Here is a 57,128-nt window from a genome sequence, read left to right as displayed (position 1 = left end):
TCCTCTCTGAAGCTGCTGCATGTTTCCAATGGAAGAGGTGTGGGTCGTTGTAGCGCTGCACCTGTCGGCCACCAAGATAATGTTTGCAGGGCCACATTTAGCTGATACCCTTTTAAAAAGTATGCTGCTTCACAGATCATTAAACTGAGATGGGTTCACCGGATGGTTCAGTGATTGCTGGCTCAGTCCTTGGTTGAGCAGTTAAACGTAGAACAGCTGAATCTGAACTGACGTGATACAAACATTTTGGACCTTGGATAACATTGCTCCATAGTGGTCAAAACCTCCTGTGAACAACACATTTTCAAAGAATATATTGTTATCTGCTTATTTTTGATGAAGGCAACACTTGTTGTTCTTCTCTGTTCATGATGCATTCAGGGACAGACGGTATCGGCTTATTTCTCAGTAGTATTGGGTTTTGTTGTGCAGTTTGAAGGCAGCAGGAGCATCCTGACTGGTTTACGGTGTTGTGGACACTACATGCTAATGCTCAGATGAATCAGCTGCAGCATGTCTCAACTATCAAACCATTTGGTGCACATGTTGATCCAAAGTGACTCACAATAGCTGACAAAACCCAAACCACTGTTATACCACAGAACTGTGATATTATCCATGAGAGGACATCTGTCACAGTAAGGATAATATCAGTGTTCTGGTAGATGAATGGACCAGGTGCAGGAGTAATAAGTCGTTTCACACACAGCTCCAGGTCAGGATCTAATGTCTGTTTCATCCTGTCGTCCATCACATGTCGAGGAACGCACACTGGTGTGTGACTCAGAGTTATTGTCTGTTTTCTGATGCGTGTCCTGCAGAGAGAGGCTCTAACTGAAGCTGCAGGAGCTGCGTGACGTTAGTGTGCCGTCAGGAGGCAGCGCGACTGTGGAGCTTTAAAACATTTCCCCGGTTTTTCTCCGACTGCTTACAATGTATGTTAATATGTAATGTGCCTGTATTTTCAGTACCTTACATATGATATACATACTTAATCATTTTGAGCACTGGGAAACATGAGGATTCATAAAATCCTTTGTTTGTTGATAGGTGTATTTTTTATTTGTAATACAAAATGCATTAGTTTGTAGATGGTGTTTGGTGTTTGCAAATCACAATTTGTTCATGAGTGAAGTCATACGACATCTGTAGCCTTTTATTTTTGGAGTAGGGTAAACGGTCAATGGCTTCCTGAATGTGTTTTTTGTTATTCTGAATTAAGGTCTGTGGTTAACACAATCTGTGTTAGGCCTTAACGTTTAATTCTACCAATTAAAATACGTTATTAAATACCCCACTGGTGTACTTAAAAACGGAGGTTGCTAACAAGTGTCGAAATGAGACGAATAAACGTCATCACGCCCAACATTAGCCACCTTTAGCTTAGCTTAGCGGTGGTGACGTGAAGTCATGTGACCGTGCTGTAGTTCCTTTATAGCCCAACATTAGCCACCTTTAGCTTAGCTTAGCGGTGGTGACGTGAAGTCATGTGACCGTGCTGTAGTTCCTTTATAGCCCAACATTAGCCGCCTTTAGCTTAGCGGTGGTGACGTGAAGTCATGTGACCGTGCTGTAGTTCCTTTATAGCCTAACGTTAGCCACCTTTAGCTTAGCGGTGGTGACGTGAAGTCATGTGACCGTGCTGTAGTTCCTTTATAGCCCAACATTAGCCTCCTTTAGCTTAGCGGTGATGACGTGAAGTCATGTGACCGTGCTGTAGTTCCTTTATAGCCCAACATTAGCCACCTTTAGCTTAGCGGTGGTGACGTGAAGTCATGGGACCGTGCTGTAGTTCCTTTATAGCCCAACATTAGCCACCTTTAGCTTAGCGGTGGTGAGGTGAAGTCATGTGACCGTGCTGTAGTTCCTTTATAGCCCAACATTAGCCACCTTTAGCTTAGCGGTGGTGAGGTGAAGTCATGTGACCGTGCTGTAGTTCCTTTATAGCCCAACATTAGCCACCTTTAGCTTAGCGGTGGTGACGTGAAGTCATGTGACCGTGCTGTAGTTCCTTTATAGCCTAACATTAGCTTTTTACTTCAGAAATCATAGTGGTGTTAATATGTGGAGATTATCTTGCTGAAATACATTTTTGTTTCACACAGAGATTATTTTCTGAAATAATCTAAAATCACATGGAGGAATCCCATTGGACCAGGGAGATGCTGCCTTCAGGGACCAACAGAGGAATACAATCCCTGCAGCTCTGTATTTGTTAAAAGTGAAATGTTCTGTAGTAAAAGAAAATAAATGACCCGAGGAGTCTCTTATCTTCAACATACTTACAGTCAGTCTGCCCTTTGTTGTGGAGCAGTCAACAGAACACACAGCTGAAATCAGATTATTGAGATGAGTTGTGTGTGTGTGTGTGTATGTGTGTATGTGTGTGTGTGATATGATGAGCTGGCGGTTGGTGTTAAGCGTCCCTCTGAGGAGTTGAGTCTGCAGGAGAGTGCCGCCTCAGAGCCAAGCATCCGTCATCATTAGGACCTCATAACTGTGAACACACACAGCTCCTGCAGAGTGTGTGTGTGTGTGTGTGTGTGTTTGTGTGTGTGTGGGTGGGTGGGTGTGTTTGTTCTTGATGGTATCTGTGGTGCCCAAATCACCTCAGGGATACCAGGGGAACGTCATCTGCAGCACACACACACACACACACACACACACACACACACACACACACACACACACACACACACACACACACACACACACACACACACACACACACACACACACACACACACACACACACACACACACACACACACACACACACACACACACACACACACTCTCTCTCCTGGCCTTTATTACTGCAGGACGTCAGGCCCTTATGAACTTACGCACATGCAAACACAAATAACACAACTGCATGCCGAGTCACAATCACACACACCTACACACACTACCCCCTGCAGAGCCTGTGAAGACGCTTTATTCTGGGAGGACAATCACACAAGATTTGAGAATTAAAGTGAGAGATATTCAGAAGAAGACAGACAGAAATATTGATATAGATATAAATATTGATTTTCTGCATAACCTTTCTCCCGTTGCATTCACTGGGGTCTCTAACCTTCTGGTACAAGCTGAAGCTATAGTTACTGATTACCTGAAAGTGATTCAAATAGAGTCCTAATACATAAACTCTCTCTCCTTCTAGATGTGTTAGTAGGCTATATTTGAAATACTTCCTGATAAGTGGCTTGTTAGGGTGTCCCATTTGAAATATCTCCATTCTGTATTTTATTATTTACTGTCTTTAACTTTAATTGAAAAAGCCCAATAGCTATGTTTTCCTTCTGGTTTTGCAGACATGGGAGGGACTTCAATAATGTTGTGCACTGGTTCCACACAACCTAATCATGCCTTTAAAATCCTGGGGTCAAGAAAGACAGTACGACCCCTTTCTGGAGGACAGCCAGGAGGCAGGACTGAAGCCTCAGGAGAAAGAACACTGGAGGACATGGCTCTTGGCTGTACCCCTTTCGATGGCTAAGGGTTTGGCAGTACCCCTCGAGGACGAAGGGTTTGGCGGTACCCCTCTTGAGGACAAAGGATTGGGAGGTACCCCTCTTGAGGACAAAGGATTGGGAGGTACCCCTCTTGAGGACAAAGGATTGGGAGGTACCCCTCTTGAGGACAAAGGATTGGGAGGTACCCCTCTTGAGGACAAAGGATTGGGAGGTACCCCTCTTGAGGATGAAGGACTTGGAGAACCCCTCTTGAGGATGAAGGATTAGCCGTACCCCTTTTGAGGACGAAGGAATAGGCCGTACCCCTCTAGAGTACAAAGGATTGGGAGGTACCCCTCTTGAGTACAAAGGATTTGGCGGTACCCCTCTTGAGGACAAAGGATTGGGAGGTACCCCTCTTGAGGATGAAGGACTTGGAGAACCCCTCTTGAGGATGAAGGATTTGGCCATATCCCTCTTGAGAATGAAAGATTAGCCGTACCCCTCTTGAGGACGAAGGAATAGGCGGTACCCCCCTTGAGGACGAAGGAATAGGCGGTACCCCTCTTGAGGACGAAGGAATAGGCGGTACCCCCCTTGAGGACGAAAGATTAGCCGTACCTCTCTTGAGAACGAAAGATTAGCCGTACCCCCCTTGAGGACGAAGGATTTGGCTGTACCTCTTTGGAAGGTGAAGGATTTGGCCGTACCCCTCTTGAGGACAAAGGATATGGCCGTACCCCTCTTGACAATGAAGGATTTGGTGGTACCCCTCCTGAGGACGAAGGAATAGGACGTACCCCTCTTGAGCGCAAAGTATTTGGCGCTAATCCTTTGGAGGATGTGGGACTTGGCACCGGCCTCAGAAGGGGACAGGATCTTGCAGGGTAAAGTTGGAATGCCGACTAGACAGTCTGTAACGGTACGTCCACACAGCAGCGTTAAAAAAATCTTGGAGGTGGGCGTATCTGAAGCTTGGGGATTTTTTCGAGCAACGCGACCAACAACCAATCACATGAATCTCCCGCCCCCGACATACGAAGCCAAAAAGCCCGAAGTAAACTGGATATATACTCCCCAAACAGGCGAAAAGCTACCACTGTCTCTGCCACCTCCCTCCATGCCTGGCTCCTCCGGTTTGTATCCCGGTAGGTAAATAGGGACTGGTCCTAAAGCACCGGGTGATTCCCTACCGCTCATTTCTCCTCCATGTTTTGGAATATGAGGAAATGACCTGCGGTATGTCTCTCCCAGCATACACGTGGTTTGATTGGCTAGAGCTTGAACTGTCAGATTTGCATACACAGGATTTGATTGGCTGACGCTTCCACCTCAGCTTCAAAAGTTGAACATTGCTCAACTTTTGAAGCCTGAGATGCCTGGAAATCTCCGCTCTGCTTCCCACAATGCAGTTCGGCGAAAAGTGAGGCAAAGTGACGTCACCCCATTCAAAGTGAATGGGCAGAAGCGTTGGAAGATTTTTTTAACGCTGCTGTGTGGACGGGTCGTTAATATATTTGTTCTCTCTCGTGGTCTGTTTGTGCAGAACTGAAAGTCATGCTATTGGTTTCTAAAATGTAAAATACAAAATCCATAAATTGTTTAAAACATTTTCAACATGTATCTGCTGCCACCCATTCTTTGAAGAGCAAAAGTGTGTGATAAGGAAGGGTGTGTATTTTGTGAACAGGAACTAGTCTTGGTTCAAAAACATTTCTTATCTGTAAAAGAGAAGGAACAAGGCGTCTTTAAAAGTGTTAAAATACAGAGGTCTGGCGGTGAGACTCTGACGTTTGAGTTCCTCTTATTTCTCTCGAGGTACAGTTTATTGCCAAATAAGTACAAGTAAGTGAGCAGCAAACCACACTGGCACGCTGTACATTAAAAATAATCTCCAGAAAGAGGAAGTGTTCTTACCGTGGGAAGTCTGTCTGGGCACAGTGGCTTTAAGTTAAGTGTCCTTCTGCCTGTTCCCTCACTGATAGATGAGGCAGTCTTAGAGTCAGCCATGGGGAGCAAACAGCAGAGAAACCTGCACCCTTTGCTCATCGGTAAGATCCATATTTCAAAACTCAATTTTAAAGGAGCATTTCCTTTGCATGCATAGCAGATTTATCGTTTGGTCTAAACAGGATGTCTCTTAAAACTAAGTCTAAAACAGGAAGTAGATATTTGATTCCTTCATATTTTCCTGAAAGTAATCGGCCCTGCCGTTTCTTCTCTTCTCTTTATAGTCTCTTTTCTCTTAACCTCATCTTCACCTGCTGCAGGTCAGTCAACGTTATGGTCTGATGCATACATCCTTTTGGTTTTAAGTTTACTGTAAAGGACTTTAACATTTTACATCATGTTTTTTGTGTCCTATAGACGGTCAGATCAGATTGGCTGGCTCTGGGTCCAATCACTGCTCTGGAAGAGTTGAGATCTACCACAACAGTACCTGGGGAACAGTGTGTGATGATAGCTGGGATCTAGACGATGCTCAGGTCGTCTGCAAACAGTTGGGCTGTGGTTCAGCACTGAGGGTCCCTCACTATGGTCAGGGGACCGGACAAATCTGGCTGGATGATGTCGGCTGTTCAGGAAGTGAAAGTTCTGTGACTGAGTGTACCCATCCAGGATTTGGGACTCATAACTGTGGACACGGTGAGGACGCTGGTGTGTTCTGTTCAGGTGAGAGGATATTTGATTTATTCTTAAAGTCAATGCACCGTGTCAGGACCATGTTACGAAATGCAATCCATCCAATAGTTTTCAATAAAAGCCAAATTCATGCCACACCCCCCCCGCCCCCCCGCCCCTTTGTGCATTTCTGGGATTAAGTCTGTGTTAATGAAGCTATTGTATTACTTTGAGAGGAACCAGTGTTGGTTTCAAACATCATCGAATCTGAAAGAGAGAAGGAACAAGGCCTTTATGTCTTTAAAAGTGGCTGTGAAACTCTGACCTTTGAGTTCCTCTTATTGCCTTCAGTGCAGGGGTAGCCAACACGGTGCCCGCGGGCACTTAGTCGCCCGCACGGGCAACGTGAGTCGCCCGCGGGGCATGTTCTAAAAATAGCTCGCCAAGCAAATCCAAAATGTATAAAATACACAAAACAAAAAAGGAAATGTAATTAAAAGAATCTACCCTATGCATAAACGAAACCTCAATCATAGCGAACTCTATCTACTTACTACAACTCTATATCTATCTAACACCCCTCCTCCCCCCACCCCCACAATGAATATCGACCAATCACGTTCTTGCTTGATTTGCGGGACCAGCGTTGCAGTCGGGAAGAAAAGCAATGTGGAGCGGCAGCTCACCGCTTCATAAGGAGTGTGACCTTTCCTTCTGGCAGAATCTACAACACATCAGCCCCATTGAGCAGCCTATCATGCAGCCTATGCAGCACATGAGGGGCAGAGCTTTACTGTGTGTGTGTTGCAACTTGCATAGGCCTATATATGTATTGCACTTGAGGCACACACACGCATGGTGTAATTTCCACTGGGGACAGGGGGGACATGTCCCGAAATCCCGTTTGTGTCCCTCCACTTTACAGATGGAGCATCTTATTTCAGACAGTTTGAAACGCGAGGGTCGTGATTGGTCCGTGATTGGTCCGTGATCGGCCCGTGATCGGTTCGTGATGAAGAGCCAGCCCCCAGTCTGACTTGATACCGCCCCCGTGATAAATAAATGTAATTATTGTGAAGCCAGCTGCAATGGATCATTGATCCACCAGGGGTGCAGTGGGGTTCCACACTGGAGCTCATGTGAAATCAACTTCGATACAGTAAACTGGGTGTTGTGGTGCCGAGAGACGGGAGTCGGAGGCGGGGTATCAAAAGTACAAGCTAAACTTTTATTTAGCATCTGAACACACATGTAAACAACTTCATGCCTGGGAAGCGAAGACCGGCGGAAACAGCTGGTCCGGTTCACTAAAATGTCCGTGCGAAACAATACCCCAACCCATAGATCCGTGGGTGAATAATGTCAATCACCACAATGTACAGTATGTCTGGTACTAATGTATAGCGGATAGGATCATAGTCTGTGCTAAATAAGACATGTAATCATTTACAAAACATCACCATGTTGTTATTTAACAAAATAATGTTGTTTAGTCGAAAAAAAACGAACGAGAGGAAATGCAGCCGGCTCTCGATTTTTAATCCTAATTTAATCATCACCTTCACCACGATCATTTATGTTTATGTTCGCCGAATTGACATGAAATCACTGACAAATATGAATATACTGTATTCAACTTCATTAAAATGTTATTAACGTGCCTAAACTCAGTAATTCACTAAAAATATTTATATTTTAATGGAGCCTTGTCAGGCAGATCAAGATCCGCGTAGCGGAGGGATCTTGATCCCTGGGTGTTATTTTTCCCCATAATGACCAAGTCGCTGCAAATTATCCCGCTTATAACATGGCCACATTCTCAACAAAGTAACGACATGACTCCCAATATTAATTGAAATGCTTTTATGGATTTAGAAAATGTTTTTATTGATTTAAAAAATAGTTGTATGTATTGATTTAAATTGACATGCATCCGCTAAAAAAAATAGTCCGTTGTTACCGTTTTTTAAACAGTCAGAATGAAACGGCAGCTCTCAGCTGTGTGTCTTTTCCAACAGTTAAGTTAACTGTAGGTTACTCTGAGTGACAAGCTTACAGTTAGTGAAGTAACACTTTTTTTTTGTGAGTCACGACCTGGCTGTTTCATTCTAACATAACGCTCCAAATATGACAAATAAAGTCAAAATGTCACAGTGTTTACAAACATTGACCATACCGTTCACCAGCCCCCACCCCCCTATGTTGAGTAGGCTATACTCTTTGTTTAAAACTAATTGGCCATTGGAATGTGTGTGTCCCAACTGTGATATCTCTTCTCCAGCAGTCTGTAGGTTTGTGTTCGCATATTTATGCTGTCGCAGTTCCTGTTGTTTCTATCGCGCATTGCCGGTATGAAAGGGTCTGTGCCGGAAATATCAAGATAACACGGCAGGGTCCGTTACAGTTTGTTTTCATCTGATTTCAAATAAACAAAGTCTTGGCTTTCAGAATATTAAACTTGTTTCGGCAAATTTAGATGATAAATACAACTATGAAGCTTGTAACGGCATAATTACTTAAGCGGAGAACGGAGTAATTTAACGTTACAGCAGGCATAACAACAGCCGGTGTTTATTTTATTATTATATATAGTCGTTATTCATTTGTTTTAAAGCTCAATAAGGAAGATTTAAACTTTCACACACGTTGACCGGCGAAAAACTCTGCCCGGTTCCCTCGGCCCCCACCACGTTGAATAAAAAGAAGGCTGCTTTTGTGGAGGAAGTTACAGCGCTACGTACAGGCTCGGCATATGTACTGCAGCTTTTTCCAGCGGTATCCATAAATCTCTTAATTTTGACCTCAAAGTGCACCAGATTGATGCATTTAACTTCAATATAAAGAAAAACATCTTCTGTTGTAACAACAATAACATTATAAATAGTAACATATCTGAACATGACTGAGGCTTTTTAACATAGACTTTTCCAATGTCTGAGTGTAATATCTGCATTTTCTATTTTGGTTTGATAAGGACACATCCTGGGGATTGCAAACATTGACAATTTTTTAACAAGTGTTTTTATTGCTCTTGGGGCATTAAAAACAAGATTTTAACTTTAGTTTTTTATATAATATCTGCATTTTCTCTTGTGAAAAACTAAGTCTTAGTTTGGCCATAGTTATTTAATATATAGCGCCATCTCCTGGTTAAATCCTGAAATTGAAAATCTGGCAACACCCTCTTGGAAAATAGTGGGAGGGCTTAACATTCCCAGATACTGGTCTTTGGCAGGTCTTAGGCAGGTAACTGGCAGGTAGTAGGCAGGAAGCAGTAAGCTGGAGTCTGAAATAAGATGCTCCATCTGTACAAATATGTTTATTATTATTTTTTAACGCAAGCCGCCATCGCCACGGAGGAGCACGCAGCCTCTGTGAGCGAGCGAGACAGAGAGAGAGAGAGAGCGAGCGAGACAGAGAGAGAGAGAGAGGGAGACAGAGAGAGAGAGAGAGGGAGAGAGAGAGAGAGAGAGAGAGAGAGAGAGAGAGAGAGAGAGAGAGAGAGAGAGAGAGAGAGAGAGAGAGAGAGAGAGAGAGAGTGGCGAATAATCGATTAATATTCGCCAGGGCTGTCCGATTTTCGAATTTGATCATAGTCAGTTTCTGGCATCCCTAGTGAGGACCCCCCTGGAGGAGGTGAGGACCCCCTTAGAGGAGGTGAGGACCCCCCTGGAGGAGGTTAGGACCCCCCCAAATAAAGCAGGTTAAAATAATGAGATTGCATACATGTTCTTTTAGTAAACACTGCAAAAGGTCCCACAGACCCAAACAGCACACAAAGGTTAAAGGTCAGCATATCATAATGTTCAAATGTGCTAAATATATACACTGCAAAAAAAAAGAAAAAGAGGAGCAAAAGTAGCTCACGACTTGTTTTATTTTTTGAAAGTCGCTCTCATCCTAAAAAAGGTTGCATATGTAACAGACCCCGCTATGCAGGGCGCGATGACACATGATATTCCTGTAAAACAGGAGAAATTATGAGCAGAGAATTCCTTTTACTGCTCGTTTGGCGGGTCTTGCCAGAATTTATTAACAATTGGCACAAAACAAAACACAATTGTTCTTGCCCTTTACTGCTCTCAATATAAACACATGTTCATGTCTTCAAATATACTTGAATGCTTGAAGTATTTAAAATAAAGACATTTGTGTATACCCAATTGTCATTAACATCATGACTCAAAATAAGAATGTACTGCTTCAAAACAGATATTGGTGCTGTATTCAAACACTGTTGATGACCTTTTCAGGCAAAGCATTAGCATTGCTCTAATATATGCTAGCATTAGCATCAAGCAACACGCATTTATAATAATTAAATGATGACTGACCATAGGACACATAGACAATACAAAACACACCTAAAACACTTGTTAGCTATAAACAATTCGCTTGCATTCACTTTCATCAGGGAGCGCGAGTCTACTACATTTAAATAGCGACCGCCATTACACATACACACACAGCCACCACGAGGTGGTCTTCTACGCGGCATTAAACGGCATCAAACATAATAACCAACATCTAAACATCACTTCAAACTTAAGACATTGTGATTTATAACATTTGTGACAATCTGTACACATTACTGACCTGTAGAGCAGGAGAAATGATGAGCAGAGAATTCCTTTTGCTGCTCGTTTGGCGGGTCTTGCCAGAATGCCAAGCTAACGACAGCTCCGTCATCACGTCAGACATTTTACGGCAGACACGTAAATAATAACAAACCCCTTCACGGCAGTGTTACTCTGCCATCTACTGCCCCCTGCTGTCCATTGTTAAACAGGTAATATAAAATGATATTAAATATTGTAGTGCCGAGAGAAGAGAGACGGAGGCGGTGCATCGGAGGTGCAAATCTCGCTTTATTGGGGAACAGAAACTGACATGCTGTCGGGTCGCAGCCACAGAAGAGAAGAGAAAATGAAAGAGGAGGACACACAGTAGGTACCCCGGAGGTACCGTGAACATATATGTCCGTGCGGAAACAATACCCCCAACCTGTAGTTCCTGGATTGAATTATGTAACCCCAGTGTATGAATCAGTGATCACTACACAAGCCCCCCCAGAATTCAACCATGGACACAATCCTCGCGTCGGGAGGAAGCACCACAGGGGCCGAGGAGGGCGGGGCCGCCGGCGAGGGTAGGGGCCCCAACGAGGGCGAGGGCATCCCCACCGGAGGGTGGGGGGCGGGCCGGAACGGGCCGTCGTCAGGGGGCCGCAGGAGAGGGTAGGGGCCCCAACGAGGGTGAGGGCATCCCCACCGGGGGGTGGGGGGCGGGCCGGAACGGGCCGTCGTCAGGGGGCCGCAGGAGAGGGTAGGGGCCCCAACGAGGGCGAGGGCATCCCCACCGGGGGGTGGGGGGCGGGCCGGAACGGGCCGTCGTCAGGGGGCCGCAGAAAGCAGGGTCGGCAGGGAGGAGCGCTGCCCGGCCGCAGGCGAAGGCACAGCGGCGGCGGGCACGAAGTCCTCGGGAGGAAGGAGCCGTGTCCCCGGGAGGAAAGAGCCGTGGACAGGGGAGAGGCCAGACGGGGCGCCGTCGAGGCGAACCGTGAGCCGCGGTTAGAGGAGAGGCCAGGCAGGGTCCCGAAGCGCGCCACCCGCGGGCTGATGAAGGCACGGGTGACGTTCGAAACCGCAGAGGCGAGGGAAGAGGCGAGACGGGGTCCAGAAGCGCGTCACCGCCGTCGAGGTGGTGATAAAGCGAGAGGGTCCACACGAGGCCGACCAGACATGGTCGAACCTCCTCTCAGGCACCAGAAAAAGCTCAAAAATGGTCGTCCCGTCCACGAACAAAAACAGGTGGGCGAAATAGCGAGAGGATCCACGCGAGGCCGACCAGACTTGATCGAACCTCCTCACAGGCACCACAAAAAAAATAAAACAGTCGGATGTCGATAGCCGCTAGCTGCTGTGGCTAGCCGTCGTTAGCTGTTGCCAGCTGCTAGCCGTTAGCAGTCGTGGCTAGCTGTTCTCGGCGGCCGTCAGTCGCTGGCCGGACATGCAGCCGCATGTCCCGAACAAACCCGGCACGGTCGCGTACCGGCCCCATGGAAGGCTTGCCGTCCCCCAGAGCCGAAAAGCCGTGGAAATGGCGAGCGTCGTCCGCGTCCATTCCGTGGGGCGCACCGAGCCACAGTCCGAGCGCACGAGGCAGCTACGGAGGTCTCCAAAAATCCCTGGCATTTCGAGAAAAGCTGCGCTTTTTGCCGTGTTCGATTCAGTCTCGGATCCTTCGCGAGACTTACGTCAGGGTCACCAATGTAGTGCAGAGAGAAGAGAGACGGAGGCGGTGCATCGGAGGTGCAAATCTCGCTTTATTGGGGAGCAGAAACTGACATGCTGTCGGGTCGAAGGCACAGGAGAGAAGAGAAAATGAAAGAGGAGGACACACAGTAGGTACCCCGGAGGTACCGTCAACATATATGTCCGTGCGGAAACAATACCCCCAACCTGTAGTTCCTGGATTGAATTATGTAACCCCAGTGTATGAATCAGTGATCACTACAATATAAACATAAAATTGTGATCACACACTTTGTGTGGGTCAAACATACCCCTGCTTCAGTGTATAGTAACATCACCATATACAGATGTAGCACCTCATTTCGGACAGTTTAAAATGCGAGGGCCGTTGTCGGCACAGGCTCTGCCCTCGCTCAAAGGACAACCTCCAGCGTGACTTGAGACCGCCCCCTTGATTAATAAATGTAATTATAATGAAGCCAGCTGCAATGGATCATTGATCCACCAGGGGGTGCAGTGGGGTTCCACACTGGAGCTCATGTGAAATAAAGTCTGATACAGTACGGTAGATGTACAGTATGTCTGGTACTACTGTATAGCGGATCTTTGTTAAGATCCATATGTCACGGATAGGATATTTGTTCCCTCGGATCTCGGTTCTCTTCCTCTCGTCACTGCCTCATGCATGTCTGTCTGCCGAGGCGTCCTCGGGGGAATGTCGAAGTCTCCGTTGATTCCTCGGTCTCCGCTGTCTCTGTTGTCGTCGCGTAGTTGTTGCTGCAGCGGAAGAGATGCTAGTTGTGATGCTAGCTCCTCCAGCCTGCAGGACTGGCTTCTTGTCTGCACCGGGCCCGGATTCAGATGGATGTCTCCCGCTAACAATAAGACCAAGACGATCATACTTCTTCGGTCTAGTTTGCCTGACGGGGGTAAGTACTTTCGCGTCGGGTTTGCAGTTAATAATGCATGAATGCTTGCACTTCCAAAAGCGAGGTGTTTCCTTTCCCAGCCGTTGAGAAGGTAAAAGTCATTGTGGTTCATTTTATCCCCGCTTTCATTACTCTCCTTCACTAAGTGATGTTGCCTCATTGATGAGTTGAGGTAGGAGTCCATAATCCATATTGTCAGGAGGATGAAATATGTGAAAAATCGTGAGGAATAACCTCCAATGCGGGAGCTCTCGGAAATGCGACCACTCATAGCGAAACCGGAAGCTTGAGCGTGAGGGACACGGCTTAGAACGGGCGTGTCGCCTTCTGTCCTGCCAGTGTTGGCAGGACATGAATTAAAATGTCGAACTCTGACTTCATTTTAAGGACATTTCGGCCAGGGGTGTAGAGCTATATTTGTTTAAGCACCGGATTGGCAAAACAGGAGAGTGTGCACCAGTCTGCCTTGATCTATGAATTCATGTACGTGACACTCACAGTATCTGCTGCCCACAGCTGGTTTATAAAACCTCCTTCACTTCATGAAATCTCTGCAGCACCAGGAGGCAGCGGGACGGTTAACTCAGCCTCTGAGAAGAGGAGCGTGCAGTGCCTTCACTGTGTTTACCTTCAGAATCATTAGAAAGGCTAACGAGCGACCGCAGGCTGATGTGTTTTAACCACACACACCTCTACAAACACACACACACACACACACACACACACACACACACACACACACACACACACACACACACACACAGAGACACAGGATTTAAACGCAGACTTTTGTTCCTCCATGTTTCGTTATTGTTTCACTGAGCGGACCCGCGCATTTTTTTCAAACGCTCCCTTTTTTGGTTTGCTGTCTACGGGTCTGATTCTGCTGACCACGCCCCCCTGCAGGAGAGGGGAGGCGTGCTCTGATCAGCTGCTGGGCTGTCAGAAGAGGGGGAGAAAAAGAGATCTCCGTCCTCCGTGTCTTATTATATAGAGTCGTTATTCATTTGTTTTAAAGCTCAATAAATAACAAAGAAGACCTTTGACCGGCACTTTTCTCATTTTGTCCGGAAGATTTCAACTTTAACGGACATCTTGACCGGCGACAGAAACTGAAACTGAAACTCTGCCGCACGGTCCCCTCGTTCCTTGGAAGAGGCGGAGAGGTGGGTGTTTGTCATCTGCTGGTGGACTAACCGGAGAGAATTACAGTGCTTGCCTCGACGGGGAGGGATTGCATTGAATTAAAGCAGCGGGAGCAAACGCTTGCCTCGGGGATAGAGAGGGTTGTGTTTTCTGACACTTGGTGAGTTCCCTGGAACACCGGGGACACATATTCATGTATAAAAGACGTACAAAAGTGCATTTTGCATGATAGGTCCCCTTTAAAGCAGCATTTGCTTTGACCTGCCTGTCTGAGTTATTGCATGGAACAGACATGACATCTCTTGAAACTATTTTTACAGTTCTCAGGCCAAAGACATTTTAATCAGGAATAAGTGAAAGTTTTTATGTCTGCACTTTAATTTTGCTGCTAGTCTCTTTTCTCTTGACCTCATCTTCACCTGCTGCAGGTCAGTCAAGGTTATGGTGTGATGCATACATCCTTTTGGTTTTCAGTTTACATTAAAGTACTTTAATATTTTACATCATCGTGTCCTATAGATGCTGAGGTCAGATTGGCTGGCTCTGGGTCCAATCGCTGCTCTGGAAGAGTTGAGATCTTCCACAACAGTACCTGGGGAACAGTGTGTGATGATAGCTGGGATCTAAACGATGCTCAGGTCGTCTGCAGACAGTTGGGCTGTGGTTCAGCGCTGAGGGCCCCTCACTCAGCCCACTATGGTGAGGGGACCGGACCAATCTGGCTTGATGATGTCGGCTGTTCAGGAAGTGAAAGTTCTGTGACTGAGTGTACCCATCCAGGATTTGGGACTCATAACTGTGGACACTCTGAGGACGCCGGTGTGGTCTGTTCAGGTGAGAGGATATTTTATTTATTCTTAAAGTCACGTCAGTTACGAAATGCAATCCATCCAATAGTTCTCAATGAAAGCCAAATTCATGCCCCCCCCCTTTGTGCATTTCTGGGATAAAGTCTGTGTTAATGAAGCTATTGTATTACTTTGAGAGGAACCAGTGTTGGTTTCAAACATCATCGTATCTGAAAGAGAGAAGGAACAAGGCCTTTATGTCTTTAAAAGTGTTAAAACACAGAGGTTTGGCTGTGAAACTCTGACCTTTGAGTTCCTCTTATTGCCTTCAGTGTATAGTATCATCAGCATATAAGTATATGTTAGTCAGCAGCAAACCAAACTGCAGCCTGGGATTTAAAATAACCCTATATGACTAGAGAGAGGAAGTGCTCGAGACATTTGGCCATTGGCAAGAATAATATTCCAAAACTGAATGTTAAAGCAGCATTTGCTTTGACCTGCCTGTCTGAGTTATTGCATGGAACAGACATGACATCTCTTGAGACTATTTTTACAGTTCTCAGGCCAAAGACATTTTAATCAGGAATAAGTGAAACTTTTTATGTCTGCACTTTTAATTTTGCTGCTAGTCTCTTTTCTCTTGACCTCATCTTCACCTGCTGCAGGTCAGTCAAGGTTATGGTGTGATGCATACATCCTTTTGGTTTTCAGTTTACATTAAAGTACTTAAATATTATATTCAATGTTTTATAGATCAGGTCAGATTGGCTGGCTCTGGGTCCAATAACTGCTCTGGGAGAGTTGAGATCTTCCACAACAGTACCTGGGGAACAGTGTGTGATGATAACTGGGGTCTAGACGATGCTCAGGTCGTCTGCAGACAGTTGGGCTGTGGTTTTGCGCTGAGGGCCCCTCACTCAGCCCACTATGGTGAGGGGACCGGACCAATCTGGCTTGATGATGTCGGCTGTTCAGGAAGTGAAAGTTCTGTGACTGATTGTACCCATCGAGGATTTGGGACTCATAACTGTGGACACGGTGAGGACGCTGGTGTGGTCTGTTCAGGTGAGAGGATATTAGTTTTTATCTTCTCAAAGTCAGCTTCTTTTCAGCTAGCTCAAAGGTACCAGGGGTATCAGAACAATTCCTTTTTCTTTTGTTTGCATTCCATAAAATCATTCTCAAGACCAAAAACTCAAAACATGATTACATCCAACCAAGTAATATTCAGCATATCAAGACCAGAGATATCATTTTTTACCATCCATTAATAAACGAACCCAAAGGCCAGAAAAAGCAGGCAACAGGAACTTCAAACAGAATATACTTTAGTTTTAGGAATAATGACGGCAAGGTAAGGCAAGACAATCAGAACAGAGCTGTAGTCAGACCCTGAAATGATCCAGAACAGAAAAGCAGCACGCTGGAAAACACACAAAGACAGGAAGGGTAGAAAACTGTTTCCAAAAAAGAGGAAGCAGATGAGCCAAAAACTAGGGCCTGACATTAATAACAATAAAAAGAACATTATATAAAAATTAGGTCTCATTTCTTTTTCAACTTTTTCTTTCATTATGCAAGTAACACTGCTTCTGTCTGATGATATTGATATTAATTGCACTTTTTTCCACTTTCTAAACTTTTTCTTAGACACACAACCTTTAAAAAAAAGACAATCAGAAAGGCTGTGACAGCGATGATATATTTCGGTTTTTTTGTTGTATCTTTCAGAGAGACTCCCAAAGCCCAGCCTGTCCATGTATCCTAAGGTCATCTGGGGTCAGAGCGTCAGCATCACCTGTTCTTCATCAACTTTACCTCAACCGCTGTTTTCTAAGACAACGTTCATCTTGGAAAAGACTTCCAGTTCCTTCAGAGAGTCCAGAACTCCAGGTAGCAGCTCTGCTTCCTTCAGCATTCAGGAAGTGAACCTGGACCATGAGGGATGGTACCGGTGTCAGTATCAGATACGAGGCTCAGGCTCTCCCTTCAGTGACTCCGTCAGACTCTCTGTTTCTGGTAAGCGTTAAGTTATGTTTGAGATTATTTCTATATAAAAGAAAACATAATTTCAGAGCTGTCTGCCCACAGCTGGTAAGAGTTCAGTCTGGCAAAGTGTTCTTTGCTATGTGAGGTGAAGGTGATAGAAAGTCAAAGACACTGACGATACAGTCCTCAGAATGTTTTCAATAGGATTTGAGGATTGAGGATTGAGAGGTTTATTGATTACCTTCCCTCCATCTTATCTGGAGTCAGGTCGTGGAGGTAGCAGTCCCAGCAGAGGGCCCCATTCCCTGACACACTAACCAGCTCTGACTGAAGCGGACACATTTGAGATATACATCCCTGCAGATCCGTAATGTTTTCTTGTTGTTGTTGTTCTTGTTGTTTTTCTTCTTCCCCTCAGTGCCGCTGCAGCAGCCCAACCTCTCTCTGACGTCGCCCAGCGGGGGGTTGTTCTGGAGCCCTGAAGGTGCAGAGGTCACCAGAGGTCACAGCTTCCTCCTCACCTGCTCCATTGCTCCTCAGTATCCTGGAGGATTCTTCTCCCTCCTCTTCTCTGGGTCCCGCCTTAACGTCCGCAGGCCGGCAGTGAACCACTCGGCCTCCTTTAGCTTCCCTGCAGCCGGACCTGAGCAGCAGGGAAACTACAGCTGTCTGTACGAGGTCACCCTGTCCTCCAGGACCTTCACCTCCACACAGGAAGCACCCATCACTGTCATCATCACATGTAAGAGGAAACTAAATGCAAAGGGAGAAGTAGTACTCAGATACTAAACTTAAAGTGGACCTATCATGCTATATTATAATAATATAGTGTAGGACCATACCTATATAAGGCATATTTATACTTTTTTTTTTCAAAATACCAAACAGATCATGCATTTTAGCCATGCCTCATTTCGCTCAATTTGCACTTTTTTAGCTCTGTTTTTGCAAGGGCTGATTCAGTGAGAACAGCACCACCTACAGGCCTGGCATATGTACTACAGCGTCTCCAGCGCTTTCGAACGGCAATGGCCGTGGCTTTCTCCTCCTGATTGGTGGAGTTGGCCCAATAGCCGTAGCGCCACCGTCCTGACGTCAGGACAGTGTTCAAATCTGGATCAGTTTTTATCAGATCCGTTGCAGCCCCTTTTTTAGAGATTTGGGTATGGAGGAAAATAGAGAGGGTTGTGTTTTCTGACACTTGGTGAGTTCCCTGGAACACCGGGGACACATATTCATGTATACAAGGTATATAGGTCCCCTTTAAGTAAAATGTGTAATATCACATCCTAGAAAAACTGTGTTATAAGTCAAAGTCATGCAATCTAGTTCCCTTTATACATCCATGGTCAGTGTGCTATTTAGCTAGCTGGCAAACATTAGCTGTCTATCTAACTGGCTACCTTTACATTGGATATTTCAGTACGCTAACTGAACGAAACTGCATATTTGGTAAGTTTTAAAGTAATGGCAATGTGTGAATTGACCTTTTGATAACTAAAGAAAAAGCACATAATTCCAACTCTTTAGGTAAATGTCCCTCGGCCAACCGGACCCCAAGACCACAGACAGTTCAAAACAAACATCAGCGGTAGGTCGATCAGATGAATAGTTAACCTGTTAAACCCGGTGCCCCCATCTTGCAAGAAACAGCGTCTGAGGGCTTCTTAACATTTAACAAACTATGAATGTGTCAAACCCACTTAATGGGAAGAAACTCATCTACCTGACGATATGAACCGTTTTTACCGAAAACAAAACACAAGTCTAACGCCGCGCCTCTGAATTAGCACTAAGCAAAAGAGTGCTAACGCACTTAGCACATAACTCACGGTAGAAATATTGTATACTTCATCGGATCTGCACAAAGTTGATATCATATGGAAGCTGAGATTCCACGGATTCCAATGGTATAAGTATCATCACTGTGCGACCAAAACTCGCGAAAGCCAGCAAAGACAACACACAACTTCACTTTACGGAGCCAAAACGGCAAATACGTCGTACCTTTGCTGTTTTCTGATCAAAAGTTGTGTTCAAGGGCATTAAAACGCATAAAAACTATATATATAATATATATGATAATCCTTCATCATATTTATGTCAATAAGCCTAGTTTTCAGTTTTCAAAGCGTAACGTAGCTTTCGGTTTTGGGCAAACTGCGTGCGCATCACTCCCACTCCTCAATGGTAACTTGTAGGTGGATTTAGGAACCCCCCCTCAATTCTATTGGCTCTAACAGTTAAAAAGAGGTGTCAATCACCCAAATCGACCAAGGGGGGCCAGAGATACGGCAAATCCACCCAAATGACCCCAGAAGTGTTTTTTTTTTTCTAAACCTCTCTAAAAAGGTCAAATGTCACTTGTTTTGCATCAATCTTGATACAGGGTACTTATTAGATGTTATAGTTTGGATTCCTAAAGCTTTTAGTCTACTAACCCATCATCCAAGGGTAGTTTTCACTATAAGTAATCTTTTATTTTTGGACGGACACTATAATTTACAGTTTTTTACTATGTTCAATCTGAATTTTCTTTAAAATAAAAAACATCTATATTGATTCTGACTTTTCTACATCCAACTCACAGGTTTATCATTACTTTGAGAAAAAAGATTATTAATGTAACCCTTTTAGAAGGGAAGATATGGTCATTTGTTCTGGGAATGGCATTTTCGAGCCTGAGACCTGGAAAACAGGCTCAGGGCTTAAGAGGTTAATAATGCGGTGTGGAAATGACTGACTGTGTGTTTCTCTGGTAGTTCCTGTGATGGTGCTGGTCTCCTCACTTTGTGGGGGGGGTCTCCTGCTGGTCCTGCTGGTGCTGGGGGGGGTCTTCTTCTTCTTCCTGATCCGCAGGAGGAGACCCGGAGACCTCAACCAAACTCCAAGTATGTATATTTGATTTAACGGACAGTTTGTGTTTTTAATATACTTTATCTTTTATTTCATTCAGGTACAAACTGCTTTCAGATTCGAGTCAAACTATAAGCCACGTTCCTTTGTTCTGTTTTATTTATGTTATACACTTTGAATTTGCATTTTGACCAAAGTACATGCAAGGAGTCACAAAACAGTTTCATCCAATGCTTGTGTATTCAATCAAATAAATACTGAATCCTGTAAATCACAGTATTTACATGTATTTTGGAGATCAAACAAATACACGCGTGGTGTTGATCGATAAAGAGATGTCTGATGAACTGGAGAGAGGAACCAGAGGGTAACTTTATTATAACATGACTTCTGAAGTCTGACACAATACGGACCCTTAGCAACCTGGAGAGCGTTAACTTAGTTTGAAGGCGTAAAGAATTAAATCTGATCTCCATGAAACACCTCCTGCCTGTGTTTCAGTGTCGGTCACAGCCATCAATGAATACAATGAAGAGGAAGATGAGGAAGAGGAGAACGTCTATGTGAACGTGGATGACTTGGTCGCGCAGAAGAAACAGAAGTCAGGACGAGGAGAGGAAGAGGACATCGATGTCTACGAGCAGCAAGAGAGCTGCGCTAACTTCAGAGAGGGCAAAGAGGACGGAGAGGAAAGAGAATCCAGTGACGATGAGGATGATTACGTTAACGTAGTCCTTAGTGAGCAAGTCGTTAGTGGAGACCATGAGGATGAGGATGAGGATGAGGATGAGGATGAGGATGAGGATGTGTATCAGAACTTCTGAGGAGTCCAACAGAGTCTCAGTAAACACAGGGTTTATGATAGAGAAGATGAAGCCTCAGGAGAAGAGAGTAGTTGTCATTATCATGATTATATTATTTCATACACCTTATTAAACTGCACTGCTGTTTATCAAAGTTGTAGCATTGAGATTACAAGGCAGGAACCAATATCACATTTTGTTGTTTTAAATCTAATCTGTCCTCCAATTTAGCTGTGACCAAAGTAGGGCGTACCTGTTTGACCAATGAAGGAACAATACTATCATTATAACCCAGTTGAATGGTTCAAGATTCAAAGGCTTTGCTGTCATGTGCACAGCAGCTACAGTGAAGGGTTAACAATGACAAGCTTCAGTCCAGAAGTCCTCCAACGATGCAACCAAGTTATACAAGACATACAATAATAAAACACAAATAAAAATAGTGCAAGAATTGTGTTGCAGTCAAGTGTGCAAGTAGTTCAGATGAAGTAAGCTATATAACTGTCAGGACAATAAATAAATACAATAAGCCAAATAGTGTAGAGAGTGTATGACGTGACCAAATCTGTGATTGGGTATTTATGCTACTAAGCTAGGCTAGTTTGCTTTTAGCATTCGTTTATTTGGTGTTCATTTATCCGCCATTATGTTCCGAATCTGAATTTTCTGCATTTCTACTCAGGTTTCTAAATGTGTACAGATCAGTTGGAGAGAAAGATAGAAAGTGGAATCAGAGATGCTAATAACCAGGGATGTGCGGTGAGGTTCATGGCTGGTGAGGCACTGACTCTTTCAGAGCCAGGTTTACAAATATTATATTTTGACCTTAATCGAAATATTCTGTTATTTTCAAAAGCTTTTTTAGTCTGATGCTTCGATTCATTTCAAACAGACCGTTCAACAAAAGGATACCCAAATCTAAATATTGGATTGTTCTCTCTTAGTAAGATCCCATTTTCATTACAGTTGTGGTCTTACCTTGACTTGAAGATGAAGTCCATGCTATCCTTCTGGACAACAATCTCCATTACTGTTTTGTAAAAGTCCTCCTTATCTTCCTGTAGTTTAAAAAGTCTAGTTTGTTGTTTGCGTCTACCGTCTCTGCGTAGAATAACAGTAGCAACAAGAACCTGTGGGCTCAGTTTAAGAAAGGTGTGCGGCTGCTGCTGTGAGGAAATATCTGCCTGAAATTACAATGGGCTTTAATGGAGACATGTTGAACGTTTTTGTCACTTCATGCCCTCAAGAGGCATTTTGTTTAATTATTTTGCTTAATTATTTGTCATTTTTCAAGCTACGAGATGTTTTCCTACGTTTGTCATGAAAAGTTATGTCTCAGGAATGTAGGGTTTGGGCACATTTCAAGATTTCTTACCCTCTAGCTGTGACATCACGCATTCTAGTTAATGTTAAAATCTGAAGAAAGCCTCTTTAACAAGGTCTGAACAATGTTTAATATCTCTAAAAGTAAGAATCAGATTTAAAAGTTGTGTTAGACGAATAATGTCAGAAAGATGTGTAACATTTTAAAGTTGGAATGAGGTTTCTGAGTGAAAGTATGAACGAACAGTTAGCAGTTGAAGTCGCATGAAGATTTGTTGAAGTCTGAAGAATATCTCCATTGACTTCAATGTTAAAAATGTGATGTATTATGGGATGTATCTCTGGAATTATGAAAGTTATGAATGAGAAAAGTAATAGCCATCGATTCCCGACCGAGCTGAACGTTTTGATGTTTGAACGGAGTTTCTGCGATGTTGAATGTGGGAGGAGAAGACGGACAACATAATTGGACGGAATAATAATAAACTTTTTGTCCGTAGCATAACATATAGTGGGAATGCTGTATCAGCATTCCCACTATATAAAGGGATCTACAAACATTACATGTGTGACCTACAGTGAGATGGTAACAGGCATGCGCTTAGTGCCCGCGCTCCAGCCAGTTTCTGTGGGGTGACGCATTCTGAGGTGAGGCAGATCTCATCTGTGCCTCACCTCACCCCACAGTAACTGGCTGGAGCGCGGGCACAAAACAAGTGCTCCCGCTAAATTAGTGCCCGCGCTCCAGCCAGTTACTGTGGGGTAAGGTGAGGCAGAGCTCGTCCCTGCCTCACTTCTCATCGCTGATGATCGCTCCCGTGTAGTTGTAGCGGAGCTCGGCAAATTTGACAATTTTGACAATAAAAAGCGATTGGAATCATACAGAAATCACATTTACAACACAGATCAGTGGAGACATTTGATTATTATTTCGTTTTTTTCCCGTTACATTGGAGTATGACAGGTGAGGCTGTCACCCCCTGCCTCCCCTGACTGCACGTCGCTGGTAATAACTGCTACGCTGCTAAGCTAGGCAAATTAGCTTTTAGCAAAACTAGTTCATGCATGTTTCTTTAGTCTTCAGATTTAGGTGTCGTCTTATTCATGTGATATTACAAAACTCAATTACTAAGGTCATGGAGCATCAAGAGCTCGATAGTCAACATCAAACTTAAGCTTAATGTCTCCCTTTTTTCCTCTTTATGAGAAGTTTTAATGCCTAAATTACACATTTTAATGAAACAATAATGGATGGTAATGTACAACATCATGTCGGGTCTGACTTGTTCATTTAGTTACCGTCTAATGCATTGTTAATCTTTCCCTCTATGTTTAATTGAAGTGTTTTCTGTTGAATATACATTTTATTATATTTTATTAAAACACATTTCTAACTTTAGTGTCCTTGTTCATCTTTTTGCACGTGCACGTATTTACAGATATGACCCCTAAATAACCCCTCCAGAGGAACACAGGGATTTTAGCCTCTGCAGACCATTTACATGCACTATAGGAGAGGGAACACCACAGAAGAAGAATAGGTCCTCTTTAAACCCATCAACTTTTCTCAGGTTAAGGAGAAGTGGTTAGGAAAGGACGGAAGAGATGATTTATTGAATATTGGCCCACAGCCTTCCTCTCTCCTCATTGGCAGCTGGCTCCATCTGCTGGTCACCAAGGTGAATTACAGACTGTTGACAGTAATAACCCCCGGACTATTACAAATATATTTTTCTGAAAATCAAACTTTATTCAATTTCAACAGTTCATACAAACAGCAAATAATTATAAAATGAATATTATCTTCATTTAGTAATGGTAAACGTTACTCTTCAACGACAGTCTCTCGGTGTGTGTGTGTGTGTGTGTGTGTCTGTGTGTGTGTGTGTGTGTGTGTCTGTGTGTGTGTGTGTGTGTGTGTCTGTGTGTGTGTGTGCATCAGTGTTTCTCTTCGCTCTTCTCCTTGCTGACGGGAAACTCCAGTGACGATCTGAAGCGGCCGGGCACTTCCTGTTGTTCCTCTTCACCGCTGATTGGCTGCTGGGCCGAGGGGGCGTGGATCCGCAGCTGTCCGTCACCCATCAGCTCACAGGAGAGGCGGCTGATGTCCAGGTGAGCCGGTAGGTCGATCCTCTGGACGAAACCGGACTTTGCGGAGGCGGAGGAGCTGAAGGAGGCCCGGGACGAGGCGGAGCTCACGGTCTGGCTGTCCTCCGCCCCCCCCTGCTTCATGGCCACCACCGCTAAGCTCCGCCCCTCCAGTTTCACAGTGATGTCACTAGGGGCGTAACCTCGAGCGTCCAGAGTCACCAGGAGGTCACTTCCTGTCGCCGGCTGAACTTCCTGTGAGGCGGCGGCCTGCAGAGAGGAGCCCTCACCGAGCCTGAAACAGAACCAGAACCGGGGTTAGAAACTGGATCAGAGTCTGGATCAGAGTCTGGATCAGAACCAGAACCTGCTCAAGTCTCTACTGCTGTCTGAGGACGTGGAGGAATAACTACTCTGATATTTTACTTGAGTTAGAGTCTTACTTATCTTACATATCAGTATGTAGTGTCTCTACTTTAAAGAGTCCTCTCCTGCTGATGTTCAGGTGTATATCAGTATGTAGTGTCTCTACTTTAAAGAGTCCTCTCCTGCTGATGTTCAGGTGTATATCAGTATGTAGTGTCTCTACTTTAAAGAGTCCTCTCCTGCTGATGTTCAGGTGTATATCAGTATGTAGGGTCTCTACTTTAAAGAGTCCTCCCCTGCTGATGTTCAGGTGTATATCAGTATGTAGTGTCTCTACTTTAAAGAGTCCTCTCCTGCTGATGTTCAGGTGTATATCAGTATGTAGTGTCTCTACTTTAAAGAGTCCTCTCCTGCTGATGTTCAGGTGTATATCAGTATGTAGTGTCTCTACTTTAAAGAGTCCTCTCCTGCTGATGTTCAGGTGTATATCAGTATGGAGTGTCTCTACTTTAAAGAGTCCTCTCCTGCTGATGTTCAGGTGTATATCAGTATGTAGTGTCTCTACTTTAAAGAGTCCTCTCCTGCTGATGTTCAGGTGTATATCAGTATGTAGTGTCTCTACTTTAAAGAGTCCTCTCCTGCTGATGTTCAGGTGTATATCAGTATGTAGTCTCTCTACTTTAAAGAGTCCTCTCCTGCTGATGTTCAGGTGTATATCAGTATGTAGTGTCTCTACTTTAAAGAGTCCTCTCCTGCTGATGTTCAGGTGTATATCAGTATGTAGTCTCTCTACTTTAAAGAGTCCTCTCCTGCTGATGTTCAGGTGTATATCAGTATGTAGTGTCTCTACTTTAAAGAGTCCTCTCCTGCTGATGTTCAGGTGTATATCAGTATGTAGTCTCTCTACTTTAAAGAGTCCTCTCCTGCTGATGTTCAGGTGTATATCAGTATGTAGTGTCTCTACTTTAAAGAGTCCTCTCCTGCTGATGTTCAGGTGTATATCAGTATGTAGTGTCTCTACTTAAAGAGTCCTCTCCTGCTGATGTTCAGGTGTATATCAGTATGTAGTCTCTCTACTTTAAAGAGTCCTCTCCTGCTGATGTTCAGGTGTATATCAGTATGTAGTCTCTCTACTTTAAAGAGTCCTCACACCATGATTTACACCATGTTTTACCAAAAGAAGGATGCAACCAAAGATGTGCTGGTGCGACCAACTGAGACGTGTTGGTTTGAAACCTGTAACTGAGTCCCACATGTACTGTTCGTACCAAAGTGAGGGAAATGAGATACAACTGGTTCATTTCAGCAGGTAGATGAATGTAAAACATGATTGGCTCAAAGTGTGATGCTTCATCGTAAAATGTATCATTTCTACTTTTTATTGTCGGTTGAGACATCTATTGATCTCATTTTCTGATATTTGGTTACCAGTGTTAGTTTTGAAGAATATTTAACATGCCCGTAAAAACCATTCCCCTCCCTCTCTTTGATCATATAAAGACGGTTTCAAAGATCTCTTTATCTCATGTGCTGAACGTACCTGGCCATAGTGGAGGAAATGAGGGGGAACTGGTTGAAATTGAGCATGTGGGGCCCGTCGTGCAGCTCCTTCAGGAGGCTGTCGGCCATCTTGGTCCTCTGGTTGAAGAAGTCCTGCTGCAGGGAGGAGGACAGCGGCGCCGGACGCATGGGCCACAGCAGCCGGTCCGAGCTGAAGAAAGGGTCGTCGCCAAAAAGGCTGTTCAGAGATGCATTCTGGGACATCATGGCGGCGGCGGAGGGCAGCTTCTGACTTAAAAACCTAAAACTGTGCCTCTGAGATCTCCTTAGGCTCCAGTGAAGAGGTTTCCTTGTTGTTGGTAGTTTGAGACATCACACAGGACTCCTCTGCTTTTTATACCCCCCAGCTGTCCTGCCCCTCCCCCCCCCCCACACACACTGGGCTATTTACGCCCCATTAGCTCACAGCTGCTGTTAGCAGTGGGTCAGGAATGCCCCGTGCTAAACTCAGCTCATGGTCACATCCTGTTTATGTTTGTGAGCACATGGCCGCGTTCACACTGGGGTTTATTTCCTTATACGTGATGCAGATACAGATGTTACTGTGTGTAAGAGGGGGGGCCATCCAAAGATAAAGATGAGCTAGTGATCTGTTTCTGGAGTGATAGTGAAAGTAAAAGGAAGAAAATTAACTGTTCTCGGCACTTTGTTCAATTACAGTCTCTTCACTTAACAGACAGTCGTTAAAATGTGGCGTCAGACTCTGCATTTGAATGGGTATTAACTGTTTATTGTTTTGAGGCAATAAAAGGACACTTTAATTTGACTTCCACAACGCCCACCAAAATCACAGAAGCAGAGACGCGCACCATCTCCCCCGTCTTCATCACCGTGCCTACGTCAACCACCTCCCCTCCCTTCAAGAAAGCAGTCTCCGAAGCCTGATAAGGATGTGTGTGTACAAAACGCAACAAACTTTTACTGATATGTGCTGGGTCCAGGCTCAAGGGCATATGGCACTCTCAACTCTTTCCAGCACATGCCGGGGCCCTGCCTGCCAGTAGCTTTGCCGATATCTGTGTTGATAGGTAATAGATTAAGAGCGATAAATCAGCTTAGAAACAGGAAGTGCTCAAACGTTTGTGTGAGGTTATCAAATTTAGCAGTGATTCCATGTCAGCCACAGCTTGTCACACATTTTTTTACTGATAGTGTATTTAACAAACTTAAACTAGCTTTATTAAATGTCAGGTCTTTGGCAGGAAAAACATTTTTAATCAATGATTTTATCACTGAGCACAATCTCGATTTTATGTTTTTAACGGAAACTTGGATTGAACAAAATAACAGTGCAGCTGTTCTTATCGAATCAACCCCTCCCAACTTTAGTTTTATGAGTCAGGAAAGAATGCATAAGAAAGGGGGTGGAGTTGCTATTTTGTTCAATGATTCCCTTCAATGCAGGAAGACATCTTATGGGGACTTTGCTTCTTTTGAATATGTGGCCCTTCAGCTGAAATGCTCCTCTCGAGCTCTGTTCCTAAATATCTATCGACCACCCAAATACTGTGCAAGCTTTTTTGATGATTTTACTGAACTGCTGTCTATAGTGTGTATTGACTTTGACCGTTTAGTCATTGTTGGTGATTTTAACATCCATGTTGACAACCCCCAGGACAGAGGGGCTACAGAACTGTTTTGTGTTCTTGATAACTATGGACTGACTCAGCATGTGGCGGAGCCCACGCACAATAAGGGGCACACTCTGGACTTAATTATCTCAAAGGGTCTGAATATCTCAAAGGTTGTGGTGACTGATGTTGCACTCTCTGATCATTCCTGTGTTTTCTTTGAGAGCTCTATTTCTGTTCACGCAAATGTTCAGAAAGAGGTAACCACAAAGTGATATTTAACTGAAAATACTAGGGAAATGTTTACTCAGAATTTCTCATCCACACTTGCCCCTGCTAACATCTCAGTAAATGAGCTAGTAGATCATTTTAATTCAACAATTCAAAATGTTATAGATACCATTGCTCCAACTAAGGTAAAGGAAGTGACTGGCAAGAAAATATCTCCATGGAGAAAGGCCATGACCGTGAGAACAGAAAAAAGAGAGTGTCGAAAAGCTGAACGTAGGTGGCGAAAAACAAATCTCCAGGTTCACTTTGAAATCTATAAAGAGAGACTTGGCCTTTATCATTTGGAATTGAAAAACGCACGACAGTCTTTCTTCTCTGACATCATTACCAAAAACAAAAACAACGCACGTGCCTTGTTTGCTACCGTCGACAGACTAACTAACCCCCCAGTGTCAGTAGCCTCTGAATTTCTATCCACCAGGGCGTGCAATGACTTTGCCTCCTTCTTCACTGACAACATTCAGAACATCAGACAAGCAGTCAGTGCCTCTGCATCAGGTACAGCAAATGTTTTGTCCCTATGTCCACCTAATATCAATTCAAACACCATGACACAATTCCATCAGATTAATGGTAAAAACCTAGAGGACATTATTCAACTTCTGAAATCCTCCTCCTGCTGCCTTGATATTATTCCAACAGGATTTAAAAAATATGTTTTTCATTGCATGGCCTCAGATCTACTTCATATAGTAAACACATCTCTTCACTCAGGTATTTTTCCAGAGGCCCTGAAAACTGCAGTCATTAAACCGCTCTTAAAAAAGAATAATCTAGATGCCTCAGTAATGAACAATTACAGGCCCATATCAAACCTGCCATTTCTAGGTAAAATCATTGAAAAAGTTGTTTTTCAACAGTTGAGTAACTTCTTGCATTTAAATAACTGTTTGGATGTGTTCCAGTCAGGATTTCGTCCAAACCACAGCACTGAGACTGCTCTTGTAAAGGTCTTCAATGACATCCACTTAAACACAGACAGTGGCAGAACTTCAGTGTTAGTATTATTAGATCTCAGTGCTGCATTTGACACTGTTGACCACAACATATTACTAGACCGACTAGAAAACTGGGTGGGACTTTCGGCAACAGTTCTAAAATGGTTTGAGTCCTACTTAAAGGACAGAAAAAACTTTGTTTCTATAGGTAAATACACATCTGAGTTGACAAATATGACATGTGGGGTACCTCAAGGCTCCATCTTGGGGCCTCTTCTCTTTAACATCTACATGCTACCACTGGCTCAGATAATGAAAAACAACAAAATAAGTTACCATAGCTATGCGGATGACACACAAATTTACGTAACAATTTCACCAGGAGATTATGCTCCAATTCAAACACTGAGTAAGTGCATTGAACAAATCAATGACTGGATGTGTCAGAACTTTCTCCAATTAAACAAAGATAAAACTGAGGTAATGGTTTTTGGAGCCAAGGCAGAACGTATAAAAGTTAGCGCTGAGCTTCAGTCTGCAATGTTCAAAACAACAGATAAAGCCAGAAATCTAGGTGTAGTCATGGACTCTGACCTGAGTTTCAACAGTCACATTAAAACAGTTACTAAATCAGCCTATTATCACCTAAAGAACATATCTAGGATTAAAAGACTAATGTCACAGCAGGATTTGGAAAAACTGGTCCATGCTTTTATCTTCAGTAGACTCGACTACTGCAATGGTGTCTTTACAGGTCTCACTAAAAATCCATTAGAAAGCTGCAGCTAATTCAGAACGCCGCTGCTCGAGTCCTCACTAACACTAAGAAAGTGGATCAGTCCAGTTCTGAAGTCTTTACACTGGCTTCCTGTGTGTCAAAGAATATATTTCAAAATACTGCTGCTGGTTTATAAAGCTTTGAATGGTTTAGGCCCAAAATACATGTCTGACCTGCTAAATTATGAACCATCCAGAACTCTCAGGTCTTCAGGGACTGGTCAGCTTTCTGTCCCCAGAGTCAGAACTAAACATGGTAAAGCAGCGTTCAGTTATTATGCTCCAAATATCTGGAACAAACTCCCAGAAACCTGCAGGTCCGCTGCAACTCTTACTACTTTTAAATCCAGGCTGAAGACTTTTCTTTTTGCCGCTGCTTTTAATTGAACTATTCACATCTTAAACTGCACTGTAACTTTTAACTTTTATCCATGTATTTTTTCTTTTAATGTTTATTTTATTATCTTTTCTTTTTAATGACTGATTTTAAATGCCATTTTTAAAATGTCTTCCATTTTTGTAAAGCACTTTGAATTGCCTTGTGTTGAAAGGTGCTATATAAATAAACTTGCCTTGCCTTGCCTTGCCTAGTTATATCTCTCACAGGCTCCGCCCTCTTCTGGGTAGTTATATCTCTCACAGGCTCCGCCCTCTTCTGGGTAGTTATATCTCTCACAGGCTCCGCCCTCTTCTGGGTAGTTATATCTCTCACAGGCTCCGCCCTCTTCTGGGTAGTTATATCTCTCACAGGCTCCGCCCTCTTCTGGGTAGTTTCTAGACTCTGACTATTTCAGAATCGCCTCCATTGGAGTCCTTTGTTTTCGTCCAGTGACATCACTAAGGAACACTTACGCTCCTATTGGCTAGCGCTCCAACACATTGTACGTGATCTCTAAGCAGGTTGACCAATCACAACAGAGTCGACCAGCTAGCCAATCAGAGCAGACTGGGCTCTGGTTTCAGACAGAGTGTGAAAAGAGGAGCTGCAGCACAGGCAGCATGAGAAAAATAAAGAGCTTTTTGAACATTAGAGGATGGAGACATGTCACATGAGAGCTGGCATTTGATTGGATAAAAACACATTAATTGATATTAACTTCTCCTTGATAAGAAGCTACTGTTCAATGGACACACAGCAACTTAAAGGCGTTAAAATCAATGTGTGTTAGGGTTATCAGAACAGATTTAAACTGACCACCAGGACGTCAGCAGCTGTTCAGAACAAAGTGCGTCTTGTCTCGAGTTACAGGGATGAGCTCAGAGAGACATTTCTGTCTGTCTAAGAGTGAGTGTGTGTGAGTGTATGTGAGTGTGTGTGAGTGTGTGTGAGTGTGTGTGTGTGAAGCCAGCGTTCTTACATTACAAGGAGTGTGTGTCATATCTATTTGTGGCTCTCTAGGTGTAATACTTTAAAACTGGCGTCCCATCATTGGCTCTGAAAACAGCTGCTTCACGTGAAGTTTCCCAACTCAGTCTGTTATTTTGATGTTGAAACATTTATCATATTCTGGTATTATGTTGATACCTTTAATGTCATGGGTCAGTTTAATGTCAAGATGTTTTTGATCGACCACATTAGGTATAAGATGGTTTGGTTATTTCTACCGTTGACTCATTTCAAAGAACACGAGTCCCAGAATGGAGTTTTTTTTTTAAATGGGAAAAAACCTGAAGTTTGGTAAAGTTGGAAAGGTACCGAGGTTTAATTCCATTGTTTCTAAAGGACATTTGAAAGATACCTGACTCCAGATGGTAGCCGTGTGTTTTCTGAACAGTTGTAAACAATTGGACTTCCTGTGATGAGTTTCAACAAATGTTTTAACAATATCTCCTCTGACAAGTCCTCTCCTCGGTGTCAAAGTGTACAATAGTTAAAATGTCATGAAATAAATGTTTCATTGTAACAGACATGTAATTAAAGGGCCCATGACATGCTTTTCTGGTTATTACCCGTCTCCTTGAGTTATGAAGGTTTTTCTGTATGTAAACGGTCTGCAGAGTCACAAACCAAACAAATGGACCAATCAGTGGAGCCCCTCACACACCAGGATCCCTTGGCTAACTAACAGGGAGTCCCCATTGACTTGCATAGAGCTCCCTGAACGCTGGTAATAGACGAGTTGGGATGGTGGAGAAATGCTCTCTGCAGACCCATTCTCTCTGCAGGCCCATTCTCTCTGCAGACCCATTCTCACAGCGTTAGAAACCTCCCCTTTCACACCAACGGTGTTTCGGGGCCGGTTCGGTGCTGGTGCTTGAAAAGCACCGGGTTTTCCTGTTCACACCGCAGCGGAGCAGCCTCTAAGCTCCGGAATCCGGTTCGTTTCGAGCACCAAAAAGTTGTCCGTGTAGAAGCAAGAATCGCATACGTCACGCTTACGTCGGAGGGGGGCGAGATTAACCTGAGATAACAGTTAAGGCGAGTACGGCAAATAAAAGTTGTAACCAGCAGTAGCGCTGAGCAAAGTGACTAGAACGCAACCACACACTTGTTAAAAAAAACGCTTTATAAAGTCAGGCAACACTAACCAGGCTTCGTGTGATTCTGTTTATTTGTACCTTACTTTGACCATCCGTTCGCTGTTATTGATCATTGTGGAGAGCAGGCAGACGTTTGTTATTATAGCAGCTATCGGATGGAATCAATACATGGGCTGCACAGGTTGTCATGTCCGACTATCACAAGTAGAATCATAATGAAAAATACGCCGGTAAAAAGTGCCTGGAGAAAACGGCTTAGCAAGTAGTCAGTTTAGCTTCGGTTGCTATGCTAACATCACCCATGTTATACCAGAGAAACTTTCATAACAGCGTTGTGATGCCAAACAGCGTCAATTCAGACTGACACACATTCACTTAAGGGGAACTGGGGATATGTACCAGCTGCTTGTGTGACAGTCAGACAGTGAATACTTTAGAGCCGTGTGAGCTAACCCGGAGCTAACGGGAGAATAAACTCCCGTGGAAGAGCAGTCAGCACTGCAGCGGTCGCTAAATGAAACACATTAATAAACAATGAACCACGGCACTCTGGAGAAAAGTATAAGGTTGGAGAAGTCGTTATTTAATTGAATCTGGCTTCGTATGATTAAAAGCAACACGATCATCGACCCTACGCAGTCCCCCGTTGTTGTTGTTGTGAGGTGAGCTCCGTTGGGGAGAAACTCAGCGACGTAAACTGTGACGTCATGACGCAGCAGCGGCAGCACCAGTCGGGCTCTGAGCGGTGTGAAAAGAGCCGGCGCTAAACCGAAGAACCGGTTCTGAACCAGAAAAGCTCTAGAGGAGCTAGAAGGGGAAAAGCCTTGGTGTGAAAGGGGTATTACTCAATATCAAGCAACACTTATTGTTTTTACTTCGGCTGTGAGTGTGTGTGTGTGCTCAGGATGAGTTTCGCTTGTTCTCGCTGTATCGCCGACCCGGAAACCTGTCCGCTCCTCGCAGCAGCTCGCAACGTCCCGACCAATCAGAGCTCACTGGGCTCACAGGGAGGGGGGGGGGGCAGGAGCTCCAACAAGCCGTTTAGGACAGAGAGTGAATACACATACTATACAGAGATGCTGTATGAGAAACCAATGTGAGTTTGGAACATTGAACAATGTAAATCTATTCTAGTAGACCTCAACAATGGAAATATGATCAGTACAAATGGCCATGGGACCTTTAAAGGGTAAAATACCATTGGACAGATTATAGAGTTCAAAGGTAGAAGCTTTTAAAGTAAGATAATGTTATAATGTAAGGTAATAGTAGGAGGTTAATGCAATAGTGTGTGTGACTTAAGGGGTAAATGGTCTTCCAACCTGAGGGTCAGGGGTTCAACTCCCAGCATGCTCTATTGTTTTGTTATTATACCTCACTTTGTGTCGCCCTAATAACCGTAGAGGCCAGTGAAATGTGACTGGAATAAGTACTGGTGTGTTTGGCTGATGGGGTAAATGGATGCCTAACAACCAGAGGGTTGATGGTTCGACTCCCAGCATGGCAGAGTGAAGTGTGGTGTGAGGCAAGATGGCATGTGCGGGGGGCGCAAACAAATGTGGTGACAGTAATACAAATATATATAAAAAAAATGGGTAACAATAGAAATATACTTAAAACAAATGTAATAAATAATATAAAATTAAAATATTAAATTAAAAAAATCCTAGTAAAATAAAAACACACAATAAAGTATTTATTTCTATTTTAATACAATAAATAAATAAAAAGGAATAATAATTGAGATAAATACATAAAAAGTAACATAATAATAATAATGACAAATATACAAAAAATAATAATAATGATCTATATTAAAAAAAATAAAAAAAATACGTAGGTGTGGGTCCGCCTGGGTAAAATAATGGTGGAAATCTATACCTTGTATGACAGGTGAACCAATGACAGGTGCTGGGTCACAATCCCACTACTTCTGCTCTTATATTGGCTTTAAGAGCGTCCCAATACGAATACTGGACGCTGCGCTCTTGATGGCAGTGTTCATTTTGGCAGCTTTTTTGATTTAGTCACATTTTAGTCCTTTTAATCCTTCATAGTTTTAGTCTAGTTTTAGTGGACGAAAACTCAAAACGTTTTAGTCCAGTTTTAGTCAAAATGTTTCCTCTGTTTAAACTAATTCAGTTAGGCAAATATCAAGTGTTGAAATTCGTAAAGCAACATTTCACTCTCTTAACACTTGTGTAAAATCTAGGGATGGGTATCGTTAAGGTTTTTTAATGGTACTACTACTCTTAGAAATCTGCTACTTACGATAAATGCAGGGAGATCGCTCTTCTGGAGTGCAGAGAGCGGAAATAATGATATTGCAAGTTAGAAACGTAAGTTGCATTTTGACAGACAAGACGGACAATTGGGGGAAAATATGCTGCATTTTGAACGTCCGATAGTCCAACACCTTAGTCCCGTCTCGTCTCGTCAACAAAAACTAAATATACATTTCGTCATCGTTTTTATTATTAAGAATCTATTTTTAGCTCGTCATCGTCTCGTCTTAGTCGTGTAAAAAAGGTCGTTGACAAACATTTTTCGTCACAGTTTTCGTTGACGAAATTAACACTGGCTAATTTTCTACCACCAATGATAACGTTGCTAGCTAACCACATACAGCTTAGTGACAGTCAGTAAGACACAAAGTCAGTTTAACCTTTAGTCCCTCTGACGCCATCTTTATGATTTGTGCTTTTATTTTATTTGATTATTTGACCGGTCCATGTTATTTAGAAATTCACACTCTGAGTGACGTAAGATTAAGGCAAGAGGGTCCCTTTGTAGCCTTTGTTTCTGCTAAAAGAGGTGTCGACCAGCTAGGGCAACAAGAAAATCGGCGAAATCGAGTGTGACGATTAAAAAATAAATTAAAAACATCTAATTTTGACAATAAAAAACGACCAATAGTCTTGGTAGACCATTTGCTTGGCACTTCCGGGTATTTCTCCACTGGTTGGGCCATGTTAACAATACCGTGTAACTGTCACGTTTGAAGGGACGAAACCGTGACATATTCACGTCTCCCAGCGTGGTAGATCGTCACATGTTCACGTCTTGCCGTGATACCGGGTTGGATCTGGAGGACTGCTGCACAAACACAGAAGTGTGTCAGTGAAGAGGGGGATGCAGGAGACAGAAATAGAAACAGGGATTCAACATGGCCGCCGGGTTATTTTACATTATCCAGCACTTTATTTATGGTGTGGTGTCATATCTGTAAATGTGAGCATGAGAAAAGAAAGGCAAGGACACTAAAGTTAGACATCTTTTTTAATGAAATATAATTAAGGACAGAAAACACTTAAATTGAACATTTTGCGATTTAAAGGTTTTACAGGTCACATTATTTTAGGAATTTAACGCATGAGTTTGACCCGCTAATTTGCCTAGCTTAGCAGCGTAGCGGTTATTACCATCTCTGATTTCACTTTCTATTGGGACGTTTCTATCCAACCGATCTGTACGCATTTAGAAACCTGAGTAGAAATGCAGAAAATTCAGATTTGGAACATAATGGCACCAAATAAACTAATGCTAAAGCAAACTAGCCTAGCTTAGTAGCATAGCTAACAGATTTCAAAATATTTCATGATGTCAAGTTATAGTTCATCACATATTGAAAAGTATGTTTTCTTTATGTAACCAGCTCAAGAACACTGAAGGAGAAACAAGAAGACATTTGATTGGTAAATGGAACCTTTCCCCATTTGATCTAAACCTGTTGAATAATCAGCATTCCTCGTCGTCCTCTTTGCCCTTTCTGAAGTGAGCACAGCTCTCTTTCTGCTCGTAGACATCGATGTCCTCTTCCTCTCCTCGTCCTGATTTCTTATCGTGTTTCTGTTTCGTCACCATCAAAGTGAACATAGATGTTCTGCTTGTCCTCTTTGTTGAACTTCATGGCCCCGAGACGCACTGAAACACAGGCAGGAGATGTTTCCTGGAGATCAGATTGAATTCTTCACGCCTTCAAACTAAGTTCACGCTCTCCAGGTTGCTAAGGGTCCGTATAGTGTCAGACTTCACGACAATAATCCAGAAATCATGTTATAATAAAGTTACCCTCTGGTTCCTCTCTCCAGTTCATCAGACATCTCTTTATCGATACACCACGCGTGTATTTGTTTGATCTCCAAAATACAAGCAAATGCTGTGATTTACAGGATTCAGTATTTATTTGATGCACAGCGCTAATACACAACCATTGGATCAGAAACACTTTTTTTCTTTACTCATATTGTCCATGCATGTACTTTGTTCAAAATGCAAACTCAAAGTGTATAACCAACTGTAACCCCCTCACACACCATTGCACGCTGTACTCTTTAGTCAACTGGACATCATTATCAATGCGCAGATCACTGCACTGGTACAAACTCATCTATACCGCTATGCTTGGACTGCTGCCCCTCTACATATCCACTTACATATCACACAAACAGTACAGCTATAGCCTACGATCTCAACATTACATCACTCTGTCCGTCCCCTCAGTACGCACAGTGCTTGGGAAAAAAGCCATATCATACTCTGCCCCCTCGACCTGGAACCCACTTCAGCAGGAACTTAAGCTGACCACTTTGATACCCATCACGGATTTTAAACTCATTTTAAAAAAGCTGGAGAAATCATCTGTGGGTGTTTGCACCTGCTTTACCTGAATACTGTATATGGATTTCAATGACTACTTTTTTTACGGTGTTGTATTTCAGTGTTGCCTCTGTGTTTAGTGTCCTGTCTGTAACTTTGTGTGGTAGTGTTACCACTGACAGGTCTCTCTTGAAAATGAGACCTTGTGTCTCAATGAAATTTTACACCTGTATAAATAAAGGCTAAATAAAAAAAAAAAAAAAAATAACATAAATAAAACAGAACAAAGGAACGTGGCTTATAGTTTGACTCGAATCTGAAAGCAGTTTGTACCTGAATGAAATAAAAGATAAAGTATATTAAAAACACAAACTGTCCGTTAAATCAAATATACATACTTGGAGTTTGGTTGAGGTCTCCGGGTCTCCTCCTGCGGATCAGGAAGAAGAAGAAGACCCCCCCCAGCACCAGCAGGACCAGCAGGAGACCCCCCCCACACACTGAGGAGACCAGCACCATCACAGGAACTACCAGAGAAACACACAGTCAGTCATTTCATTACATTACATATCATTTATCTGACGCGTCTATCCAAAGCTACTAACGATAAATGCAAAACCCATAAAGAATCAATCTCGGATCAACAAGGAAAGAGCAGATATATTTATTTCAAGCAAGATCCTACCACATTAGGTGCTGGTGAATCACAAGGCCTCAATTCAATCATTTTTTATTTTTATTTTTAGCAATAACTTAATTGCCAAGGTACAGTCGAAACAGATGCATTTTCAGACTCTGCATTCTCAATTATTAACCTGTTAAGCCCTGAGCCTGTTTTTCAGGTCTCAGGCTCGAAAATGCCATTCCCAGAACAAATGACCATATCTTCCCTTCTAAAAGGGTTAAATTAATAATCTTTTTTCTCAAAGTAATGATAAACCTGTGAGTTGGATGTAGAAAAGTCAGAATCAATATAGATGTTTTTTATTTTATAGAAAATTCAGATTTTAAATAGTAAAAAACTGTAAATGATAGTGTCCGTCCAAAAATTCTTTTTTACTTATAGTGAAAACTACCCTTGGATGATGGGTTAGTAGACTAAAAGCTTTAGGAATCCAAAGTACAACATATAATAAGTACCCTGTATCAAGATTGATGCAAAACAAGTGACATTTGACCTTTTTAGAGAGGTTTAGCCAAAACCACCCCACCTCTGAGGTGATTTGGGTGGAAATTGATTTGTTTTCATATCTCTGGCCCCCTTGGTCGATGTTGATGGTTGACACCTCTTTCTGACCGTTAGAGCCAATAGAATCGAAGGGGGAGTCCCCCACACACACCCTCGTTGTGAAAACAAACGGTGGGGGCTTCGCGTATGCAGGTTTGCACCAGAGTGAAGCGATCTCTCGCTCTGACATTTGGAAACGAAAAAGCAGTTGTATTGCTTATGGATTATCAGAAATCATTTCAAAGAGGACACAGACACATTGGATGAACCTATGGATTAACTGCAGCATCGTTTTTTTATCGTTTTAATGCCATTGAAGACCAGTTTTGACCAAGGTAAGCCATGTTAGCGTTTCTAGCTACCTAGCTCCACATGTTATGATGTACTCTTTCGTTTATAGCGTCGCAAATGTTTATCACTGAGTGTTGAGGTGGGCACCACTAGATTCAGTGTCTCCAGGAGATGCTAATCGAGGGGTTGGCTGTGCATCTAGGATAAGTAATAAGGGAGTTATGAGTGAGTTTAGGTGCAGTGATAGGTTACATTTTTTCGCTCGTGGATAATTCAGAGGCTGAGTGTTAGCATTGTGGGGTTTTTTTGGAGAAAAAAAATTAAAAAGATCAGTTAGCTGAGTTTCTTCCCGTTACATGGAAATAAAACATTCATAGTTTATTAAATATTAAGATTCCTTAGACGTTGTTTCTTGCAAATGACGCTTTTATCCGCCCGGTACCGGGGGGGGCGGTGCGTAACAGGTTAAACTGATCCACCTACACACTGACTGCTGATGGTTTTTTGGGGTATTTGGGTGGTGTTGGGGGGGGGGGGGGGTAGTTAGAATGAGTTGCTTGTTCTTTAGGCATTAAAGGTGAATTCACAAATTCTCATGATACGTTACTTAAAAACAGCAGCTTCGCTCAGTAAGCGTATGGAAAATGGTGTTGGTTGGAATCTGAGTGAGGGTCAACTACCCGCCTGGTTCCCTTCACAGAGTCTCATAACTTGATTTACTGCAAACTATTTTGCCATCTATTTTAAATGTTTGGAGTAGATAAACATGCAATAATCCAAAGGAAAAATCCCATTGGCTTTTTGTCGAGGAACCCCTTTGATATTAATCCGCCTACAAAAATACATCATCACTGCACAGCTGTATAATAATGTGGATAATGAGAGCCACCACATTGGTAAAGTTAGCCAGATAGATAGATAGCTAATTAGCTTATTAGATAGGAAGACAGACAAACCTAGCTAAAAGTTATTGAGCTAGTTTGTACCAACATAGATTTCCCCTTTGCAGGACGAATAAAGGAATTCTGATTCTGATTCCTTAGCAAATGTATTTGTATTTCTTTTTTAAAGTTTTTTTTTAACAATGAGTGTCTCATTGAGATTAAACATCACTTTTACAAGAGGTTCCTGTCTAGTGCTTCTGACGGTGTGTGATGCACAAACACTAGAGCTATTCGTTTTTGTGCCATCGACATGTCTGCTACTCTCCGATAATATCTGAGTACTACTTCTCCCTTTGCATTTAGTTTCCTCTTACATGTGATGATGACAGTGATGGGTGCTTCCTGTGTGGAGGTGAAGGTCCTGGAGGACAGGGTGACCTCGTACAGACAGCTGTAGTTTCCCTGCTGCTCAGGTCCGGCTGCAGGGAAGCTGAAGGAGGCCGAGTGGTTCACTGCCCGCCTGAGGACGTTAACGCGGGACCCAGAGAAGAGGAGGGAGAAGAATCCTCCAGGATACTGAGGAGCAATGGAGCAGGTGAGGAGGAAGCTGTGACCTCTGGTGACCTCTGCACCTTCAGGGCTCCAGAACAACCCCCCGCTGGGCGACGTCACAGAGATGTTGGGCTGCTGCAGCGGCACTGAGGGGGAGAAGAACAACAAGAAGAAGAAGAAGAAAACATTACGGATCTGCAGGGATGTCGTATTTCTTAGTTGTCCCTGAAGGCAGCATCTCCCTTGTTCCCTTCAGAATTTTTTTTTGGGTGATGACAGGAAATAATCATTGTGGCCTCCAACGCTGCATCTATTTCTCTTAGTCTTTATACATCCATGGTCAGTGTGTTATTTGGCAAGCTAGCAAAGATGATCTATCTATCTCACTATCTACCCATACCAAATTGGTGGCTCTCACGGTTCAATAACTATAGAGCTGTGCAGTGATGACATATTTTTGTAGGCGAACCCGGGAGTTAATATCCAAGAGCCCCGTTGACAAAAAGCCAATGGGATTTTTGCAGAAAATAAGATATTGGTCAGAGACCTGTGACCCTCTGGTTCCCAAGTCCCTACACCCTGAGCTACTGTACCCACACAAGAGAACAGGGTTAAGATAATGTAACGTTCTTGGATTCATGAATATCAGACGGAGATTCTTACCAGAAACAGAGAGTCTGACGGAGTCACTGAAGGGAGAGCTGAAGTTTCGTCCTGAGACTCGTATCTGATACTGACACCGGTACCATCCCTCATGGTCCAGGTTCACTTCCTGAATGCTGAAGGAAGCAGAGCTGCTACCTGGAGTTCTGGACTCTCTGAAGGAACTGGAAGTCTTTTCCAAGATGAACTTTGTGTTAGAAAACAGCTGTCGAGGTAAAGTTGATGCAAAACAGGTGATGCTGACGCTCTGACCCCAGATGACCTCAGGGCCATCAGAGCCCATGAGCGCCCCCCCACTTGGAGACATCAGAGAGAGGGTGGGCTTCTGCTGCGGCACTGAGGAGAAAAAGAAGAAGAAGATGAAAAATAATTGTTGAAGTTCCCGTTGCCTGCTTTTTCCGGCCTTTGGGTTCATTTATTAATGGATTGTCTAAAATCATTTCTCTGGTATTGATATGCTGAATATCATTTGGTTGGATAACATCATTTTGTGAAGTTTTTGGTCTTTCAAATAAAATGTCTTGAAGATTATTTGATGGAATGTACATAAAAAGGAATAGTTCTGACACCCATGGTACTTTGGAGCTAGCTGAAAAGAAGCTGACTTTGAGAAGATAATAACAAATATCCTCTCACCTGAACAGACCACACCAGCGTCCTCAGAGTGTGAACAGTTATGAGTCCCAAATCCTGGATGGGTACACTCAGTGACAGAACTTTCACTTCCTGAACAGCCGACCATACCAAGCCAGATTGGTCCGGTCCCCTCACCATAGTGGGCTGAGTGAGGGGCCCTCAGCGCTGAGCCACAGCCTAACTGTCTGCAGACGACCTGAGCATCGTCTAGATCCCAGTTATCATCACACACTGTTCCCCAGGTACTGTTGTGGAAGATCTCAACTCTCCCAGAGCAGTTATTGGACCCAGAGCCAGCCAATCTGACCTGATCTAAAAACATTGAATATAATATTTAAGTACTTTAATGTAAACTGAAAACCAAAAGGATGTATGCATCACACCATAACCTTGACTGACCTGCAGCAGGTGAAGATGAGGTCAAGAGAAAAGAGACTAGCAGCAAAATTAAAAGTGCAGACATTAAAAGTTTCACTTATTCCTGATTAAAATGTCTTTGGCCTGAGAACTGTAAAAATAGTTTCAAGAGATGTCATGTCTGTTCCATGCAATAACTCAGACAGGCAGGTCAAAGCAAATGCTGCTTTAACATTCAGTTTTGGAATATTATTCTTGCCAATGGCCAAATGTCTCGAGCACTTCCTCTCTCTAGTCATATAGGGTTATTTTAAATCCCAGGCTGCAGTTTGGTTTGCTGCTGACTAACATATACTTATATGCTGATGATACTATACACTGAAGGCAATAAGAGGAACTCAAAGGTCAGAGTTTCACAGCCAAACCTCTGTGTTTTAACACTTTTAAAGACATAAAGGCCTTGTTCCTTCTCTCTTTCAGATTCGATGATGTTTGAAACCAACACTGGTTCCTCTCAAAGTAATACAATAGCTTCATTAACACAGACTTTATCCCAGAAATGCACAAAGGGGCGGGGGGGGGGGGGGGGGGGGGGGGAACAGAAATGTAGCTTCATTTAATATTATTATATTATTCAATGGTAATCCATTGATATTTTAATGGAGTGTAACATCTCCGGTTTCAAAGACTGAACATCAAACTGAAGCAGAACTTGGTTGGATAAAATCCAGTTCTGAATTTTGCTTTTATTGAGAACTATTAGATGGATTGCATTTCGTAACATGGTCCTGACACGGTGCATTGACTTTAAGAATACAACTAATGTCCTCTCACCTGAACAGAACACACCAGCGTCCTCAGATACCCCTTTCACACCAACGGTGTTTCAGGGCCGGTTCGGTGCTGGTGCTTGAAAAGCACCGGGTTTTCCTGTTCACACCGCAGCGGAGCAGCGTCATAGCTCCGGAATCCGGTTCGTTTCGAGCACCAAAAAGTTGTCCGTCTAGAAGCAAGAACCGCATACGTCACGCTTACATCGGAGGAGGGCGAGATTAACCTGAGCTAACACTTAAGGCGAGTACGGCAAATAAAAGTTGTAACAAGCAGTAGTGCTGAGCAAAGTGACTAGAACGCAACCACACACTTGTTAAAAAAAACACACTTTATAAAGTCAGGCAACACTAACGTGTGATTCTGTTTATTTGTACCTTACTTTGACCATCCGTTCGCTGTTATTGATCATTGTGGAGAGCAGGCAGACGTTTTGTTTGTTATTATAGCAGCTATCGGATGGAATCAATACATGGGCTGCACAGGTTGTCATGTCCGACTATCACAAGTAGAATCATAATGAAAAATACGTCGGTAAAAAGTGCCTGTAGAAAACTGCTTAGCAAGTAGTCAGTTTAGCTTCGGTTGCTATGCTAACATCACCCATGTTATACCAGAGAAACTTTCATAACAGCGTTGTGATGCCAAACAGCGTCAATTCAGACTGACACACATTCACTTAAGGGGAACTGGGGATATGTATCAGCTGCTTGTGTGACAGTCAGACAGTGAATACTTTAGAGCCGTGTGAGCTAACCCGGAGCTAACGGGAGAATACACTCCCGTTGAAGAGCAGCCGGCCAGCACTGCAGCGGTCGGTAAATGCCGCTGAAACACATTAATAAACAATGAACCACGGCACTCTGGAGAAAAGTATAAGGTTGGAGAAGTCGTTATTTAATTTAATCTGGCTTCGTATGATTAAAAGCAACGCAGTCCCCGGCCCGTTGTTGTTGTGAGGTGAGCTCCGGCGTTGGGGAGAAACTCAGCGACGTAAACTGTGACGTCATGACGCAGCAGCGGCAGCACCAGTCGGGCTCTGAGCGGTGTGAAAAGAGCCGGCGCTAAACCGAAGAACCGGTTCTGAACCAAAAAAGCTCTAGCACGGAGCTTGAACCGGAGTTGCGTTGGTGTGAAAGGGGCAAGAGTGTGAACAGGGATGAGTCCTAAATCCTCGATGGGTACACTCAGTCACAGAACTTTCACTTCCTGAACAGCCAACATCATCAAGCCAGATTGGTCCGGTACCCTCACCATAGTGGGCTTCACGAGGGGCCTTCAGCGCTGAACCACAGCCCAACTGTCTGCAGACGACCTGAGCATCGTTTAGATCCCAGTTATCATCACACACTGTTCCCCAGGTGCTGCTGTGGTAGATCTCAACTCTTCCAGAGCAGTTATTGGACCCAGAGCCAGCCAATCTGATCTGACCGTCTATAGGACACAAAAAATTGTTAAATTCTCAATGAATTTCCTGTACACTTAAGACCAAAAGGATTTAAGCATCAGACCATAAAGCTGACTGACTTGCAGCAACTGAAGAGGTCAGGAGAAAAGAGACTATAAAGAGAAGAAACAGATTACATTCAGCAGGATAGAAAGTGCAGAAACCAAAGTTCTACTTGTTCCTGATTTAGATTCCTTTAGACTGAGAACTGAAACATGTGTTTTAAGAGTTGGCCTGTCTATAACAAACAATAAATCTGCTATGCATGCAAAGGAAATGAAATATTATATTGATCTTACCAATGACCAAACGGTGCAGGTTTCTCTGCTGTTTGCTCCCCATGGCTGACTCTAACACATCTCTCAGTGAGGGAACAGGCAGAAGGACACTTAACTAAAAACACTGTTAGGAGACTTCCTCCTTTTGGCACATTTAATTATACGGTGATTATCCTATTCACTGAAGAAAATTAGAGGAACACAAACGTCAGCATTTCAAAACCAAATCTTTGTGTTTTAACACTGGTTAAGACATAACCAGCTTGTTCCTTCTCTCCGCTGAGAACCAACAACAGTTCCTGTTCTCATGAAACCAACTCATCATCACCAAAGACTTCAGCCCTGCATGGGCATAGGCCACAACAGATATAATATCTTTAAATTCACTATTAAAGGGTTTTGTCTGGGCAATTCTGTGTTGTTCATTTAAAAAAGGTAGAGGATAACTTTCAGTTCTCCACCAACAGACCACAAAAGTGAAATACATATCAATGACCAATAAGTGGTGTATAATGCTGGGTAATACGGGAACACAGCACTACACACATAAAAGTGTGCATTTTGACTATTTATTACCAATTCCTCTATTCTTGTGTTGAAAAGAAGTCACCGTTATTTTTATTTGGTAAATCGTCTGTACGGTCTGTTATGATTTTCTACCACCAATGATAACGTTGCTAGCTAACCACATACAGCTTAGTGACAGTCAGTAAGACACTAAGTTAGTTTAACCTTTAGTTCCTCTGACGCCATCTTTATGATTTGTGCTTTTATTTGACCGGTCCATGTTATTTAGAAATTCACACTCTGAGTGACGTAAGATTAAGGCAAGAGGGTCCCTTTAAGTGATCTGGAGGACTGCTGCACAAACACAGAAGTGTGTCAGTGAAGAGGGGGATGCAGGAGACAGAAATAGAAACAGGGATTCAACATGGCCGCCGGGTTATTTTTACATTATCCAGCACTTTATTTATGGTGTGTGAGATCTCCTTAGGTCATATCTGTCAATGTGAGCATGAGAAAAGAAAGGCAAGGACACTAAAGTTAGACATCTTTTTTAATGAAATAATTAAGGACAGGTATATTCAACAGAAAACACTTCAATTGAACATTTTGCAATTTAAAGGCTTTAAAGGTTGTATCTCTCACAGGCTCCGCCCTCTACTGGACTCTATGGGTACTACCTTATCCTGCGAGCATTCTCCTACTGAGATTTCTATAGACGTAGCCAGCCATGGGGGGGGCCTTCCTGAATGCGCGCGCATCTCCCCGTATAAAAGGAGGCCTTGCCTCCTGACCGTCATCCCTTTCTCTTCAGCGGCGGAAGTGAAATCCACTGAGACAAAGACGGAGGAGAGAAAGAAAGAGAAGTCATGGAACCACTCCTCGACCATCGAACCTGCCCGAAGAGCCCAAAGTTAATCGCGGGAGCTGATCCGCACCCCCTCTGCTTCCTGTGCATGGGGCCGGACCACGCTGCGAGCGGCCTGGACCCAGCACCGGCCTGTAATGCGTGCCAGATGATCCCTCTGCAAACCCGCCAACATCGTGCGGATCATTTTCAGGCAAAGCGCGGCCCACAACTGGAGCTGGAGGAGCAGGACCTCGAGGTGGTCGAGGTGGTCGAGGTGGTCGAGGTGGTCGAGGTGGTCGAGATGGGCGATCCGGAAGATGAGGAAGTGCCATTCCGGTTCACCCTTCCGTGGGGCCAGATGGCCCCGGTCCCAGAGGACGAGGACGAGGACGACGCCTCATTGTTCGGTGGTCCAACACTCAGGTCTGCGCGGCTGGACTCTCCAGCGGTGATGACCCTGGCGGTAGAGCCCCCGTTGCCAGACATCTGGCAGTGTGTGGAGGCGACATGGCAGCAGCCATTAAAAAAGGAAGGCCCCAGTAGCCGCCATGGCGGGTATCATCAGGGTGCAGGGCCGCTCGGACACGGCGTGTTCCGGTGTGCCCCCCCTCGATGAGAATCTGGCCCTCCACCTCTACGGCCCATCCCGTGGAACCGGCGTACCGGCATTCACGGGGACGGAATGCCCGACCTCGGCAGGCGCCTCAGCAGCAGAGAGCGGAGCTGACTGGCGGGGGGAGGAAGCGTCTCGGCGGGGGGAGAGAATCTCTCCGCCCGGGACGCAAGGGCGAATCCCGCCTCCTCCCTGTTTAATGCACAGATCCAAACAAAGTATTTTTCAAATAAAAATAAAGTTGATCTGTATCCAAGTCTAAGTGTCCTTTGTTTCCACAATGCTACACTTACACGTAATGTTGACTGTACAAATTCCCCACTCGCCGCCCCAGCCGTAGTTCCTGTGAAGAGCTAGTGGGCATGTGCAGATGAGAGTGATAAACCGCAGGGAGTGCTATCAAAGTGCTATGCGGGTACAGGGACATTATGGCCGGCGTATTACTGTCAGAGAACACACTACGCCTAGAGCAAAGACTCCAGTTAATGCAGTTTACCATAGTGGTAAAGACAGCATTATGGTGGGGCGCGCGCTCACACAAGAGCGCACGGCGGTGCGTTCAGGGACCTCAGTAAATAATCGGCCCTTTCTGTGTCGACCCTCCATGCGCAAATCTTCCCTTCACGGGGGGTTTTGCGGCGGAACGAGTCACCAGAGAGTATCACAGCTTCATAGCTGCGGCCCCACAGCTGAGGGCTTGTCCATTAACACAATGTTATGGGGAATGGAGCCTCAGCTGTGTACTAATAGGGTGGTTGGACAGGTCGCTGAAACGGGGCTATTCACTCCAGTTTTGCAGCATCCCACCTCCTTTTATGGGCATGCGAGAGGTAAATCTGTCATCCCAGGAGGAGATGGGTTTCCTCTCAGTAGAGATTCAGGCTCTGGTGCAGAAACAGGCTGTGTCTGTGGTGCATCCTCAGCACAGAGAAAAGGGTCTTTATTCCATGTACTTCCATGTAACTGTTTTGTGACTCCTTGCATGTACTTTGTTCAAAATGTAAACTCAAAGTGTATAACATAAATAAAACAGAACAAAGGAACGTGGCTTATAGTTTGACTCGAATCTGAAAGCAGTTTGTACCTGAATGAAATAAAAGATAAAGTATATTAAATCAAATCAAATCAAATCAAATCAAGTTTTATTTATAAAGCACATTTAAAAGCGATTTTTGGTCGAGCCAAAGTGCTGTACATGTAATAAAAACACATTACTACAAATCACAATAAACGACAATAAATTACAACAGATATATATTAAAAAAAAAACACAAGGAAAAGTCAGAAGTCGTGCTCCGCTCTGACTAGAAGGCCAGAGAGAAGAAGTGTGTTTTTAGTGTAGATTTAAAAACCCCTAGGGTCTGGGCCGACCTCACATGGAGGGGCAGAGTGTTCCAGAGCCTAGGGCCAGCTGCTGCGAAGGCTCGGTGCCCTCGGGTTTTAAGCCTGGTCTTGGGCACTACCAGCAGCAGTTGGTCAGCAGACCTTAAAGCTCTGGCTGGGGTGTAGCGCTGGAGGAGTTTGGCTATATATATGTTAAAAACACAAACAGTCCGTTAAATCAAATATACATACTTGGAGTTTGGTTGAGGTCTCCGGGTCTCCTCCTGCGGATCAGGAAGAAGAAGAAGACCCCCCCCAGCACCAGCAGGACCAGCAGGAGACCCCCCCCACACACTGAGGAGACCAGCACCATCACAGGAACTACCAGAGAAACACACAGTCAGTCATTTCATTACATTACATATCATTTATCTGACGCGTCTATCCAAAGCTACTAACGATAAATGCAAAACCCATAAAGAATCAATCTCGGATCAACAAGGAAAGAGCAGATATATTTATTTCAAGCAAGATCCTACCACATTAGGTGCTGGTGAATCACAAGGCCTCAATTCAATCATTTTTTATTTTTATTTTTAGCAATAACTTAATTGCCAAGGTACAGTCGAAACAGATGCATTTTCAGACTCTGCATTCTCAATTATTAAACTGATCCACCTACACACTGACTGCTGATGGTTTTTTGGGGTATTTGGGTGGTGTTGGGGGGGGGGGGGTAGTTAGAATGAGTTGCTTGTTCTTTAGGCATTAAAGGTGAATTCACAAATTCTCATGATACGTTACTTAAAAACAGCAGCTTCGCTCAGTAAGCGTATGGAAAATGGTGTTGGTTGGAATCTGAGTGAGGGTCAACTACCCGCCTGGTTCCCTTCACAGAGTCTCATAACTTGATTTACTGCAAACTATTTTGCCATCTATTTTAAATGTTTGGAGTAGATAAACATGCAATAATCCAAAGGAAAAATCCCATTGGCTTTTTGTCGAGGAACCCCTTTGATATTAATCCGCCTACAAAAATACATCATCACTGCACAGCTGTATAATAATGTGGATAATGAGAGCCACCACGTTGGTAAAGTTAGCCAGATAGATAGATAGCTAATTAGCTTATTAGATAGGAAGACAGACAAACCTAGCTAAAAGTTATTGAGCTAGTTTGTACCAACATAGATTTCCCCTTTGCAGGACGAATAAAGGAATTCTGATTCTGATTCCTTAGCAAATGTATTTGTATTTCTTTTTTAAAGTTTTTTTTTAACAATGAGTGTCTCATTGAGATTAAACATCACTTTTACAAGAGGTTCCTGCCTAGTAGGGGTGGGTATCACCCAGTCAGACTGGGGGCCGGCTCTTCATCACGAACCGATCACGGCCGATCACGGACCAATCACGGACCAATCACGACCCTCGCGTTTCAAACTGTCTGAAATAAGATGCTCCATCTGTAGTGTTCAGCCAGTACAGCGGCCTCTGCAGCAGTCTTCACCTTGCGCTCGCTGATGTAAACTGCAATGTGGCTGGGTACAGCATTTTTGAATTGTTCCAACACCATCATATCACACAATGCAGCATACGAATTCACATTTAGGGCATTGCACCATCTGCTAAAAAAAAAGTACCAGATCCCTGGCAAACTCAACATGGGTCTGTCTGCTAGACTTCTCCCAGGACCTGAACCTCTGTCGATATGCCTCAGGGACTAACTTGTAGTCCTTCAACAGAGCAGTTTTAACAGTCAGATAAACCGTGCTCTCTGCCACCGTCAGAGCAGAGTAGGCTTCCTGGGCTTTACCCATTAACACACACTGTAACAATAAGGTCCCCTCAGCATCAGACCACTCTCTGCTCTCAGCTACATGCTCGAACAGGGAAAAAAAAGTATCTGGGTCTCGTTCACTAAACTGAGGCACTACCCGCAAATTACTGCCAACGTCAAACGCTCTACCAGAGAAATTAGAGGCCTGGCTTGCACCACCAGCAGGTAAACTCAACCTCCGCTCCTCTAACTCAAGCCTTTTAATTTCTACCTCTCCCCTCATTTTTTCCACTGCCAGTTTCTCCATTTCAGTCTGCAACAGCAACAGTTCCTTCCTCTGCTCAAACGTTAGGCCTGCATCACGGCAGCCAGATATATCGACACTGTCTCTGCTAGGACCAACAGTATACTTTCTCCCGTTGAAAGCACCTTCCTCAAACAGATTTGCTTTAACAATCCCTCTTATGTTTTCCTTCATTCTTTTATCCCCAACATCCAAGTGGAAATGTTCAGCAACATAGATCAGCTGCTCACGTGAGAAACCCTCCAGCAGCTCCTCTGAAGGCGCCCTCAACAAATCCTCTACACTCCCCATCCTGACAATACTGCGTGGCACGCTCGCTACTTACACAGCCTACACGCCACCGCGGCCTGTCCCTCGAACTGCCTCACAGAAACTAGCTAAACTCCCCCAACTAGTCTTCAGGTGCTAATTACGCGCGGTGGTACTTACGCACTTAATACCGTAAGCTCGGTGAAGCGACCAGGAAACCGGCAACTCCACCTGCAGCCTCGGCGTGCTCCCGAGCTAATAGCTCTAACCACTTTCACACCATACTAACAGCCCCCCCTACGACCTCCAAGGGAGACCGTACTGAAGCCTAACAGGGACAAGACCAACGGTACGTGACTGCCGTGAATATGTACTCAGTTCGCCACACTTAACTCTTATCCACAAACACTTACGGCCCCTACACACGGCGGCGTGCGTTGACGCTTCTGCCCATTCACTGTGAATGGGGTGACGTCACGATTCGCCGAACTGCATTGTGGGAGCAAAGCGTAGCTTTTCTCGCGGTGCTCGCTGCAAAAGTAGAGCAATGTTCTGCCAATCAAACCGCGTGTATGCTGGGAGAGCCAGACCGCGGTTCATTTCCTCATATGCCAAAAAATGGAGGAGAAAATAATCGTAGCGGTAGGGAATCACCCGGTGCTTTCAGTCCCTGTTCATCTACCGGGATACAAACCGGAGGAGCCAGGCATGGAGGGAGGTGGCAGAGACAGTGGGTGAAACTGGTAGGTTTTTCGCCTGTTTGGGGAGTTTATATCCAGTGTACTTCGTTTGAATGGACAGCTAGCAGGCATAGACATTATTTAGCCAGCATGGAATGTTGCGTAAAATAGCACCATAGACATTAATGTCATAAATGTTCATCATATAAAGGGTGACATGTAAAACCTTTTATGCAATTGACAGGAGAGATTCATGTGATTGGTTGTTGGTCGCGTTGCTCGCGTAAACTCCCCAAGCTCAAGACACGCCCACCGCCAAGCGGCAACGCACGCCGCCGTGTGTAGGCGGCGTTACCGCCATCAAGGCTACTCCGAAACAAACAGCTGTGCGCTCCATCGCGGTCCACTGCCGTAACCCGCTACAGCTGTGTGTTACGTTCCTCTCCGTTATACCACAACGGACTCCATTTGCGAAAACTACCTCCGAATCGACCAGGTTCAACCAACAAGCCCCCATATGTTACAACCCGGCTCCTGGGCTGCAACAAAAAGCTGGGATGCGAGACGAGGGGTATGAATATAACAAACGTTTATTTATAATAAACAAACAAGTGAATGGAACCAGCAACAGGTCCCCGAGGCTGGCACGGAGAGAGTGCCCAGAGGAGTGAGAGAGAGACGTATCCGGCTGGGCTCTCTTCTTGTAGGCTTTTTCGACCCAGGTGCAGCTCATCAGGTAAATGCCGGCCCCACAGCACCGGATCCTGTAAACAAAGGGAGAGAGAGACCACGGAACGCCTAGTGGTGTGGAGGGGTTGTCACACTACCCATACCAAATTGGTGGCTCTCACGGTTCAATAACTATAGAGCTGTGCAGTGATGACATATTTTTGTAGGCAAACCCGGGAGCTAATATCCAAGAGCCCCGTTGACAAAAAGTAAATGGGATTTTTGCTGAAAATAAGATATTGGTCAGAGACCTGTGACCCTCTGGTTCCCAAGTTCCTACACCCTGAGCTACTGTACCCACACAAGAGAACAGGGTTAAGATAATGTAACGTTCTTGGATTCATGAATATCAGACGGAGATTCTTACCAGAAACAGAGAGTCTGACGGAGTCACTGAAGGGAGAGCTGAAGTCTCGTCCTGAGACTCGTATCTGATACTGACACCGGTACCATCCCTCATGGTCCAGGTTCACTTCCTGAATGCTGAAGGAAGCAGAGCTGCTACTTGGAGTTCTGGACTCTCTGAAGGAACTGGAAGTCTGCCGGCACCGCCCTTTACGTTTTTAAACGGCATCACTTAACTTGCGTTGACAGGCGACAGAGGTCCACCGTTTCCCCGCAGCGAGGGGCTCCCCCCCCCGGTAGACAGTTCACGAGCGTGCTCTACCAATTTGTGTGGGCTGGGCTGGGTGAGATTCCAGGGCTGATTTTTAGTGCCAGTCCGCCCCTGGAGCACACCTTTATCTATTTAACATAGATAAAGTCAGAAATCATTCCAATGTGTATAGGACAGTAACAAAAACAAAAAACAGTTTGAAAGGGGAAGTGATTAGTAAAATATGCATAAATAGAAAGAAAGAATGCCAACTAGGAAACATCAGATCAGAATAAACAAGTTTAAATGATTAGTTATTGGTTGTGATCATATTCTAAAGAGGTTTGGATTATTGGAAAGTTTACAGCTCTCTTTCATCTGAGTGTTGAGAGCTGTTTCCATCAATTCATGTTGCTCTCAAAGTGCACCAGATTGATGCATGCCCCCGGACCGCCCTAGAGGAGGTGAGGACCCCCCTAGAGGAGGTGAGGACCCCCCTAGAGGAGGTGAGGTCCACCCCCAAATAAAGCAGGTTAAAATAATTAAATTGCATACATGTTCTTTGAGTAAACACTGGAAGGGGTCCCACAGACCCAAACAGACACAAAGGTTAAAGGTCAGCATGTCATAATGTTAAAATGTGCTAAATATATACACTGCAAAAAAGAAAAGAGGAGTAAAAGTAGCTCACGACTTGTTTTATTTTTTGAAAGTAGCCCTCACCCTAAAAGAGCTTGGAGACCCCTGCTCTATATAGTGTAGGTCAGATGTAATAAACACAGATATATGACGAATGGAAAACAATTGTTCAAATGAAATGCATTTCAGAGTAACTACTTTAAGTCATCAGACACTTAGTGAATACAAACTGTTTGTTCCCTTCTGCTGCAGTACCCAGGAGTGGCCACTAGAGAGCAATTAGGCGACATTCAAAACAGCAAGAGTTCTGGAATGTAAAATACTATTTACTGCAGTGGAAGAGCATGTAGAAATATAGTTACCCAAGTACTGTGCTTGAGTACAGTTTTGATACACTTTTATTTGATGTTTTGATTTGTGTTTTTATTTCATAATACTTTATATACTCTGCTACATTTATCTAACAGATTAAGTTACTATAACACTTCAGATAATTAAAAGTGTACATGTTTAAAGAGTGCATTTAAAAAAAGTGGGATTTCCGCTCATTCTTTGAAAGGTGGAAGTTTCTGATAATAATGAGTTTGTATTATGTTGACAGGAACTAGTGTTGGTTTATCGACATTAGGAGAGAAGGAACTCGTCTGAAATGAGAGAGGTGTGCCCTTTGAGTTCCTTATTCCCTTCGAGGTATCGCCATCATTATATGTTAGTGAGCAGCGAACTACCCTTCTGCCCTATGCCAGTGCAGAAGGGTGTGTCCTGTGTTCAGCATTCAGGAAGTGAACCTGGACCATGAATACAAAATCAGATAATTAAATGTTTTATGTTAAAATGTTAAGTAGGGGCCCTAAGCATTTAGAAAGCACTACATGCTAACTTGTATATGTTGGGCAATTTGCACTATTAGCATATGGTGCTTTACTTAGCACTATTTGCATAATAAGGATAGGATTTCAACAATGGTTCGGACAAGGTAGTAGTGTTCAAACTGTGATCACCCTCTGTATAATCAGGGATGCAAACTCATCAGGTATGAAAAAGGTGACAAGGATCCGAGCCCCCCGACCCCACGGAATATCGGCTTTCAAATGAGGAACAACAGGATGTTAGCAGTCAGAACAACTAAAGCAGTTAATAATAACAGAAACGCCAAAGAGTCACATCTAATAGAAATATATAAAAGCATTTATTTTAATTGTGTAGCAGTCAGTTTATAATGTTGGCAGCACTGTTGAGCATTTTGAAAATGTATTTTCATGCCTCTGTGCAAGGCTTAGTCTTTCTATCTGTATAGCCAGTGGTGTAAAGTAACTAAGTTCATAAAACTGCACCAAACTGCGAACCTTCGGGGACAGAGCCTACAGTGTGGCAGCCCCCACCCTCTGGAACGCTCTCCCTGCGGAGATTCGCAACATCCCCACACTCAACGCCTTCAAAAGGGCCTCAAGTCCCATCTGTTTGCCAAGGCTTTCGGCCCCTAATCGATCTGTTGTTTTGTCTGTCTGACTTTTGTTTTGTTATGTTTGTTTTTCCTATATTAGTTGTAAAGCGACCTTGGGTCCCTTGAAAGGCGCTATATAAAATAAAGCTATTATTATTATTATAAACTCAAGTACTATACTTGGGTACAATTTTGAGATACTTGTACTTTACTTAAGTATTTCAATGTTTTGCTACTTTGTTCTTCTACTCCACTACATGTATTTAATCCCTTTAGTTACTTCACAGATGTGGATGAATGATGTGAAATATAATCAAGTGTTAAATCAGACTTTAGTTCCACCTGGAGTAAATCCACAAGCTACCCTGCAGTATACAAAGTCATTCAAACTAGCTGCACCTTTACCAGCTTTGAGAACACTTTCATGATCAATCATTATAAAACATATCATATATATTATTCTGAAATGGACCAATCTGCACAATGACTACTTTTACTGTACTTTCACTATATTTTGATGAGAATACTTTTCTACTTTTACTTGAGGAACATTTTTAATGCAGGACTTTGACTGTAACAGAGTATTCCTACACTCTGGTACTTCTACTTTTACTCAAGTACAAGATCTGAGTACTTCTACTTTTACTCTAGTACAAGATCTGAGTGCTTCTACTTTTACTCAAGTACAAGATATATACTTATACCACCTCCGTTTATAGCCTATGAAAAAAACTATTTGAAAACGAAGGCTAAAGCTAACGTTAGCAGATAGTGACAATGTATGCTAGTTAGCTAGCTCAACGATAATATTGTGACAGGAACACTTTTCAGTGCACATCACGCTCTGCCGCTCCGACAGGGAGCTCTGCTCTGAACACCTGAACGGCCCGTTCTAACAGCTGTTCACCAGCGGTCCAGTCTGTGCCACAGTGACTCCGGACCGCACAGTTAATATTAACGAACGCACCGTAGGTAATGTAGCTGCTGAAGCTAGACCCTCATCCTGGAGCAGCAGAGCCTTATTCTACATCCATGAGCAGAGCCGACAGGCAGGAAGACTCCAGCACACAGCTCGCGCTGCATTAGAATATATAAAAAAAGAACACCATGCGTGTCATGATGGCACATAACAGCTCGCGGCCGCAGATTACTCCGGGTCCCAGACCCCCCCCATACCCCAAAAATATTTTTATTGCAGATCTACATGAATCACACAAACGACCTATTTTGGATTCAAAACGGCGAATTTCGCCGAAAGGTGACAAGTTTGCATCCCTGTGTGTGCTACACAGGACAAATGCTCGTATTATATTTAAAAGATTCAAAAGCTTTATTGTCATATGCACAATAGCTACAGCGTTGCTGTTGGCAATGAAAAGATGAAACATAATATAAAAAGTGTGTTTTGTACACACATGCATTGACAATAATGAGAATTAGCAAGCTCCAGCATGATTCAAAATGTATCTACTCCATCCGATAAAAAGGGTCAGACTTTGAACGTCCTTGTCTACCACCTTTGAGACTCTGCTGACTGTTGGACTCCTCAAAGGTTCTGATACTCAGCCTCATGGTCTCCACTAACCACTTGTTCACTAACTGCAGGGAGTACAATTACATAATCATGTTTGTGGTCACTGGAATCTCTTTGCTCTCCTTCTTCATTGCCCTTTCTGAATCCTACGTAAGCGTTTGCATAGACGTACTCCTCGTCCTCCTCGTTGTTCTCGCTCATGGCTCTGACAGACACTGAAACACAAGCAGGAGATGTTTCATTAAGATCAGATTTAATTCTTTAAAACTCCTTCACCACATGCGTTGGATGACACTCTTTCCTGACATATAGATTTTATTTTTTTGCTTTGAATGTATTGACCTGTATTTTCCACGTTCATGTACTTTGTTCCAAACAAAGGAATACAACTAATAATAATCATATTAAGAAATCTAACAGCAAGTGTTTATCTAATGTACTGAGTGTGTTGGTGAGCACATACTTTGAGTTTGGTTGAGGGCACAGGGTCTCCTCTTACAGCTCAGGAAAATCCCCCCCAGCACCAGTAGGATCACCAGGAGACCCACCCCACAAATGGCGAAGACCAGCACCTCAGAAACTACCAGAGAAACACAGTCAGTTATTTCCAAACCGCGTTCTTAACCTGTTAAGCCCTGAGCCTGTTTTTCAGGTTTCAGGCTCGAAAATGACATGCCCAGAACAAATGACTATAACTTCACTTCTAAAGGGTTAAATTAATAATCTTTTTTCTCAAAGCAAGATTACATATGTGAGTTGGATGTAGAACTGTCAGATTCAATATAGATGTTTCTGTGTCAGAGTCAATTCAGATGGAACATTGTAAAAAAGGTAAATTCTCCGCCCAAAAAAACCCCCATTACTTATAGTGAAAACCACCCTTGAATGATGGGATGGTAGACTAAAAGCTTTAGGAATCCAAACTACAACATATAATAAGTACCCTGTATCAAGATTGATGCAAAACAAGTGAAATTTGACCTTTTTAGAGAGATTTATAAAATTAAAATAATATGAAATCTCCGTTTTTTACATAAAAATGCAATGATGGATTATCAGTAATCCTTTCAAAGTGACACAGACACATTGGATTAACCTTCAGCGGCGTTTTTTTTTTATTGGGTGTACTGGCATTATGAAAACTTAACTGTCTGCAGACGACCTGAGCATCGTTTAGATCCCAGTCATCATCACACACTGTTCCCCAGGTACTGCTGTGGTAGATCTCAACTCTTCCAGAGCAGTTATTGGACCCAGAGCCAGCCAATCTGACCTCAGCATCTATAGGACACAATATTAAATGAATTTCCTGTACACTTAAGACCAAAAGGATTTAAGCATCAGACCATAAAGCTGACTGACCTGCAGCAACTGAAGAGGTCAGGAGAAAAGAGACTATAAAGAGAAGAAACAGATTACATTCAGCAGGATAGAAAGTGCAGAAACCAAAGTTCTACTTGTTCCTGATTTAGATTCCTTTAGACTGAGAACTGAAACATGTGTTTTAAGAGTTGGCCTGTCTATAACAAACAATAAATCTGCTATGCATGCAAAGGAAATGAAATATTATATTGATCTTACCAATGATAAGGGAATGCTCTGGTTTTTGGACAAAATTAACATGGGATCACTCCCGTCACCGGACGTACTTCGTCTCACTGGAATAGTAACGGTCATAGTGAATATAAAATCGTCCCCATGTATCCGGCCAATGACGGGAGAGTTTTGAAAGAGACAAAACACTGTTCCATACATTTAAAAACACTTAAACAATTAAACAATGTTTACCTGCCAACAAGCAGCAGTGTGCTGTCATTTCAAACATGTTACCCCACTGTTTAACACACTTTTACCTGTGTTTTGAAGACTCTTTCCTGG

General features: G+C 43.6%; 3 protein-coding genes across 6 annotated transcripts; 1 reads left to right on the top strand and 2 right to left on the bottom strand.

The window, feature by feature from the left end:
• The first annotated feature begins 5,390 nt into the window (after positions 1-5,390).
• LOC117470219 (deleted in malignant brain tumors 1 protein-like) lies at positions 5,391-21,678 on the top strand. Its single transcript, XM_034114909.1, has 9 exons — positions 5,391-5,509; positions 5,693-5,728; positions 5,826-6,131; positions 14,929-15,243; positions 15,954-16,265; positions 16,932-17,219; positions 17,608-17,931; positions 19,952-20,080; positions 20,547-21,678. The coding sequence occupies exons 1-9, from the start codon at positions 5,467-5,469 to the stop codon at positions 20,867-20,869; spliced, it is 2,076 nt and encodes a 691-aa protein (XP_033970800.1). The 5' UTR covers positions 5,391-5,466; the 3' UTR covers positions 20,870-21,678.
• A 2,244-nt stretch (positions 21,679-23,922) lies between these two features.
• On the bottom strand, positions 23,923-26,485 carry hspb9 (heat shock protein, alpha-crystallin-related, 9). The gene is made up of 2 exons (XM_034114915.1): positions 26,166-26,485; positions 23,923-24,554 (listed from the first exon to the last, which is right to left on the bottom strand). The coding sequence occupies exons 1-2, from the start codon at positions 26,390-26,392 to the stop codon at positions 24,110-24,112; spliced, it is 672 nt and encodes a 223-aa protein (XP_033970806.1). The 5' UTR covers positions 26,393-26,485; the 3' UTR covers positions 23,923-24,109.
• A 9,019-nt stretch (positions 26,486-35,504) lies between these two features.
• LOC117470220 (deleted in malignant brain tumors 1 protein-like) lies at positions 35,505-44,164 on the bottom strand. Of its 4 annotated transcripts, XM_034114911.1 has the most exons (8): positions 44,031-44,163; positions 43,812-43,844; positions 43,539-43,718; positions 41,097-41,408; positions 40,461-40,796; positions 39,620-39,943; positions 37,241-37,369; positions 35,505-36,167 (listed from the first exon to the last, which is right to left on the bottom strand). In XM_034114911.1, the coding sequence occupies exons 1-8, from the start codon at positions 44,071-44,073 to the stop codon at positions 36,082-36,084; spliced, it is 1,443 nt and encodes a 480-aa protein (XP_033970802.1). In that variant the 5' UTR covers positions 44,074-44,163; the 3' UTR covers positions 35,505-36,081. The 4 variants fall into 4 exon arrangements, with proteins under 4 accessions (XP_033970802.1, XP_033970803.1, XP_033970805.1 ...); XM_034114912.1 differs by lacking the exon at positions 43,812-43,844 and having other exon boundaries at positions 44,031-44,164; XM_034114914.1 differs by lacking the exon at positions 41,097-41,408 and having other exon boundaries at positions 44,031-44,162.
• Positions 44,165-57,128: the final 12,964 nt, after the last annotated feature.

This window comes from Trematomus bernacchii, unplaced genomic scaffold (assembly GCF_902827165.1).
Source record: "Trematomus bernacchii unplaced genomic scaffold, fTreBer1.1, whole genome shotgun sequence".
Taxonomy (NCBI): domain Eukaryota; kingdom Metazoa; phylum Chordata; class Actinopteri; order Perciformes; family Nototheniidae; genus Trematomus; species Trematomus bernacchii.
This window is presented reverse-complemented; position numbering and strand designations above follow the sequence as displayed.

Bases quoted from the DNA above. Each gene is read 5' to 3' on its own strand.
- hspb9 (XM_034114915.1), bottom strand. From the start codon at position 26,392: ATGATGTCCCAGAATGCATCTCTGAACAGCCTTTTTGGCGACGACCCT. The intron at 24,555-26,165 runs GTACGTTCAGCA...GTTCTGTTTCAG, and splicing joins ATTTCCTCCACTATGGCCAG to GCTCGGTGAGGGCTCCTCTC.
- LOC117470220 (XM_034114911.1), bottom strand. From the start codon at position 44,073: ATGGGGAGCAAACAGCAGAGAAACCTGCACCGTTTGGTCATTG. The intron at 43,719-43,811 runs GTCAGTCAGCTT...TGTGTCCTATAG, and splicing joins GACCTCTTCAGTTGCTGCAA to ACGGTCAGATCAGATTGGCT. The intron at 37,370-39,619 runs GTAAGAGGAAAC...TTTCTCTGGTAG, and splicing joins CATCACTGTCATCATCACAT to TTCCTGTGATGGTGCTGGTC.
- LOC117470219 (XM_034114909.1), top strand. From the start codon at position 5,467: ATGGGGAGCAAACAGCAGAGAAACCTGCACCCTTTGCTCATCG. The intron at 17,220-17,607 runs GTAAGCGTTAAG...TCTTCCCCTCAG, and splicing joins CGTCAGACTCTCTGTTTCTG to TGCCGCTGCAGCAGCCCAAC. The intron at 17,932-19,951 runs GTAAGAGGAAAC...TTTCTCTGGTAG, and splicing joins CATCACTGTCATCATCACAT to TTCCTGTGATGGTGCTGGTC.